The 72,089-nt window shown below is 35.1% G+C and overlaps 4 protein-coding genes, 2 long non-coding RNA genes and 1 other non-coding gene across 11 annotated transcripts in view; 5 read left to right on the forward strand and 2 right to left on the reverse strand.

Annotated features, from left to right (window-relative positions):
• Nucleotides 1-7,900: 7,900 nt before the first annotated feature.
• Nucleotides 7,901-15,660, reverse strand: LOC128222451 (uncharacterized). The gene is made up of 4 exons (XR_008259143.1): nt 15,470-15,660; nt 14,846-15,035; nt 10,167-10,369; nt 7,901-8,996 (listed from the first exon to the last, which is right to left on the reverse strand). It is a non-coding gene; the product is annotated as an uncharacterized LOC128222451 (long non-coding RNA).
• Trnat-agu (transfer RNA threonine (anticodon AGU)) lies at nt 14,898-14,971 on the forward strand. The gene has a single exon. It is a non-coding gene; the product is annotated as a tRNA-Thr (tRNA).
• A 14,039-nt stretch (nt 15,661-29,699) lies between the features above and the next one.
• Nucleotides 29,700-36,711, forward strand: LOC128222549 (interferon-induced protein 44-like). Its single transcript, XM_052931611.1, has 6 exons — nt 29,700-29,719; nt 30,873-30,949; nt 33,016-33,201; nt 33,314-33,472; nt 34,437-34,593; nt 36,402-36,711. The coding sequence occupies exons 2-6, from the start codon at nt 30,896-30,898 to the stop codon at nt 36,677-36,679; spliced, it is 834 nt and encodes a 277-aa protein (XP_052787571.1). The 5' UTR covers nt 29,700-29,719; nt 30,873-30,895; the 3' UTR covers nt 36,680-36,711.
• An 827-nt stretch (nt 36,712-37,538) lies between these two features.
• Nucleotides 37,539-43,371, forward strand: LOC128222226 (uncharacterized). The gene is made up of 8 exons (XM_052931165.1): nt 37,539-37,658; nt 38,130-38,242; nt 38,766-38,813; nt 39,262-39,354; nt 39,721-39,786; nt 40,209-40,395; nt 40,788-40,930; nt 41,389-43,371. The coding sequence occupies exons 1-8, from the start codon at nt 37,648-37,650 to the stop codon at nt 41,664-41,666; spliced, it is 939 nt and encodes a 312-aa protein (XP_052787125.1). The 5' UTR covers nt 37,539-37,647; the 3' UTR covers nt 41,667-43,371.
• An 868-nt stretch (nt 43,372-44,239) lies between these two features.
• On the reverse strand, nt 44,240-48,354 carry LOC128222049 (putative nuclease HARBI1). Of its 5 annotated transcripts, none has more exons than XM_052930809.1 (4): nt 48,222-48,354; nt 46,745-46,875; nt 45,860-45,998; nt 44,240-45,184 (listed from the first exon to the last, which is right to left on the reverse strand). In XM_052930809.1, exons 1-4 carry the CDS (start codon nt 48,337-48,339, stop codon nt 44,442-44,444), a joined length of 1,131 nt encoding a protein of 376 aa, XP_052786769.1. In that variant the 5' UTR covers nt 48,340-48,354; the 3' UTR covers nt 44,240-44,441. The 5 variants fall into 5 exon arrangements, with proteins under 5 accessions (XP_052786769.1, XP_052786768.1, XP_052786772.1 ...); XM_052930808.1 differs by lacking the exon at nt 48,222-48,354 and adding an exon at nt 47,003-47,402; XM_052930812.1 differs by lacking the exon at nt 48,222-48,354 and adding an exon at nt 47,239-47,401.
• An 8,385-nt stretch (nt 48,355-56,739) lies between these two features.
• Nucleotides 56,740-64,685, forward strand: LOC128221559 (uncharacterized). Its single transcript, XM_052930165.1, has 3 exons — nt 56,740-57,156; nt 61,064-61,285; nt 62,124-64,685. Exons 1-3 carry the CDS (start codon nt 56,740-56,742, stop codon nt 62,343-62,345), a joined length of 861 nt encoding a protein of 286 aa, XP_052786125.1. The 3' UTR covers nt 62,346-64,685.
• A 5,170-nt stretch (nt 64,686-69,855) lies between these two features.
• LOC128222051 (uncharacterized) overlaps nt 69,856-72,089 on the forward strand; it is a 13,286-nt gene continuing 11,052 nt past the window's right edge. Inside the window, exons 1-2 of the long non-coding RNA XR_008259060.1 lie at nt 69,856-70,017; nt 70,332-70,513. This is a non-coding gene — a long non-coding RNA (uncharacterized LOC128222051). The remainder of the gene's footprint in view (nt 70,018-70,331; nt 70,514-72,089) is intronic.

A 72,089-nucleotide genomic window follows, 5' to 3' on the forward strand; every position in this document is an offset into this window, starting at 1 on the left:
CTTTCTCTTGGAATTAATGCCTTGTGACAAAATGTAAGTCTGTTTTTTTTTAAATGTGAAAAAAATAAGGCAAATAAATGCATTTTTTACATTTAAATCTTTATAGGTCTACCTAGTAAATTTATAGCCATGAACAATAATGAGCATTTGTGAATAACAGTAACACATGTAAACATAATAACATCAAATAGTTCAGTTATAGAGATTATTTTAAGTACAAGGTAAAGTGTTACACTTGCAACAACTTTAAGAATTGTGAACAATTAAAATGCATTTTCATTTCTACCCACAGATTATGATATAACACGCATAAAGTAATGGCAAAACTGATTGTAAAACTCTCTTTTAATGTAAAATCATTAAGATCACTCACAAAGAAAGCTGATGAACAAACTGAAAACACAAAGCAAAGTACTTCATCAAAGGACAGAGTAAGGAAATATAGGGAAAAGCTTAAAAATGATCCAAGTAGGAAGGAAAATCTTGAACAAATCAAAGAAATAAAACAAGATAAAACAAAGCTTATCAACTGAAGCTGAAATTGTTATAAGAAACAGATGAATCCATTAATGTTGCATTGCAATAAAAAAAGAAGAACAGATTAAGAATGAAAAAACTGAGAAAAAGGAAAGCTGACCAAAAAAGAAGACAAAATTCATCGAAGATTGAACAGACCAAAACATCAAAGAATTATTTAAATTTTTATCATGTTAAAGGGCACAGAAATTGGATTGGATTCGTAAACGAGTTACTGGAGCAACAACATGATAACCACGGGAATCAGAAAAATGGACTCAGGCTGTAACTAAAATCATTAAAAAGGCAACACCAATGAGAAAGTCAATGTTGTCAATTGAAACTCATAAAAGTACAGTTGGGAAGATGGTAGGGGTAGGAGAAGTTGGGAGGTCCAGAAAAGACACAGCATAGATCAAGAGAAAATTAGACATGAAGTTCTTAGGAAGTTAAACCGGGAGTGTACAATTTGCCAGACCCAGATGACATCGCTTGGCAATCAGAAGGCAATGTTGTCCAGAAACTTAGTCATCGAGCGCTGTTGCCTGGCAGGGGCCTCAAAATGAGATTTAATATGAATTAAAAATTGATTAACAAACTGTCAAAGAACTGTTTCCATGTTAAATAATGGGTCAAAAATATGTTACCATGAATTGTACACATGTCTGTTATGACTTTAACATTGAAAAAGTTGTCAGTGAAACATAAACTAACAGACTGTTTTGTGTTTGAATCAGTACTTTAGTCTATTTGTTAATTGTTAATTAAGGTACAGTTTAAAAGTTAATTTACTGTTTATCTATCACTTGTTGTGGTATAAAATCAAATAGTTGAAGCAAATGAATTGATCATCAAAACAACAACAGATTTGTAATAAAGTTAATCAAGATGTGCTAAATTGTTGCAAGTGTAACATTTCGCATAATTAAAATATTATCATGGATTTATCATACATAATGTATATACCCGGTAAACATTAATAATAATGGATTAAAAGCAAAGTTGTATCACCAGAAAGTGGTTTAAACATAAAACAAGACCATGTTCAAGCTAAGTCCTTTCAAACTGATATGCATCTAGGAAAATTATTGCTGAACAATTGAAATTTGTTGTTTTTTAACTTTATATTCTTTGTAGAATGTTTAAATCTTGAGTCTCAAGATAATTCCATGTTAATATAAGCTATCACCATTAAATAAAGTATAAGCTTCCATTAAGGAAAGAAAACCTACACCTTGCCCATTGTGTATCAAGTGTAACATATTTACAAAAAACTACTTCATTTTTTGGATAAAAAAATTGTAATTTATAATGTCATTGTGATGTTAAAACCAAAGTTTGTCTTTACCATTAAGGTCTCAATATTATATTGCAAAATCTGTTTTTAGGCTTTAAAGTCTTATATAAAAAATAAACAAACTTTTCAAGGTGTTTATTGAAAAAAATCATTCCTAATTACTCAGAAAAATGGCAAAATTTGAAAAATGTTGGAAATATCTAGCTATTTTCTGTAAATACTGATACATAAAAACTTACTACTTTTTAACAATATCAAAAATAGGTGAGATATTGATGTTTTAGACTTGTTTCATGTTTCTGAAAAATATGACTTTATTGTAAAAAATTGAAAAATACTATTAATAAAACATGTTGATGTCATTATATTTATGATGACCTGTGTATTCGCCCCTTTTATTTTCATGAACTTTGAAGTCTTAACATGTTATAACAGTAAAAATAGATGGCATTGACTGTATTTGAAATTTGACATATCTGACACATTGCAGCCTCATTATTTTTGAAATCACCCATATATGAAAATTGACACAATCAGTATTTGCAGTACAACATAAGTAAAAGTGTCTTTTGTATTCATGCTTATGTTTTCTATTACTTAAATTTGAACAAGATATCTAAAAAAATTAAGGAAAATCTGCAAGTTTAAAAAAGAAGGCGTTAAATTCTGAGAAAGCCTAAAATCAATCTGGCGCTGGCTGGAATTTTCTGTGACATATTTTCAGCTGAAATGGTTTACAATACGGTGTAGGTTTTTTGTAAATTATTTTCTTCGAACTTAGAAGGCTACCAATGCCAATCGTGTAGTCAAAGCAAGAGTGATAGCTGTAGTTTATATTTGATTGCAAATGACTATATTCATTTTGTGAGTTATTTTTCAAGTCACCTTGTCTAGTCATTCCCATGGCATGAGATATGACAATGTATTTTAATAGAGAATTATTTTTAACCAAGTTTTCCTAAGGAAAAGTGGAAAACCTAGTTACTAGATTTGGATATGCCAATGGGCAGGCAGGTGGCTGTGACCATTGGCGCTTGTGTCCAGGCTTTAACTTAGCCATGCATAGGGTATTTTGAAAAAAAAATCAAAAAGGTTTAAAAAAACTGGAAAACTGTGGTTTGGGTTCTCTCATTTATGAAATAGTTTAAAGAAATACATTTGCTTGATCTCAAATAGCATTTGTTTGATCTCAAAACTAATATTTGTATAGAATTATCTTTTAGTGTTATCATTCTTTCACTGGATGTTATCCTTGCACTGTTTACAATATCATTGTTTAGTTAATAAGTGAATAAAATGTGAGCAAAAGTGAGTTAAATGACTATATATATTTTTTCGCTGTTCGCTCGTTCCTCTTTTTTGCTAAATGCAAAACAAATATTTTTATTATTATTTCGCTCGCTCGCCCCATTATTTTTTGGAAAAATTCCGATGAACAAGTTATCAATTTGGTGTGGCCTAAGCATCAACTAGAAAATTCAAATTGTAGCGATTGACATATACATCGCTAAGCAGGTTATCCACCATTATATAAGATAAACAATTATTACGCTAGTACCAATCAACTAAAAAATTCATGTTATATGAATTAACATACAATTCGTCAGCATTAGCACAATAACTTACACGATCAAAAGTATCATATTCGTAGCAATATTCATTTTCAACAACATCTGATTTTGATTGATACAATTTTGAATCAACCTGATTTTGTTCGTAATAATCGGATGCAATTTCAAAACTATTTTGAATTTCGGTATCGCTAGTAAGTGGAATACATTCAGAATTGTTAGGGTATGAATTGTGTGCAGAAAAATAATCCCCTACAGCTATGCAGGCTTTACAATGGTTATATAAATCATCAGTGTTTGGATAAGGCCACTTATACACAAGATCGCTGTTGCTACTAAAGGGGTCATAGATCAACAATGACTCTCCTTGCCTGTCCTAGTTTCGGAGACCGTCTACAGTGGGTTGAGGTTCGGCGTGGGGGGGGGGGGGTCGACAACCAGTTCGATGGCGGCACTGTCCACGTCGGTGATCTTTTCGGTCACTGTCGGGAGTGTAGGGGAGCCAGCGTCATCGATGCGTTTTGGGGCGGTTTCAAGCTCGAGGGGTGACACAGCCTTACGTGTACTGTCAGTCAGTATGGTTCGGTTAGGGGTATCAGCGACAGCGCTGCAAAGCGATTCGGAGTTTCAAACCCTGCTCGGTTGTCAGATGAATGGTGGTTTTTGGGATTGTGTTTGTTCCGAGAAGTAGTTCGGTGGGGTTGGCGACCTTGGTCTAACGTCCGGTCGTCGGGGCACGGTGTTGCTGTAACGGAACGTCGGTGTGGGGCCTCCCATCGGTATATGGCTAGAGTGCTGCCTGTGTGGTTGTCTAGGGGGAGGAGCCATTGACGGATGGGGTACAGGGGGGGGGGGGGGGCGATGCTGGCTGTGGTGATATCCGCCTTGATTCCACTCCGTGAACAGTTGCCCGGACGTTCCGTTGTGGCGAGCCTCAGAAGTGGGTGGTCTGGTGCCATCAAATTGGTTCCCAGGGCGGCTGAATGACTTCGTAGTTGGGTCATATAGAGAACCGTTCACATAAAGCTTATCGCGCACTAATGACACCTTGTTCCCAGAATCAAGATACTCCCTTACAATCGGGTACAGTGTTTTCCTGATTTCTTCCACTTCGCGTGGGAAATGCTCATATATTTTGTAACGTCTTTGGGTCTTATTTAATATTAGCCCGGCTCGTCGTACTACCTCGCGCTGTGGAAATGATTCGAATGAGGCAATGATGGGTCTGGGACGTCCATTTGAAAAGGGTTGATTTGGTCTACCAATGCGGTGCACTTTAGTGAATTTAATATTCGTAACGTCGACGCTACATTGGCTAGAAACTTCGTGACGTTCAGCTAGTTCTTGATGAAGCATTACCCGAAGGACTTCTTCCGTATTTTGACTATTTTCTCTAGGAAAATTTGGTCCATTAGAACCTTGTAGGGCCTCATCTACACCAAAAACAATCAGGTCGTTCTCCATGAATCTACATTGTAAATGAAGACACCGTGATTTTAAGTATGCGTTTTGTTGGAAATAAGTGTTAAGTTTTGATTCCATTTCTTTGTTTTGTGTGTTAAGTTCCGATATTTGTTCTTGGATATTCCTTTTATTGGATAAATAGTCATCAGCAATGTCACTAAATGTTTGGCAGAATTGTTCTACTTCTGATATCCTTGATGAGAGTGATTTGTTCACATCCAGGACGACTTCAAATTTGGATTTCAGGTTAGTGATATCATTCTCTAATGGCATAAGTCGAGTTATACTGTTTTCCATTGTAATTAGACGGGAGTTTACCTCTTTCAAAAGTTCGTGTACACTCGTGTCTTGGCTTTGTTGCATGTACCCTCCAAAACCGGGTAGCTGGGGTAGTACGAGGGGTGCGGTCCGGGGTAGGGTGGTATGAACACGCTAGGATACTGTGAGTGCTCGTGTGTTGTCCTAGGTCCTGGTTGAGTTTTCGGGGTTCCATTTCCGGTAGCGATGTTTCCCTTTGAAGATTTTTTGAATTATTTTTCAGACATTTTGCTAGACATATAGTTCAAATTATTAAAGATACTACACGTTTCCAGTATATTCCAGTGTATATGCAATTTGATTTCTTAAATATAGGCTGAAAATATTCTGGGAAACACAGCCTAAAGTTTAGGCGGTATCACACTGGTACGCCATAATCCAAATCCTTTGTTTGTGCGCTTTTAGAGAAAAAAGGCTCAGAGTCACAAAAACACTTTATCTTTAGATATTTTTTTCACTGTTCACTAGATCAATAGTTCCTATCACTTTTTACAATAAATGTATCGAGAAAATCCACTTTTTAACACTATTTTTTGACAATTTTAGAGAGCGTATTTAAATTGCGTTTTGCCGCCATTTATCACGTGATCTTCCTACCTCGTTGCATATTTTTAATTGTATGTTTCATTTATTGTATTTTCTAATTGACAGAACGCGGAGTTATGATTATGGCTTACATGTATTTCAATAATATTAATTCAATCTTGTTATTTAGTATCCAGCTGACACGTACACATATATCTTCTGAATTTCCTATTTAAGTAATAAAATCAAGTTTATTTGCGTGTTTATTAAGTATATTTGGTATGCAGTCAACATATTAAACGATTTAAAAAACATTGTTGGAGCAGCTGCTATTTAAACCTACTTATTTCCTGACAAAATATTAGTAGTCCTGCATGAAAACAAATTAGATGAAGGTGAATGCACAATTGTGCTTGCTTTTGAACAGATTATGAAATAACCATCGCAAAGCCTTGTCACGAAGATGACCGGGCATGCACAAATCATGAACAATGCTATCCTCAACATAATCACCTATAATGTGAATGGATCGGAGTTAATATTGTCTAATAATACCTAATAACATAAATGATCAAGTATATACGAGTAAATATATAACTTTCGTTTCAATGTTGACAAATTACACCAAAGTCTCAACATTAAGCCTTAGTTTTATATGCCTACAGCGCTGCAAGACTGTCGGTGACGTAACTGAAGCAAGCAAACACTACCGCAAAGTTCTTTCAAATGAAACGTGATCAAATGATTTCATATAAATGATGAACACTCATTAAGGTAGATGAAGAAGGATAAATGTGATTATAATAAGCACAAATATATTGGCCCTACTAAATCATGTATCCAATGGCCTACAAGATTCTTAATTCAAATTTCCTAATTTTGAATCACTTTTAATTAGTTAAATGCATATTCATTATGTTAAAATTGCTTCAATTTATGACGTCGCTTATAACAGTTTCAGTAAGCAATTACATTCCTTCATTTCATTAGGGTCTGTTGAAGCCAATGTCTTTAAAATGCAAATACAATACAAACTATACCCAAGATTCAAGGGACATAATACAAATATAACTTTAAAATGATGCTCTTTCAAGCCTAAAAATGCCTCCAAGAACTTCTATCAACAGAGTCCACATATCTACAAAATTTGTGCTCGAGTTACTTTCTTTGATATAAAAGTGAAAAATCTGCATGGTGCTGTGGCATCATACCATGAAAAAAACTAATATCTTTAAAATTTGTTTTCTAGTTTGTTTTTATTATAAAAGTGTTAATAAATCTGCATGGTGCTGAAGAAAAAAAACTTATGTCTTAAATTTCAAACCTGCAGCATTAATTAGCGCCATGTTGTCAAGAATATCTGGACAATTGAATGAAATATGCATGGACCGAAATGACAGCTGGTTTTTCATTGACAAAAGATGCCTTTGAGGCAGTTTTAAGATTATGCTATTCAAAGTATGAGGGTAGTTGGTACAGTTTTCACTCATATTCAGATGATGGCTGATATTTGCTGATAAACATGTATCCTCTTAGCAGCAGGGAATAAGTAAATGACATAGTTTTAATGACCAATATTGGAGATGTGACCTTGATCTCCAAATCCAAAGGGGTCATCTGCTGGTCACCCCAAACCTTAATTTCAAGTTTGAAGGCCATGGGTGCAGACTTTGTCGAGTTGTCACACAGGCAAGCTTTTTGCGTTCAATGGTCTGTGACAAATCAATAGGGCTCACCTACTGGTCAGGCCCAACCCCAAAGTCAAGTTGTTCAAGGGCCATGGGTGCAGGCTTTGTCCAGTCATTATTAGTACAACCTTTTAGCATTTAAGGTCACTGTGACCTTGACTTTTGACCCAATGACACCTTAAATCAATAAGATCTTCTAATAGTCAGACTTAGCCTCCATGTTGAGTTTGAGGGCCATAGGTGCAGGCATTGTCAACTTATCAGTCAGATGTATGGTTTGACACCTTCCTGTTCAAGGTCACTGTGACCTTTGACCATATTACCCCTAAAATCAAAAGGGGTCATCTACTGGTTAAACCAAACTTTCATGTCAAGTTTGACAATAGGTCTAGGAATTGTAGAGTTATCACCCGGAAAAAGCTTTGGTCTACTGTCAGACAGACGGACGTAGCGGCCAACATGTGCAAAGCAATATACTCCTCTTCTTTGAAAGGGGCATAATAAATTGAAATTGATTAAATATTTTTGTTTATTATGTTAATTAACTTACACTACATACAACAAGTACCATTTTGATATTTTCAAATGCTCATTTGGGCATGTACATGGGTTTTGATCTGACTATGAACATGAAACTACATAGTGATGTTCCCTCCTATCAATTCTAAATTTAAATAACCATGAGAAAAAAAGAATGTTTTCACTGCACCATGAATAACTATGTCAAACAAAATAAATGTCAAGTTATTCAAGATTAATTTAACACTGTTCTTTTGATGATTTCCGTGCATTCCTGACTGCAGGTTTTTCCCATTTTCCCACACAGTTATTTCATATTGGCCTTACAAGGTCAGATCTTGAGTTGGGTCTTCATTGCTGGACACTATCTCTTTATCTCCACAGAAAACACACTGGTGCAAGTTTCACTGCAACAACTGCAAAAAAAGTTATATTATATTCTTACTGAACTCTGCATCAATATTCAATTATTTTTTATTGGATTTAGGAAATGTCTTTGTTTTAAAGGGTTCATATAAATTAATGCATTTTTTCAATTTAATGCATTATCATGCTGGACTCTTTGACATTGATGGTTAAAACAAAGAAGGCACATGATTTGTGTACAGATTAAACATTATTAATTATAAATGTGTTCTTTAATTAATAGACAAGTGGCAACAATTTCCCCAGTTAAAAAAGCTTACATTTGTATATCTGCAGATTAATCATTTGCATTTCTTTTGCTTTGATCATTTAAGTCAAATGAGTTAGACATGATAATGCATTAAAATAAGAAATATATTTTTGGGCATCAATCTATAGTGTGTGCCTTCAATCTAGAAATAAATTTCTTCTCAACAGATGCTAAATTATAAAAAAATATATAAACCAAGATTTTGATTATGACATATCTGCATAGTTAGTGGTCTCCATATGCTCAGAAATGCTCCCTATGACAAACTAAGTGCTGGTGTATGGCTGGGTAATAGTGCTGCTCCAACCAATAGTGCAATTCTTCCTACAGGTGGACCAGCTCCTCAATATGGTTTCTGTCATGGCAGTGATAACAGTATGTAACATGCCCTTTTCTACTTTCCAGAGAATGAATCTTCCAATCTAAATTACAAATTTGAGAACAAATATATACATATGCACATGTAATGTTGTTAAAAACAAACCATTTAGATGCCACAAAACTATAAGATTTTAGGTGAAAATTGAGCCAAATCAAAACATTTAGTCATTTAAAGCTGCACTCTCACAGATTTACTGTTTTTACAACTTTTGTATTTTTTGTCTTGGAATGACCTATTTTTTTGCTAAAATATCTGCAAACCAGTGATATAAGACCACTGACAAAATATTAGATTGCAGACTTCCATATTTCAGGTCGAAAACAAAGGTTTTATGGCTTAAAGTGTTACTAACGGTTTCAGAAAAATGCATAAAACATTTTGAACTTAAATATAAACATTTTCTGACAAATTTATTGTCAGCAATCTTATATGAATGGTTAACATGCATTTTCACATAAATTGGCCCGTTCCAAGACAAAAAATAAATAAAGTAGTCAAAACATTCAATCTGTAAGAGTGTTGCACTCTCAGTCACAGATTGAAGGTTTTGACAACTTCTTTTACTTTTTGGCTTGGAATAAGCTAATGAAAAGCAGTATGAAAACTGATGAAATAAGACTGCTGACAAAAGATAAGATCATGTTTTTTATATTTACATTTGTAACTATTGGTTTTATGGTTAAAAGCATTACTAACGCTTTACTAATAATGAGATTTTTGGCACAGAACATCATCTTTTGACCGTATTAAAATAAGAAAACAGCGTTCCAATATTTTCAGTTGTCTTTTTTGACTGAATTAATATAAGAAAGCAGCGATCCCCTTTTTCCAGTTGTCTGTTATTTCCAGTGTTCAGAAATTCGCATAAAATAATTCATTACAAGACCAAGAAATAAAAAAATAGTTGGTAAAACAGACAATCTGTGAGAGTGCAGCTTAAACATATGATATGCATTATCAGCCAAGTGCAGACCTACTCACATCCTGGCTACACAACCAGTACATTCATCAGCTTTACTGATTCGAACCAGGCACATTTATATTGGTAGACTAGCATTTTACCATTCTGTGCTGGCCAGTCTAGTTCTCATTTGAATTAGAATTCAAAATGTATATACCTTTGTTCATTTTTTTTGCCAACTCTGTTTCAACTGAACTTCCTAAATGAATGAGAAGTTTCAAAAAATAATTACAATATCTCAGTAAATACCTGCATTTATGTGTTTCTTGTGCAATCTGTCAGCTTTGGTAGGCTCAGGTTTCATTTTGTCCACCTCAATACTTGTAATCTTCTAGTCTGATGTACTGCCATCCAATTTTTAAGTCAGGTCAGGCAGCCATTTCAGCTTTGTTCTAGTTGATTGTATCAGATGATGTTAACAATACTAGCCTTGTATCCAGGCACTTCTCAATCTGAAAGTTTACAAAAGAACATGGCCTGTAATATTTAATAAAAAAATCATAATTGTTTACTCCTGGATGATGGGTTCTAAAGTAAACCTTTGAGAAAAGATGCTACTGGTATGGTGCTTGCACCCACGACCATGTGAACACTTGCATGGAGATCTGTCAAACTGAGCTAACTGGGTAACTGATTTTTAGGCAGCTCCCAGCTTGGCTCTACAATTGACAGGTGCATTATACATTATAGAGACAATAAATCAAACACTTGAAGCACTAGTCCAAATAATAGTAACTTAACAGATCTTTTTACAAATTTTGAAATGGCATATCCTTCACATACAATTTTTTTGTACCAAAAGTGGGTCGCTATTCCGATTGGGATTCCGGGTCAGATAATTATATATATCTAAAATATGAGTTATGTACACAAAAAATAAAAGCTGACAAATTATTATGAGTTTGAGGAGTGTTTTTCTTCATTTCATACTGTCAAAACATAATGATATAAACTGTTATACTAGTACATGAAGATCACCTGCAAGGCTGCGGTGCATAGATTTACATAGATGTAAAATGGTTGTGTTTAAATGCATTAAATGCTTGTTTTGTGAAAAAAATCTTTGCACTTACATGGTAATAACTAAAATATGAATATAAACCTTTAATATCTATTTCAAACATATAATACTTATCTAACTACGATTTCAATATCTTTCAACCCCCACCCTGTTTTGCACAAACCCAATTAGACGTAAGGGATTGGAAGAATCCCATACAACACGTCTATTTTTTTAGACTATTGAAGCATATATGTTCTTTTTTGATGGTTGAGACGTTTCAGGTTAAACAACAATTAAAAATGCGAAATAATTTTAGTGAATAATCAACTCTGAATTGAAAGTAACATGAAGATGTTGTAGTGAAGGATTTGCCATATATATATATATATATATATATATACATATATACATATATATATATACATATTTTTAATCGTAAAAAGAGTCCGTCAACGTACAAATATTTAGACTAAGAGATGTAGATCAGCTAGATGTACCTTCTAGTCCAAATAATTGTACGTTGACAGATTTTTTTACAATTTTTGATACAGCAAATCCTTCACGTACAAACTGTTTTGTAAGAAAAGTGGGTAGTTATTCCGATCTGGATTCCGGGTTAAAGCATATTGCATTTATAACATATCGTAAAAACAAGAAATATTACCAGATAATGTTATTTTATATAAATTCCGTAACCAAAAAGTAATATCAAGCAAATAATTATAAGTTTGATGGTTTTTTCTTCATTTCATTCTGTCAAAACATAACAATATATACATGAAGGGCACCTGCAAGGCTGCAGTTCACAATTTTACAACAATCGGAACATTTCGGCCATCAATTGTAACAACTCGCCATCTTCGGTAAGCTTCGAGATAGTCAATCCCTGTTCGATACTGGCTGAGGTGTTCAGATTGTTCGGCCAAGGCCGAGTTGTTACGATTGTATTATCTCGAAGCTTGTCGGAGGTGGCCGAATTATTACAATTGGGTCAAGTTGTTCCACTTGGCATAATTGTTGTTTGTGTCAGTCAACTTTCCTTTTAATGAAAAGGTGAATAATGTGTTTTAATGCATTAAATGCTTGTTTTTTTGCAAAATAGCTTTGCACTTCCATGGTAAAATATGAATATGAATCTTTACTTTATTATCCATTTCAACCATAAAATACTTCACTTAATACAATTTCAATATTTTTCAAACACCCCCGCTTTTTGCACAAAACCGTTTAGACGTTAGGGATTGGAAGAATCCCGTATAACACGTCTATAATTTCGTCGATGCTATTGTCTATCTCAGATTATTATACGACCTCTTATTGGGCATCACAATTATTTATATACTGTAAAGTAATGTAAAGTAGCTCGACTACCGTAAATTGGTCGTTTTAGGTGATACAACATGGCGGCGACCATGCAAAAAAGTTTATTGGAGGCTCTGGTAGTCATTCTAGAGGCTCTGGATGCGATTCAAACACATGAAATTGAAACGACAACTCGTTTTGTGTCATGGTCTTCGCCTAAAGGATTTGGAAATCTTGGTAATGGTTTTAATATTGCTCTAACTCCTAGTTTATAGACGAAAGTCAACAAAGGAGACACATTTTTGGTGTCTATCTTGAAAACAAATTATGAAAATTTTGTAGTTGAAGCATAAAAAAGTGGTCTCATTTGTCATATTATCTATCATGATCAACGCAGTTCCTCTTGTATATCGTAAATTAATATTCTTGAAATGTTGAACTTTAGCTGTTTATCCAGATTTTTTTCTTATCATCTATCGTAAAAATATGTCGTTTTTTTTTTAATTTATGATAGACAATAAGAATTATTTATATTTTTCTAATTTGTCTTATAATTATATGAAAACACAAGTAGTAAGTTTCTTACAGTCTCTCATGATTTTTGCTTTACTGTAATTATGTATAATTTGTTTTCGTATTGTCTATCATAAAATATATTTATTAAAATTTATGATAGACAGTAAGAAATATTTTTCATGATAGACAATAAGAAATATTAAAAAAAAAATCTTATTGTCCATCATAAAATATGATAATATTTATGATAGACAGTTAGAAAAATATTTCATGATAGGCAATAGTAAAAACAATTCTTGATAGACAGAAGGAAATATATATTTCATGATAGACAATAAGAATATTTTTTCTTCTGTATCATTTACATAAAAAATATTGTCTATCATAAAACATAGTTTTCTTAATTGTCTTTCCTATTAAAACATATATATATTATTTATTTTCTAATATAAAATGAATCTTTCATACTGGGAAAAATAATAAAATAAAAATTACTGTTCATTTAACTTTAACCATTGTTTATCTGTTTTTTTTTTAATTTATGATAGACAATAAGAATTATTTATATTTTTCTAATTTGTCTTATAATTATATGAAAACACAAGTAGTAAGTTTCTTACAGTCTCTCATGATTTTTGCTTTACTGTAATTATGTATAATTTGTTTTCGTATTGTCTATCATAAAATATATTTATTAAAATTTATGATAGACAGTAAGAAATATTTTTCATGATAGACAATAAGAAATATTAAAAAAAAAATCTTATTGTCCATCATAAAATATGATAATATTTATGATAGACAGTTAGAAAAATATTTCATGATAGGCAATAGTAAAAACAATTCTTGATAGACAGAAGGAAATATATATTTCATGATAGACAATAAGAATATTTTTTCATCTGTATCATTTACATAAAAAATATTGTCTATCATAAAACATAGTTTTCTTAATTGTCTTTCCTATTAAAACATATATATATTATTTATTTTCTAATATAAAATGAATCTTTCATACTGGGAAAAATAATAAAATAAAAATTACTGTTCATTTAACTTTAACCATTGTTTATCTGCCATCACATGGCTTCAAGATAAGTTTAATGAATTTTATTATAATAATATGGTAATAAGTGATACTGGTTATGAAATTTTATCTTAAAGGCAGGGGAGAGTTCAGGATTAGATGTTAGAGAGGGCATACCTAAGGGGCGTACTCCGCTCCCCAAGAGAGGACATACCTAAGGGGCGTACCCCTCCCCCCCAAGGGTCCGCTAGACATAAGCAATTTGTGAAGAAATCAGAAAGACATACAAGTGAACATAACACATCGGTGGCCTTCAAGTAGTGGTGATATTGACTTCATGGCATATCTTGCACATGTTCAAGGATTGCGTACTGCTACAAGACTTGAGAAAATAACTTTTTTCTCAGTTTTATGGCATGTATGCTTTTCTTGTTTTCAACAAATATCACACGGATGATGGATACACTTTCACCAGTATTGGAAATTGTTGGAAGACCAGGAAACTGTTGTTTATATATATACAGATGAAGAAACATCAAGAGGACATAATTAAAGGAAGTTGCGCTGTTTGAATTTGTTGTTTTTATGAGTTCACGTCGCCTGCACATGATGGCATTTGAAAGGTGTAGCTTATTAATTTCCACTCCTTTGAGATGGAATGCAAACTTTGACGACTTTAGTGATGGGGCATGTGCCGGGTGTGCCATCCCCCCTCCCACGGAAGCGTTTGTGTTAACTGTTGGTCATTGCAATTGCTCATTGATCTGTGATAGACTCCAGACTGTGAGCAGAAATTATTGATTGGCAATTGAAGCCAATTCTATTTCTTTCTCACTTACACTTGTTTGATCAATGTACTTTTCTTTATATTATCAAAGAACATATTTGATGCAAAAATTAAAATATATCAATTGATTTTGTTAATATGTACCTTCAAATGTCCATAAAAGAAATGGTATATGATAGGGTATGACATACATAAATATCAATTAAAACATTTCTTTGATAGACACTAACAACTTCGTATTAAAAGGTACATATTATTGAGATGCGGACAACAGTTTCATAATCGTAACTTACTTTTAAGCCTAAAATCTGTTTGCTCTGTAGTGTGTGTGGGTAAGAACCAGCCGCCCGGTTAGCTCAGTTGGTTAGAGCGCCGTGCTAGTGTTCCGGCGGTCGTGGGTTCGAGCCCCACACCGGGCGCACTTTTCCTCCTAGGTTAACTTTACTGGTGGCAGCGGTAAACGGCAAGAGTGCCTCCGTCGGCCTAAAAAGATTAATGGGGGTAGGAGTGTAGTGTGTGTGGGTAAGAACCAGCCGCCCGGTTAGCTCAGTTGGTTAGAGCGCCGTGCTAGTGTGCCGGCGGTCGTGGGTTCGAGCCCCACACCGGGCGCCCTTTTTTCTCCTAGGTTAACTTTAGCTCAATTGCTTATTCGTCAAGCTAAATAATCTGTGATAGACAACAGTTTCAACTTATTTATAAACGTTGCATTAAAATAATTCATGATAGACCCCTAAAAAAGTATGGAATATACTATAATATAGTAATATTGCCATTCCTTTTATAACATAAAAGTAAAAAAAAATTATCACGACAAAGATGAACGACATTAATAATTCTGATGGCCTCAAGCAGGTCCGATCATAATTAAGGATAGACAACTGGGCCGACCCTATAATTTCAGACTAATGTACATGTACCTTCGTGTCCGAAATCGATCACTTCCTGGCAGCTCATTTCTGGATTGTCTCCATCTAAATTTAACATTTTTAGACGCATACATTGATGCTATTTTTGCTGCGATTGATGTTAAAGCAATAGCACTAAATACAGGTCGGTTATTTTGTAGAAGAACGTGTTCGAAGTAACATTCAATTTCATTTCCGCATAATCGCCGCCATATTGTGTATGACTTTAAAAACTACACCCTATAATCCAAAATAACAATAGGCATAACGTTGACACACTGTGATAGGTATAATTCAATTAATTTACTCAAACAAATACAATAGTTCGATTGCTGCTGAAAAAAATCATTTGAAACATAAAAGCTATTTCACAAAATATTACATGACATGAACTCTTTAACCGCGTATGATTTATTTCTTAATAGCTTTCATTCATAAAATAAGTTCTTTGCCGGGGTTTGCCGGGTCAGTCTTGAATGCCGGGATATGTGTGACGTCACACGGGGTGCAAACATGTGGTGTAGCTTACTGGATGTAGGGTAAAATGACTTCGTATGTAAATGCTATACTTTCATTATTTTTCATTATTTTGTTCAATAAAACTCACCAAATTGCAACGGTACAGCTATACTAAGAGTAACACGCAATGTTTGTCATAAAAAAGGCAATAACGCGTTAAATACACATAAGCAGGTACTTGACGCCCCACATTCACGTAAGTTGTTCTGTTGCTACGCAGGTGGTGTGTATTAATATATTCATGTTCAATATGTCGTGTCAGGCGACTAGTCGCGTTTCTGAAATACCGCTCTCTAAAGACTGTCGGCTTGCAGCCGACAGTCTAAAAATGAATATGTCCCCGATTAAAGATCTAGAGAACCCATGGATCCACATCCTTTTTCGTGGTTTTGGAAAAGTCGAATGGCGCTGTTTCATAATTCAGTCACATCGCCGCTAAAAGGCTTAACAAGTACAGCATAAGAACGATGATCCGGTATATCAAACATAGTCGTATACAAAGCTTTTAGTTTATAAAATGGAATTTAATAATGTGCGTGAAGTTAGAAGCATAGCAGCAAGCTGCTAGCAGCAAGTTGATATGAAGCTGGCAGCTAGCTGCTACGCTGCTGGCAGCTAGCTGCTGCATGTTTTCACTATAAATATAATGATTAAGGTTTACTATATACTACTTTAGTAAACCATTGTCTGCTTTCCAGCTGTTTATAGGAATATAAATAGGGGTAAGAAAAAATGAGATTTTACTGTTTTAGGTCATTTGGTAAAATTTTGATTGCGACAGGTTTATTAAATAAGTAGACCACCAAAATAAAAATTTTTTTTCTTAAATACCAATTTCTCATCTTAAAATACAGGAAGGGGCAACGGGACCATACCAACTTAAGGTAATCTTTATTCATAGTATGAAAACGACAATGCCTCAGTTTTTGCATTGTCTGACGGATTACCATTATTAATGTGTATGATTACTGTTAAAAATCCCATTTCGACTAAGGGGACGAAAAGTTGGGGGATGAACTAGGCCACGAGCCCTACAATATGAGCTATTTAGATCGCTGGAGCTTTTGTCCTGAGTAGCCGAAAATAGAACCCGAAAATTCGACTGAGGGAACATTAGCGAAAAGTGTAATGTTGAACATTCTTCGCTTAACGCTCCTTTGGCTCATGTTCAGCTAGGCATTGTCAGGTTCATTTGAAACAATCATGGTTATTTAAAACTCATTTAAAAGTATATGTAACTGAATTCCAGGCAGGGATCTATTCTGCATGTCATTGTCATGAGATTTATTAACGCCGGCTAGTAGACAACAGGTTTGAATCATAGGCGCTGATTTGCAATTGAATTAGGTCCGTTTAGCGCAGGTTCGAATTCAAATTGCCGAAAATAAAACAAACAATAGGCGAATAACACCTGCTCAACAAAAACAATAGCTTTATATATTTAGAGACAGATACTGCCAAAAATTTACATTCAATGCTTTATATATAGCAATTTGCAATTCCCGGTTCGCATCTAACGACAAACATTATAATGGCGAGCAAACTATTGACTAGTACCGTACATACGAATCAACGGAGGGTACACAGAGGTAACATTTTGGATGGTATAAGAGGTACGGAGTGTAAACAGTGTTTAAGTAGAGGGGGACAGAGGGGGTTTCGTTAAGCAAATTCTGTGTCACAGATTTGCATCAAAAAAAAGTTTTTTTCTGTAACGAATCTCAGGACATTAATCTAATAGCATTTGTTACGCTTTGATGTCATAATTGTAAATAAAGTACCAAAATGTAAAAAAAAAGATTGTGTCCGAGACCGGGTTCGAACCCGCGTCGCCAAAATAGAAGTCCAGCGTCTTCCTTACTGAGCTATCATGGGTGACATAATTAAATTATAAAGCTTGTTCGGTAATATCACGTGATAACACCGACTAGCCAATCACACATGAATGAATTCTACCTGGTAGACATACCCAGTAATCTTTTTTAATGGAAAAATACAATATAACTGCTAAACTTAAATAAATTGTAAACTATGTGGTACTTCAATTAGTAAGTTTCAATGCATTGTACACATCGATGGCAAGTGTATGTCATTATTCGACAATTTTATTTTTTTTCCCACTTTTTATTATCTGTGAGACAGTCCCTTTAAAAGGGCTGCAACAAAGTATACGCTGAATTATTTAAACAACATATTAGACATTAAAACACTGATTTTAAATCCTCATCATCCTGTCGTTGGAATGTTAACTTAAGATAACAGTGACTTTGATTGTTAAGAAATACTGTAGATCACAAGTGTTTCCATTACTTCTAGAGGAGTAAAGATTCTGAAGTTCTGAACTATTGGCTCAGTATGTACTTGTACAAAATAAATGGCTGTGTACGGCTGTGTCATGTCAAGTAATTTATTTTCTACATTTATTTCCATACATACTAAAACCTTTTAACCATTTAGAACATGAAAATGATCGACTTCTTTCATTTCAATTATTAAATATATAGATATAAATATATATAGGTAAAGATTAATGAAAAGTGAAACATTTCCTCTCTTGATCTGTGGTTAAGAATATCTATTGTTTATAGGTCCGTGATACAGTGTAGCCCTTTGTTGAATCATTTTAGTTGCTATGCCCGATGTGATTTAATTTCTGCTCCCATTATCTGGAGTTCCTTTGATGATGCTTAATTAATATACTATAAACTGTCAGCAGCGGGTGTTTCTTACGTAACCAGCTTAGATCTGACCTATTTATAACTTTTCTCAGCAGGGGTCGTTCAGTGCGTTTGCTTGATCAAAACTTTGATGGTCAGTTAGACTTAATTTAAAATTAAAGATTTATAAAGCAAAGCGACTCATTTAATCTTTTATTTAAATTGTTGTACTGTTATAATAATTTATTTGTGTTCAGAACTATAAAACAAAACAAAGGTTTGGTTAGGATTAAAACAGGCATTTTTTATAACTCTTGATTTAAGAAGATTTATATAAGAACGTTATTTTACATTAGCGAATAGCGTTAAAGAAGTCCTGTATAAAACGTAAAAATGTTTAAACTACATATTAAAAAAGATGCACTCTTATTCCCTAAAGAAGATGTACCACAAGTAATAATACAATTGTTTTAATATTTTTTAAACCAATTGATTATAAAATCGGTAGGGTCGCGCCTATATGTAGGTAGGGTTTGTAAAATTTGATTGAGTTCTTTTATGCGTCATTTTTTTCTCTTCAATATTTAAAATATGAAAAAAGCAAACAGTTGCTTTCAATAATAATAAAAAGTAAATGTTGTAGTAATTATATTTGCAACTTTTAATTGTCCAAAAGAACAACTTTCGGAAATCCTTAAAAGATGCAGAGATCAGCTTCGTTTCAAAATTAAATTTGAACTCACTGACAGTATAAAATGAACAGATTATATATACAAATTTGCTTCCTAGCCATACATGATAAGTTTTGAACACAGTCATGTTGATCTTTCTCGCTCACCAGAATGTTGATGATATGTGACCATACTCTGGATCAATCGCCAAGATTCGGAGCATTCGGAGCTCCTCGGCCATTTTATCGAAAACAACCTCGGATGTATTTGGACGGTTTACATACTAAAAAAGTGGTACGTTTAAGTCCGCTGCAAGTAGATCGCGTAGTAATTTTATTTAGCAGTTAAACTTTTTGACTTAACTCTTGGGATTCTTTATTATGTTTGCAATAATACAATTCAATGGCAATCAATTTAAACTTACAAATGTAGATCAATATATACAACTCTAAAACACTACATTTAATTAATGATATAATTCAAAATTTTACGAACTACTTCAACTGATGTACCCGCATACATCCGAGGTTGTTTTTTGAAGAAAAAAATGGCCGAGGAGTTCCGAATGGATTCGGAGAGGAGCAAACAGAGAAAAATTCAGCCAATTAGAGGCGTTTCGCTGTATTCTATTAATAGATTATCTTGCAGTCGGTAAACCTTGGCGATTGCCTATAGCCAATGAAAAAGAGCCTAACATAACACAAATAAAATTAGAACACCTGAAAGCAAGCGCGGCATGAGACGGCTTATCATACCTCATGAATGATGATTCAAAACATGTGTACCGCATTTTGTACTAACACTGCGGAAAATGGTTGAATATACGGGAAAGAACGGTCCCGTACATGGGTAGGTATAAAAGACTGGCCGGACCGGACCTTATCCGGACCAACTGAAATCTCCGAACTGTTACGGAAATCGTTCGGCATCGTTCGTTCCAATCCTTATTATTTGTATTGTTGTTAAAATACCTTGTATATGTGAATTTGAAATAAATACTGTTTAAACTAATTTCAATAATCTGTTTTTAATTAGCAATCGGTCTCTAACTCACTCACTCACTCACTCACTCACTCACTCACTCACTCACTCACTCACTCACTCACTCACTCACTCACTCACTCACTCACTCACTCACTCACTCACTCACTCACTCACTCACTCCTCACTCACTCACTCACTCACTCACTCACTCACTCACTCACTCACTCACTCACTCACTCACTCACTCACTCACTCACTCACTCACTCACTCACTCACTCACTCACTCACTCACTCACTCACTCACTCACTCACTCACTCACTCACTCACTCACTCACTCACTCACTCACTCACTCACTCACTCACTCACTCACTCACTCACTCACTCACTCACTCACTCACTCACTCACTCACTCACTCACTCACTCACTCACTCACTCACTCACTCACTCACTCACTCACTCACTCACTCACTCACTCACTCACTCACTCACTCACTCACTCACTCACTCACTCACTCACTCACTCACTCACTCACTCACTCACTCACTCACTCACTCACTCACTCACTCACTCACTCACTCACTCACTCACTCACTCACTCACTCACTCACTCACTCACTCACCTCGCTCGCTCGCTCGCTCGCTCACTCACTCACTCACTCACTCACTCACTCACTAATACATGCTGATCATATCATATATGTTGTCCAATGTAACACCACAGTAACAGCATTGTCAAATCTTATTTTTTTATCATAAAGATGTCGCTTTAATTTCATCATAGGCTGTTAAAACCCCTACAAAACTTGACTCTTACTTAAGCATTCCTGTTTCTCGGCGTAACACGGAAAAATGTATACAAGTCAATGGTATAAATATTGTTCATGTCATAAATGCTGTCAAATGAAACAAGAATTTACCTTACTTGATTACAAAATTCAAAACTATTTTATAACATGGGTGTACGGGAAATAGTGCATTTCCGTATATCCATAGGGTACGGGAATTGTAACTTTTCCGTACACTCAGCATGTACGGGAACTTGTATATGTCCGTACATCCGTAATATACGGGAAATGTACACGCCCGTATATTTTTCGTGTACAGGAATGGTATAAACCCGTACGCTCAAAGTGTACGGAAGAGCATAAATTCCCGTACACTCAACATGTACGGAGACCATACATGTCCGTCCGCTCAAGATATACGGAGATGTACGGTGCCGTATATTCATCAAAATTTTGTTAGTACCAGTCGTACATCAATCCTACCAGCATTGTCGATTTTTATTATTTATAATTATAAACATGTCGCTTTAATTTCAACAAAGGTTGTTAAAATCCACCAAAAGCATAACATTTCCTACAAAACGTAACCCTTACTAACACATTGCGGTTTCCCTGCGTAACACGGAAAAATGTATACAAGTGTATGATTTAGATGTTGTTCATATCATGTATGCTGTCAAATAAAACACCAAATTACCTGACTTGATTACAAAATTCAAAACCTTTATAACATGGGTGTACGGGAAAGAGTACATTACCGTATACCCATAATGTACAGGAATTGTTACTATTCCGTACACGCAGTATGTACGGGAACTGGTTTATTTCCGAACATCCATATAATACGGGAATTGTACAAGCCCGTATATTCATCATGTACGGGAATAGTGTAATGTCATACTCTCAAAGTGTACGGAATAGCATAGATTCCCGTATTTTCAACATGTACGGAGACCGTACATGCCCGTACACTCAAGATATACGGAGATGTACCGTACATCCATCAAAATAGTATAAGTACTAGTCGTTAGTCAATCAACTCAGTATTGTCCGAATTATTTATTTTTTATCATTTAGACCTCTTTTAAATTTCATCAAAAGCTATCGAAACCCATTAAAGCATTAAATTTTCTACAAATGTAATTTTTACTGACACCATCCTGTTTTTCTACGAAACAGTGATATGTTTAAGTCAATGGTATAAATGACTTTCATATTATATATGCTGTCAAATTGAACCCCCAAAGACCTAAATTGGTTACAGAATTCATTTTTTGTTTGTTATAACACGGATGTACGGGTTAGTGCACGCCCATACATCGAATCCCGTATACTCAAGAGTTTTATTAATATACGAATCCGAACACACCCATATACTCAACATCCCGTACACTTACCGTACAAATTGGATGTACGGGTTTCAGTACATTCCCGTATATTTAACCATTTTCCGCAGTGTAACAGCTTCAATCCGTTAAAGTTAGTCCAATATAGCCGGGAGACATTCGGAACTCCTCGGCCATTTTTATCGAAAAAATATTACGTAATTCTGCTCAATCGTTTAAGACATTCGAGAGGACAATGAGAGGAAAATACTTATGATTAACACCTTTATTGTTTAAGGGATTTTCATAAGAAACTAAGCTCGATTGGTTGTAATTTGGCGATTATCCCGTAATTATGCCCCCCTTCGAAGAAGAGGGGTATATTGCTTTGCACAGGTATGTCGGTCAGTCGGTCGGTCGGTCGGTCGGTCGGTCGGTCCGTCGGTAGACCAAAGCTTGTCCGAGTGATAACTCAACTATTCCTGGACGTATGGTTATCAAACTTCACATGAAGGTTGGGCCTGACCAGTAGATGACCCCTATTGATTTTGGGGGTCATCGGGTCAAAGGTCAAGGTCACAGTGACCTTTAATGGTAAAATAATTTTAAAGCTTGTCCGAGTGATAACTCAACAATGCCTGCACCCATGGCCCTCAAACTTGACATGGAGGTTGGGCCTGACCAGTAGATGACCCCTATTGTTTTTGGGGGTCATCAGGCCAAAGGTCAAGGTCACAGTGACCTTAAATGGTAAAAGGTTGTCCGAGTGATAACTCAACAATGCCTGCACCCATGGCCCTCAAACTTGACTTGGAGGTTGGGCCTGACCAGTAGCTGACCCCTATTGTTTTTTGGGCTCAATGGGTCAAAGGTCAAGGTCACAGTGACCTTGAATGGTAAAAGGTTGTTCGAGTGATAACTCAACAATGCCTGCACCCATGGCCCTCAAACTTGACTTGGAGGATGGGCCTGACCAGTAGATGACCCCTATTGTTTTTGGGTGTCATTGGGCCAAAGGTCAAGGTCACAGTGACCTTGAAGGGTAAAAGGTTGTCCGAGTGATAACTCAACAATGCCTGCACCCATGGCCCTCAAACTTGACTTGGAGAATTGGCCTGACCAGGAGATGACCCCTATGGTTTTTGGGGGTCATCTGGTCAAAGGTCAAGGTCACAGTGACCTGGAATGGTAAAAGGTTGTCCGAGTGATAACTCGACAATGCCTGCACCCATGGCCCTCAAACTTGACTTGGAGGTTGGGCCTGGCCAGAAGATGGTCCTTATTGATTTAAGGGTCATTGGGCCAAAGGTCAAGGTCACAGTGACCTGGAATGGTAAAAGGTTATCCGAGTGATAACTTGACAATGGCTGCACCCATGGCCCTCAAACTTGATTTGGAGGTTGAGTCTGGCCAGAAGATTGTCCCTATTAATTTTAGGGGTCATTGGGCCAAAGGTGAAGGTCACAGTGACCTTGAATGATAAAAGGTTGTCCAAGTGATAACTCAACAATGCCTGCACCCATGGCCCTCAAACTTGACATGGAGGTTGGGCTTGACCAGTAGATGACCCCTATTGATTTTAGGGTCAAAGGTCAAGGTCACAGTGACCTTGAAAGCAAACTTGACAATTCTTGGACCTAATGTCATCAAACTTGACATGAAGGTTGGGCCTGACCAGTAGATGACCCCTATCAATTTTGGGGGTCATCAGGCCAAGGTCAATGTCACAGTAACCTTTAACGCTAAAAAGTTAACAAATCTTCCCCCACTGATATCTCAACAATGCCTGAACCTATGATCATTAAACTTGACATGGATGTTAAGCCTGACCAGTAGATCACCCTTATTGATTTTAGGATTCATAGAGCCAAAGGTCAAGGTCACAGTGATCTTGAATGGTAAAAGGTTGTCCGAGTGATAACTCAACAATGCCTGAACCCATGGCCTTCAAACTTGACTTGGAGTTGCATCTGACTTGTAGATGACCCCTTATGATTTAAGGGGTCATCGGGTCAAAGGTCAAGGTCACAGTGATCTTGAACGAAAAAAACTTGTCTTGTGATAACTTGACAATGCCTGCACCCATGGCCCTCAAACTTGACATTTAGGTTTCTGGTGACCAGCTGATGACTCTGGATTTTGAGTTCATAGAGTCAAAGGTCATGACGGTCATAACACACTTTATCCTCACACTTTAATGGTCATAATCTTAAAACAGCAACAAATCAGCTGTCATTTCGGTCCATGCATATTTCATTCAATTGTCCATATAATCCTGACATCATGGCACTCAGGGGGGGCATAATGTTTGACAAATATCTCTTGTTACTTTTTAATATCAAATATGAATTTCTAGAAATGGAACTTGGTTTTGATATTTTAAATATTTATTTTTTATAACCCTGTCAGAGCGAATGTGAACAGTTAATTGTGTCAAAGTCAATATAAAGAACACTCACACAATATTGTCCCGTATAATTCCAAAAAAAATTACAATTATATTGACCTTGAGTGTTCATTATATTGACTTCTGCCTAGTTTAAGGAATATTTGCCATGATAATCCCCTGCCGTGCATCTCCTCAATATTGCACTGGTGTCACAGTAGGGGCCATTTCCTGTGTATTTGTTAATTGGCTCAGGGGCCTTTTAGGGTTGACACATTTCGATTAGATTATTGTCCTACTAATACATAAAACAATATACACAGCTATAAATGTATTAATTGAATAAACCAAAATAAATATGATTGATAAGTTTTTGAACAGTGATATAGCATTTATATTTAAATCCATTTTAAATGCATGTATCACCATTGTTATATCCAAATTGTGAAGCATCCTTGTTAAATAATATTGGTGGGCTATTATATATAGCATCACTCTTGTTCTTATTCAAAGGCATTGTATTAATACTGTTATTATCGTTTGAAAACAACAAAAGATGAAAAGTCCAGTCCTATAATAAAACCTTTATAACTGCACAGCTGGATTCCCATATCGGAGAACTGCTAAGCAGCACAAGGCAATTAGGATAAAGGGTTCACTTAAAAACTACTTTCGTTATGACTTTGTATTAATATGTTCGTGTATATGCTTATGTGTGTGTGTGCGCGCGCGCGTGTGTGCGTGGGTGAAAGTGTGTTTGCGTTTCTGTATAGTGTGACTTGTTGAATTGCTATTCGTAAATATGGTTGGTATTATTTTACTTTGTACTGTGATGATAAGAAATATTACTGTGTCTCAAGCTTTTAATGATTTTTGCCAATCAATTATAGTTAATATGTTTTCATGAAAAAGTTTAAAAATTATAATAGGGTCATACCAGAGTTAATCAAATCAGTAGGGTACTTATTTAATAAAACAAGAACGGATTTTTTTCAAGAAGGACATTTGCAGATACAAAGTCACACGGTGCAAGATTCCTCCTCGTATGCAACCGCGCACCCCGGTTTAGTAGTGCAGCTTCACCGAGCCCGAGTCACACTGTCTTAGCGGCACGTGCATTTGACCAGCTTGTGGTATTAGCTGACACAACTGCGAGTCGCTGTTTAAGTGCAGACAAAGTTGTATCGTTCAAAATAACTCAAGTCAAATTAAGATGTTAAAAGTTGGTTCTTTATTAATTCCCCATTTACGTTTATAATAGTTTACACAAAATAAATCAATACATTTATTCAACAAGAAACATCCAATTGTCCGTGTGATGTATCACGTTCGGAAAGAAAGTGGGCTATTGATATAATATACCAATATTATTTAGTAGAAGAAGAAGAAGTACAAAGATCCTAGTTAATTCTCTAAGTGTTTCCATTACAAAGGGTGTTTTCCTGTATATGTCAAATTTGGGAGTAGTCGGTCCCTGCTAAAATTAAAATGAAATATGGAATCATTGTTGTGACTCGGAGACCTATGCATATCTCTGATTAGAAATAAGAGATGTCAAGTTGGTTTGGTTTTGGTTATTTTAAATGCAAAACAGGCATTGCCTTTTGAAGCACACACTAGATATATAGTTAACCATAAATGTCAATATATGAGCATACTTTCTTAACATGCAATAGTTCACAAAGCCAAAAGTAACGCCGAATCATTGATATCCTTATTAACTTTGTTATTATTTATGGCCTTTCTCAACAAAATGTTTGCATTGGTGGGCCGCTTATGAAAAAAAAACCTGCCGTAATCAAAATTTTACCAAATAAGCTAAATCAGCAAAATCTTTTTTTCTTACTCCTATTTGTATTCATATAAACAGCTGAAATAAAAAAAAACAATTATATACCCTTGTATTATAGTAAATATATATTATTATATTCATAGTAAAAACGCAGCAGCTAGCTGCCAGCAGCACAGCAGCTGCTAACTTCACGCACATAATTTAAGAACATAAGAACCGTCACAGATCCCTGCCTTATACTTATATAGCAGATTAGTATACATCATAAACAGCATCCTCGTCATCACGGCTATGATTAGACAAATAAGTTAAACTCTTAAGAAAGGACATACGATTATACAGTAGTACTATCAATAACATTTTAGTAGCTGACGAGGTATGAGATTAACACCGTCAGTGCCTTTATACCACGGGTTATTGCACATGTGCATGAGTAATAGAGACGTACTGATTAGAAACACCTAAATCTGATAATAAACTATGATATCCGCCATTTTCTGAATTATGAAAATTTATAGATTATACACGTCATGCATCTTACCGCCCTTAACCAATCGGATAACTTCATTTATGTATAAGTTTAGATATATTATAACAACACTTTTTGGCATCCGTATATATTCCAATTTGATGTATAACATTCATACATCCATACAGGAGTTTGTTTAAAAAACGTGACACTGATTAAGAAGAGATGCCAAACGAGTTCCTGTTTTCTGAAACTGTGACAGTAATTATTTATGATTCTGTAAACCACATGGTCATAATTTCCTTGAACTTATAAACCACAGCAATTCATTGACATATCAAGTATGAACCTTACACGGGCACAAACAAAAATACACGAACATGCATACATGATCAAACGTCTAATTAACATTTTTATTTCCTCATTAAAACAATATTATATTATAATATTTTAATAGATAACAACACACACGTCTAAAGATAATTCACGTACGCCTAATAAAACAACGATAGGTTTTATGCAACCAGCTTTCGCTTACAATAACCAACAAAACATTTCCTATAATTCACATTAAGTGCATTTAAATGTACATAAATTATCGAAGATATGGTATGCTTGTTTTCTTCTGTCCTTGTTCCTTATTGCATTTAAATTTTCAGAAATGAGGTGTTTGATTAGCTTTTCTAAACGTAACAGTGCTATTTTATCTAAATCAGAATACATTTCGATCTCTCATCATTCTCGTGATACACGATGTGAAATGTTTTTTGAATGCTCGGATGTTGGTAATAACTTGCTTTTCCGCCATTTATTTTAGATATCGGTTGGTGTGTACGGTAGAACAAAACCAGAACGACACGGGAACACTGATCTGAAAGGAAAAGGCAAATAACACAACTTTTTCAACACAGTCACATACAAGGGAGGATGAAATTTGATCACATCAATTGCTAAAATGGTGATAATATATTTGTCCCCACAACGACCGGTCCAAATATCATGATATAAACTATTAATCCATACAGGCATATTCTTTATCCCTCTACAACCTGAGAGCATGACCGTTTGTTTTGGATGACTTCTCGAACGCCATACTTATAAGTTAATAACTGTCTAAACTATGTAACCATTGAGTAAATGGTGCTGATTTGCCAAGAAATATGTACGATCCAAGTTACATAGATAGGATGACAAATAATTTAATTTCATATTGTTTTGTTTATGTCAACATAAACAACGGAACATTTATAACAAATATATCGATATAATAAATACGTTTACATAATGAAAATAATAAGGATTTATTGTAAAATACGATCATTTGACCTTTTATTGATAGGGAAAATGAAAACAGGGCCGCACGACCACCAGCCATCTCTCTGAAAACTACTAGTATTACCTTCTGAATAATCTGCAACGGCGGCAGTTGCTTCATCTTCTACTCTTATTGAACTGGTTCTTAAAACGAATATAACCTCCGGGTCCGAATCATGGTTTCTTACATCTTGAAGACCGAACTTGTCTCGAAACTTTTCAAAGACGCTTTGGTGTTCGTTTTTTGAATGGCACACTGAAGGCTGAAAAACATTTGAAGGTGACTTATCGACATCTTATTGTCTTAGTAGCATCCACTTAAAGGCCCATTAACGGCATGTTTAAAATAAAGAGATAAAAAAGGAAATACTTTTATGGATAAGAAAGTTAGAATCATATCAGTGATGAAGATATCAAATTAACAAATATGGCAAACAGAAAATAAAAAGTTATATACAGTTAAACTGCGTTCCCTCAAACAAGCGGTCGTTCGAGAACCGGCGTTCCCTCGAGGTCGGAGCTTGGTCCCGAACGTTTTTCCTTCTATTTTCATATAAAATATACCCACGCTGCATCGAAACCTAATTATGTCGAGCAGTCGAGCAATATCCTCGGTCCCAAGTACACAAATCGTGCACAAAACCTTATGGCTCCCTCGAGGACATAATTTCACTCTTTTTCCCGAACGCGTGTTCCAAAATCAACAAACAATTGCTGGGTGTTAAAATTTTCGCAAGTTGTAAAAATTGCAATGACAGTTGAGCAAAAACCGACAAGATGCGCCAATCAACAATCTTTGATTTTGCGAAACTTAAATCTGACTAATGCCACAATATGTACTGTCATTCAAATGTTGATTGATACGAAAATGTGCTTTTTTGTTAAAATAAACATTTCTATTTATTCATTTATTGTTTTTTTCTTTTGCGCTTTATATTTAGTTTACGTCAACCTTTGAACATATTAGCGATTTCCACAACGCAACACATAATCGGTGTCTTAGTAAACAGTCTGTTTGACGACTTTAAACTTAAAATACACTGAAAGATATTTCATATCAAACTGGAAAATTGAAAATCGGGTCGTTTGAAACATCGGTTCCCTCGAGGTTTTGGCTCGGTCCCTGGCGACCTCGAGCGATCGCAGTTTTACTGTAGTGCCTTTAGAGTTTAAATATGCTTTCTTAGATAACATAAAACACACGTTTATTTAACAAATAATTAAACACGGTACAAACATAGATGAATGTTTATACGATATGTTCTTGGTCGTCCACTTTAAGAATGGCGTCCTTCATATTACCTCAGATGTGTGTCTTCAAGATATAACAGAGCTTTTGCCGATTAATGAATTAGGTGACTAACACATACCTTTTCTGACAATGCCACCAAAGCGTCTGTATCATCTCTTGGAATAATCAGAGTTATTTTATATGCTTCTTGTGTCTAAAATAAAGAAATAACATTCGTGGAATATAATTGTTTGTGCGCATTCCGTAAACTATATTGCTATCTTTCTTACACTGAGGAAAATAACAATCCTAGATTTACACCTGTTTGTGACATACAGTATATGGTTAGAGTCGATCCAAATTATGTACTAGTATATAGGTTATTAACGTAAGTCATTGAATCTAGAGTGAGTCATATTGCATGACGTGAAAAGGGAGCTCTATATTTATACGTACAGACGAGTTCAGCTAGTTTCATAAACATACAGAAACCATTTTATCATATGCGCTTACAACAGAATAATCTTACTGTATATCAATGATCGTATTTATTTATAGTGCGCACAAAGAGAACCTTTAACAACCTAATTTATTGGCTCAAACCTTCCTTAAACAGTCAGAAAGAACACTTCAGATTTACACCAATTTATAAACATTTGTAATAGAATGAATTCAAAAATTGAATCGAAAAACTCGATCTTTAATTGTAAAGATATATTTATGCATTATGCTTTCATAAATTCATACCTCACTGTTTTTACGCCAAAAATTCACAAATCTTCCAATTGCACCAGCTTCCTGACAAGTTTTGTTTCCTTTATTTTCTATAACTTTAAACAAATAGCCAATTTTGCCGTCACATGCTTTCAAATTTTCTGTAAGATTGTTAATTTTAACTTCCATCACTTCCTTTTCATCCCTCAAGCCAGCGACAGTGACTTTGAGTTCTTTGAATTCTTCGAGCACTTGCAAAATTTCATTAGGTTTTAAATTGTTTATTTGCTCAGTTTCCCTGATTCCATTTACACATTTAAGCGCTTGTTCTTCCATAAGAGATTGCTCCATGTTAACTCATAAAATAGTTATGTTACGACAAAATGTTCATACTGATAATATTGTCGGGTGGGCAGGTACGAATCATGATAGGCGTTTAAGGAGGAGCAAAACCAATCATGATAGGCGTTTAAGGAGGAGCAAAACCGATAGTTATGGGTGTGTGTACGCTTATATGGTATTATGAGACTTACAAGTAAATATTATTTAAAATTTTATTTAAGCCTGTGTATTGATCAATACAAATATGGGGAACAATCAGTCTTGGAGGAAAACTAAAGATAATAAAAGCTTCATAGAGGTAGGTGTTTTACACTCTTTTATATTAACTCTCGTTTACGATATATTACTGCAAGCAAGAACTAAAAAAACGCATCTCACTTTTTTTGAGGATCAGTTAAATCAAGTGATTGAAAATAACGTGGTTTCATGAAGTTATGTATCGCCTTACTTCATACCTCATCAGCGTACGTCACACACACGGCTGCACATCAAGTACCGTGTAGATGCCATAATATCGTTTGCCACTTGTCGAACATATAGGCTTTCGGCGAACGCCGGCCGTAAAATGTACGTGAAGTTAGCGGCCTAGCGGCCTAGCGGCGTAAAGTTAGCGGCCTAGCGGCGTGAAGTTGGCGGCCTAGCGGCGTGAAGTTAGCGGCCTAGCGGCGTGAAGTTAGCGGCCTAGCAGCCTAATATGTTGTCTTATTTTAAAGCGTGGATACATGCCTTTCCTTTTTAAAGAATGGTATATTAACTGTTGCTTTAAAATAAGACAACACATTAGGCCGCTAGGCCGCTAACTTCACGCCGCTAGGCCGCTAGGCCGCTAACTTCACGCCGTTAGGCCGCTAACTTCACGCCGCTGTTTAAGAAAAAAAGGCATGTATTCATGCTTTTAAATAAGATACCATATTAGGCCGCTAGTCCGCTAGTCCGCTAACATCACGCCGCTAGGCCGCTGAATCGCTTGATCGACTTGTTTGAAGAAAAAAATGAAAATCGCTTCAAAATGATATTTTTTGCATAAAACAGCAAATACATCATTGTTTTAGAAGAGCAAGCATGTTTGCATGCTTTAAAATAGATAAATGTTTGATCGACATTATTGAAAAAAAATGTTGAAAATCGCTCCAAATTGATATTTTGTGCATAAAAACAGTTACTAGTAATATATCATTGTTAAAGAAGAAAATATATGTATCCATGCTTTAAAATAAGATACAATATTAGTCTGCTAGGTCGCTAACTTCACACCGCTAGGCCGCTGAAGCGCTGGATTGACTTTTTTTTTAAATGTTGAAAATCGCTTCAAATGATATTTTGTGCATAAAAACAGCAAATATATCATTGTTTTAGAAGAGCAAGCATGTTTGCATGCTTTAAAATAGATAAATGTTTGATCGACTTTTTTGAAAAAAAAATGTTGAAAATCGCTTCAAACTGATATTTTGTGCATAAAAACAGTTAATATATCATTCTTTAAAAAGAAAAGGCATGTATCCATTATGCCGCTAGGCCGCTTACTTCACGTCGCTAGGCCGCTAGGCCGTTAGGCCGCTAACTTCACCCCGCTAGGCCGCTAACTTCATGTACATGACCGTAAACGTATTTCGTCGTTACTTTGAAGTTGTAGAATGACGTTCTACTAAATAGCATAAATAGTTAAAATAAAGTTTCACCAGTTGGCATTATTATTTCATACAAAATTAAGCGTCGCCATAAGCCGGTTACATGAGTGATTGGCTTCTGCTGATAGCATGTAAAACAAAGCAGACTTAATTAATTTGTAATGGAAGTAACGATCCGATAGTTTCCGTAATATTCTTGTCCAACTTGGCTTATGTCGATAAATGCAACACAAGAACATTAGACTCAATTTAAAAACAAGAGGTAAAAGATGGCCTTTTATCGCTCAACTGATCGGAAAAAAACGGATCTAAAGTTATTGAACATACCGACCGCCGACCAACAATAAATATTCCAAATTGTTACCTTTACCATTTCCCTGTAAGGGAACACGAAAATGTGTCTTGCATACCTTGAAGTTTTAAAATTTTAGAAACATAACAACATCGCAATTTTACAGACTTATAATAATATGATTATTTCTTCAAACAATTCTTCACTTGATTTTCTTCTCGGGGGTTTTAAATGATAAACTGCATATAGTTTTACGTTAAACATGTGTTACTCTGTGAATCATCCTTCATGGTAGTGGAAGATCGAGCTTTCCAGCCCTGGTCAAAACAAATGTGTTTAGATGTGAACATCATAATAAGGTGATTTATCATATAATATATTTATAATGTAAAATAGATATTGCTTCCTTGTAATAAAACCGGTCTTATTTTTGGTATTCTCTAGACTGAAAAATACTTAAAAGAAAAGGTCAAGATACATTCTGGAACGCCACTTAGACTGTGCTTGATCGGACACACGGGGGCAGGAAAGTCTTCATTTATCAACTCAATATTCACGGTGTCAAGAGGACAAATATGCGACATGTCAACAGAAAATAATGACCGATTGGGCGGTGTCGGCACGCATGTGGTATGATTCTCTCTTTTTTGTTATTGTTCACATACTCTTTTCTTAATATATCAAATACGTTTTATAGCTGCTGTAAAAATATAGCCTTTCAGTGTATCCCAACAATTTACAGTTTCGGCGTATCAGGTCAGGCGAAAACGATATCTTTCAAGATGTCGAGATCTTTGACAGCATGGGCCTAACTGAATCACTCGGAAGTGACAAAGTCGACGGAATCAAAATGGAAGACCTTAAACACATGTGTGAAGGACGCATCAAACCTGGTCATACGGTGCGTATTCTCATTTAACTATTTATTTAAATTGTGTTCGTAAGTATGCTTCTTTTTATCTCAAAATAAGTCGGGAATTCAAATTTGAATTTTCTTATCAATTTTAATTGTATGGAAGACAAAGCATCGTTGTCTTCGAGTGGATGATTGGCTTTAATATTATCTGAAATGATTTTGTTTCAACTAAACGGTGTTTTATCTTAGATTTGTTGCTTTAAATGTTTATTTACAGTATATAATTCATATGTAGACTGTATTTGAACTTGCTTGGACAATTTTAACTTTCTTAAAACGCCGCAATGTGCAAAGGGAAGGTTTGACCAAATATAAACTTTCGACACTGAACTTTCACATCCTGACATGAGTGTAGCTGGTGGTACACAACCTTTCCATGGCTTGCCCGGACAAGCCAAAATTCATGACGTTTTGACTTTTAAGTGCAACCTTGACCTACACCAGACATGCTTCTTGAACGGGAAACATTAATAAGTTATCGTGCACATACAATACCCCAATGCATGATGGCATTGCAGCCTGACAAGCCGTAATACAGGGCATTTTCAAAAATGACCTTTTAGTGTATTTATTTTTGTGTGTCTTTGATGTACAAACCTGGGTTTTGTACGAGGCACTATAACTTGCCATGGCGAATAATTTTGACGAGTTATGTAACAATCTCTTTATGCATGTAAAAGTAATAGCCCGAACACAAACTACATCGCAATTTGACCAATGACGTTTTTTTGACTGTGCCATTAAACTTTGGTGAAAATATATGAATCTTATACGCAATACGCCGTCTGTTCATTTAGATTTTTGTTTCTTCTCAAGCCTTAAAGTAGCAGCAGCCCCGACACAAATTGTAGATACCGCCAGCCTGTCCGCTCACCCAACATAACTCAATACGAGTTTTTTAGTTTTTTCTTCAGAAAACCTGTTTAAAGCTATGTGTATGCAATTTTAGTTTAACCAGGACACAGTGAACTCAGAAGGTGAACGGAAGTACCAACCACATTGCGTTATATTTGTTATTAGCGCTGAAACTCTCCTAGAAATTGAAAATGGACACAAGAGTGTTCTGTCTCAGAAATTACAAAGTCTTCACTCCATCGTTCCAGAAGGTATGTTTAATTATATTTCGATCAAAGATCTAGGTTTATGTCAGACAAGTTAACAATATCAATGTCTGATTAATTTTAAAATCTAATAGTCCGATATATACCACCCTTTCACAAACTCTGTTTGCTTTGTTTACAAATTTAAGTCTGTTCTGAAATAAAGAAAATTGACGTCAATCAGCATTCCTCACATATATTATCATCATGCACCTCACTTCTAACGTAATCATTTCATATCTTGTCAGTGCTTTTCACCTTTGATTTGAAGCTGAAACAGTCTTCACTAAATTACGGAATGCCCTTAGGACCATCGCCTGTGAATGATTTGATCTGAAACGAAATACTCGATAGTACGATGATGAAAACGCGAATTCACGTAACTACAATGATGTAATCGTGACAGTACGATGATGAAAATGCGACTACTACTACTTCTACTACTACTACTACTACTACTACTACTACTACTACTACTACTACTACTACTGCTGCTGCTGCTGCTGCTGTGCTGCTGCTGCTGCTATTTATACTAATTATTCTAATTTAACTGCTACTGCTGCTACTGCTGCTGCTGCTTCTACTGCTTCTGCTGATGATAGTAACAATGATTCGACAATGTTTAAACTATATAAATCATAATGCGACGATGACGACTAAGGTGATGATAATGATATATGATAAATCGACAGGACGACAATGATGGTAAATTTAATAATGATAATGCAACGACCACGACAAAAATGATGATACAAATCATAACATTAATGCAACGACGCCACTGATAATAATTGTGATGACGTCAATGATGATAACGATATTATGATGCGTAGTTGTTGTTTTTGTTGTTGTTGATGATGACGATGATGATGATGATGATGATGATGATGATGATGATGATGTAAGATGATGATGATGACGACGATGATGATGATGATGATGATGATGATGAAGTAAGATGATGATAACGCGACAGTACGATGATTGAAACACAACAGTACGATAATGAAAACACCACATTTCGATGATGAAGACGATTCTACGATGACAGAACGATACTACGAGAACGAAAACGCGAAATCACGATATTTCGATGGTGAAAACGCGACAATACGATAGTAAAAACCCGATATTTGATCGCATTATCATCATCGTACTGTCGTAATTATGCCTTTTCGCTATCGTACTATCGCGTTTGCATCATCGAACTGTCGCGTTGTTCATTAACGTTTTTTCGTGTTTTCAGTTTTTCATCATCGTTCTATCGAGTATTGCGATTCAGATCAACACATTCACAGGCGATGGCCCTAATAGCAATCCGTATGAAATAGACGTTTGATTATCAAATTTATTTACAATAATTACTTCTAATAACAATTCTAACATATATTTGAATCACACGCTTTTTTGTGATTATAATTCCTTTAGTTCACTTAACAAAATATCCCTTATGTGCAATACAATACCTTGCCTAATTAGTAATGAATGCGGGCTATTGCATAGATATCCGCGATTCTTTCCATGAGTATATATTGATAGTTAACTAAACCCGTTAAACGCTTCTTTCAGTATTACTGTGGTATTTTGAAAGGGGAACACCAACCTCCATTAAAAATATACATGACTCAGATATTTCTTTTCGGAAAGACTTCCATATAGAAATTTTGACATTATGACCACAAATTTAACGAGTTTTGGTATACTATCCTTTTTTAAAATGTCCATTGTAGTGCTCCTATTTAAATGATTATGTGTAAAAGGACTTTACAATAATAGCTTTCTATTCGATAAAATTATTTTACTTTCCCTTTCAGAGATAGCGCGGATAACAGTCATCACGAAATGTGACAAAATATGCTCAACGGTTACTGCAGATATAGCAAATGTTTACAGCAGTCGTAAAATATATGAAGTTGTAGACATCGCTTCAAAACTCTTTGGCGTAGCGGAAAACAGAGTGTTTCCTGTTGTGAACTACGTTAATCAAATAGAAAGCGACGCGATTTTTAACGTTCCTATTCTTTATCCTCTCCTGTTTGCCTTAAACTTTAGTTTGAACAGAGTACAAGTTTCAGGTACATCATCTGATTAACTGGTGGATGACCCAAATGAGCTTTTGCTTGCTCATGCTCTGACAATATATATATATATATATATATATATATATATATATATATATATATATATATATATATATATATATATATATATATATATATATATATATATGTGTGTGATGACATCCTGGAATAAATGTGTTCGTGGTAAAAAGTGTCTTAAAGTGTGATACAATTATTCACTTCGTCTGTCAATATCATAAATCACGCTATGACTATAATTATCATGGGAACCAAACGCTTTGATTTGCATTAAACTATATTTTGAAGATGGTAAAAGGCTGCAGAGGCGCAGTCATTGAATACTTTTTAAACGTTACAGTATTTGTGATATTCGACCTTTGTAATAGCTTGTAAGAATTACCAGTTTAGCACATCTTTAATAATAACATATGCATGAACTTTATTGACTGAAGCGTTTGTTAAATTTTAAGGTTATGCATGTTTAATGATAAATAAATCACCTTTCAAAAAGTCTTAAAGTTTATTTTCATGGAAAACCCCATTTAAAACAACATTTTGCCTCAATTAAGATATGCATAGAAAAAACCTTTAAGCTGTCATTTGTGAAAACCATTAACACATATTCACTCAAACTTCCATAGCAAATATGAAATGTGTACACTCGGTTATAAAGTATAGACTTCAGGGCCCCGTTTCATTAATGGTCGCATCGCAAAATTAGACTGCGACGTCGCAAATTTGCCGATCGCATCGCAAATTGTGTTTCATCAAAATTGCGACGTCGCAAAGAGCACCTGCTGGTCGCAAATATCGGTGCTTTTTTTGCGACTGGGTACTACCAGCCGTGCGTTCAGTTACCGCAAACGGTCGCTAACATTCGCAAACGGTTGCAAACAAGTTGTATTGAACGCACCGGTAGCCGTGTACGTTCGCAAACGGTCGCTACCTACAATCGGGGATCGTATGCGAAGAAAACAAAATGGCTGCCGTGTAAGTAAACATATCGATTTCTGTTATTAAACTTCACAAAATAGTATATAATGCCGTCAAACGTTATTCCGAGTTTGTTTATTTCGTTAAAATGCGACATTTGGGATATTACTCATGTTTTTTCTTTATTGTACTTTTTGATCATGATATTAATTTGTCATTTTTAAAGTGAAGCTATGTTAATAACATAGCTTCACTTTAAAAATGACAAATTAATATCATGATCAAAAAGTACTAATTATTGAAATTTAACTTTCAAAACAATAAAAGTATAACATTGTTATACTTTTATTGTTTTGAAAGTTAAATTTCAATAATTAGTTTCTTATACCGTCTAGAAATAATGCATCGTAAAATTCAAGATTTTTAAATATACAGTAATGGTATGTTTTTTAATTTTCATGTTTTCTTAAATGTTGTGATTGTCCGAAAGGTTATTTACATGGACATTTTGTTGTTTATTTCTTTCAGAAAACCTATTTTTGCTGGTGGCTGGATGAAACTAAGGGTTGTGTTAGATGATGGCGCAACAGATGTCATTCAGGTTGATGCTGAGGCATACCGAAGTATAGTTTATGACCAAGGTGAGGATGAACATTGATCTAAATTAAAATCAAAATAGTAATTGATAATGCACCAGTCAATTGTAGCCCCCCCCCCCCCCCCAGGTTAGGGGTATAGCCCAGGTAAACTCCTTGCTTTATGGGGACAAACTGAAGGTAAAATCCCCGGCAAATGCCCCTGCACCAAGGGACCCTATGTAAGGGCAATTGCCGCTATATTTAACGTGAAGACAAAACCACCGCATTAACCCAGCACTGTGGAGTAACGGGGAAGGTAAAAATTCGGTCCATTTCCCGAGACCTAGGGGATAGAGTGGTTAAAATTGACTGGTGCATAATAATTACTTAATTTATACTGTATGCATTCCACTTGCCTATGTGTATATTGATTATAGTAATATGGTTCTTCAGATAAACTGTAAACAAACCTGTTCTCATGTCTTACTAATAATATCAGTGATAATGTTAAAAATATACCTCATTTTACTTTTCTTTTAATTTTTAATTAGCATGCATAACGTCTTCATTTTATATTCTTTTATAGATCAAGGGACTGCAAAAAAGGTTGTGGACGGTTACAAGGAAGCCTATGGTGAGTGATTTCATGCATAGAATTACTGAACACATTATCAAAATGAAGCATATACAGTATCAAACAACATTGAAATGATTTTTTTGCTAAAATGCCCTATTTTAAACAGATAGCTTTTATACCAAAACCTCAAATTTTCCAGCTGTTGGAAACAAGTTATTAGGACATTACATTAAGTACTATTCTTAAAATGCCAACATTTAACATGGGAATGTGGTATTTTATGTGGCATCAGCTGGAGAACCCGGTTAAAATGAAGTAGGCCATGTTTGTGAGTTGTGACCTCGAATCAAATGATATGTGCTCAGGCCAGGATTCGAACCACTTTGCTTTAGCGAAAATTAGTAGACAAGAATTCCCTTTTAGAAGATTTTATTACCTATATTTAGTTAACTTTTAAGCCAATTAGTTAATTGCTTATCATTCTCAGCATATTTGATTTCAACAGGACGAGATAAATCCATAGTTTCACTGGAAGTCATTGGTGACGTAACTGACGTTGATGGCAACAATAATGTTATAGATGATGTTGTAGATGAAGGTAATTATCTTAAGTGGTTTTTTTGGCTAATTTGCATGTAAATAATATGTAACAGTAACAGTAAAATGTGTATACCTATATGTGCTTGATTTCACCTGTACCATTACTTATGGACATTTGGGGTGTTGTTACCTGTGATGTAAAACTAAAAATACAAACATTTATAAAATATGTATGTGTTATTTACTTATTGTGTTCATCATTTTGTGTACTGTATAAGTAAATAACACCAATATTTGAAGTTGAATAAAGTTGATAGCTTTCAACTCCAGATCTTGGAATTCTTCTTGCATATATATCATAATGCTGTTGTTTTCACATTTTTATGTTGAAATGCATTTCATTGTAAGATATGATATCTTTTAGAAAGCCAAATGGTTGATGAGCTGGGAAGCCATGATCAGCCGATCAACAGCATGAAGTGCACTGGAGGTATAACTTTCTTTTCTTTTTTTAAATATTAAGTGTTTTCTTTAGAATTTGTAGAATTGTCATATATTACATTTTAAGAATATGTTTTTGCTTTATTTTCTATATTAAAGACACAACTTGTTTAAAATTATAACATTTTCTACTATCTTGCAACAAGTAAATTTAAATTTGTGTGTTTATTCATTTTTATCACTTACTGTTTAACTTATTGCTTTATCAGTATGACATAAATAGATCCATGTACTTGAAATATGGACTTTCAATAGATTTGTTGTCATAAAAACTGCAGGTCTGATGCAACAGGGTCATCCAAGGTGTCATAAAACAGATGTGGATGTTATTTAAGACAAATATATTCATGGAACAAAATGGAGTACATTTTAAAGTGATAGTTTACTTTGCATGATGATTTCATATTTCAGGTCATACTTGGACACATGAAGCAGTGCTGCTACTGATTGATTTATTCGGCAAAAATAAGGATAAATTTGCATATTCCTGCTTCAAACAAAAAGACATCTGGCAATGCATTTCTGAAAAAATGAAAGACAGTGGGCACACTGTTGATGGCGTTCAGTGTAACGAGAAATTTCGTTCCCTGAAGTATAGGTAACAATGTCTACATTTTTTGTATATGTTAAATGTATTTTGGTTTTGTGCATTTATTCATGTATTGTTATGCTTGAGAAAAACCTTCACTTTCACATCAAATACTTATTGTCCGGTGGGTACTTTTTATTTTTTATAAACAAATGCTATATACAATAATGAAACATGCAGTTCTGTTGATTTATAACACAACTTATCAATTATTCAATTACATTATTGTGTATGCTGTAAACATGACACATTTTGTGTACAATAAACATATCTTTCTATTCAACTGTGTGTTTTCCTGCACTGTGATTGAGTTCATGGTAATGAATTGATTGATACTAATATATTTCATTAAAAAAACATTTTAATTCTTTATTTCTATTCTTAATTTTGATTCATTTCAGACATAAGGTGATTACTGACAGTAATGCCAAGAGTGGGCGGGGGAGACGAAGTTGGCAGTTCTATGAGGCCATGGAAGAGGTTATGGCTGGAGACCCTGCTGTTAGGCCCATCAAAGTTGTGGCATCAGCATTGACTGCTCAAGGTGTACTCATGTTTTCAAGCTGTAGTTTATAAATGCCTTTGATACACATGTTAATTCTTTGGTATTCATTTAGTTTTTTTAAATACTTGAAAACATAGGTAAACATGTTACTAATCTCATGATATGGAACTTTTATAATGGTATATCTTTTACCTTACCTGAGTGCAAAGTACTTGCGCTCAGATAATTGTTTTCGGCTTGTGTAAATTGTGTTGTTCTTACGAAATGTCTTTCATTATTTCAGTTATGTTAATTGGACATTAGTTTATAATATTCAGCATACACCTCCTTTGTATTCATTAATACATTTACCCTGAACATGTTTTTTTATGATCAAATAATGTGATGGTATTTTAAGTAACATCCTCCTTGAATTATTATTGCTTTAATGAAAAATTATTTGTTTGTTACATTGAAAGAAGTGTATTAAAACTTTATATGAACATTGTTTCATTCAGAACGGTGTCCCCCAAAAAGGCAGCTATTTACAGCTACACCAATAAGGCCGCAGAATGAAGAACACAATGAACAATCAACTCCCGGTGACCAAACACCTCACACACGAAAACGCCGACGTGTTCAACAGGAGCCACCTGAATGGTTTCAGGCTTTTAGGGCTGAGCAGAATGAAAGGATGGACCGGTTAGAAGCAGCCAACAACTCCCTGATAAAAATTGCACAGGAACGAAATGACATTTTAAAAACCCTTGTAAATCATTTAACGAAGAATAAGTAAAGTAAAATTGATTGTTTGAAGATTATGGAGAGCTATACTGTACTTCTCATCTGGTTATTTTGTGGCAACTACCAACTCTATCATATCTCTTAAACTACATGATGTATTGCATTGAAACCGTATACAATGCTTCCCAACCATCATACAAACTGAAATAAGCAAGTAAGCTAAATCTATCATGCATTTAAGGCATATTATGGCCCTCTGTCTTTTGAATTAGATGATATTGTTATTATATTAGGGAAAGTTTGGATTTTCCCTTATAAGTCTAATACCTTCATTCAATTCTATTCACAAAATCACGTTTTAGGGCAGGCTGGGATACTTATAACTTCTATACCCTTCATTCAATTTATTTGTAAACTTCACACAGTTATTCAAGACCATCCCGCCTTAATACAAGTTATGGCACCTGATTGACTTGGGAACTTATCTTCAAGCTTATTGCAGGTTGAAGTTTGAGGGCCATTTTAACCCTTAATACCAACTATGGCCCTTTTTGTGTTAAAATGTCTTGCATCATTGTTTGGGCGGTCTAGTGTGAAGGCAGCTCAAAGCAACCTTATGGCTCAAATAATTTTCGGTAGATTTCACATGTACTGACCAAAATTGGTATAAAGGAAGAGTTTAATGAGACTTCATGGGATTGCATCTGAGGTCCCTTGGATCGAGATCAAGGACAAAGGTAATATCTGTAGAACAATGGTTGGTATTGAATAACTTAAGTAAGGGTCGACATATTGAAAGCCAACTTAGTATACATTAAGAGTTTATCGAGACCTTTCATAAGATTTTGTTTATTGCTTATGACAAGCACATCTATTATTATTGTATTCACATCTAAGTTGAGTGGCGTAGTCGAGCCCCTTGTCTTACGACAGCTCTTGCATTATAAATGTAATACTTGAAAATGAAAAACAAATATTAACACTTATGAAAAATGTGTTGTAACAATCTTGTCTCATGCTTTATAAATTTTTGTAAATGTTTTCTTTGGAAATGTTCTCTTTTGAAAAACATTGATGAGCCAGTATCATATAAAATAATTCATTCTCTAATTCAACTTTTATATTACATAAACTGAAACCATTCTCAAAATCCTTTATGTTATGACTCTTTAAAGCCACCTCAACTCTTATGTTAAACAATGCTTTTAAAATAATTAATACATTATACAATGCTTTTAAAAAATTCATTAACTATGTTCAGTATCTGTGCATGAACCAAGTTCATTGATAATGATAATTATTTTGCTCAAATACACCTTATCCTATTGATTTTAATTAATAAGAAGGCTGGCAAATTATTGACATATGCATTTTTTATATTTTCTTAAGATGTTTTGAAGTGAAATGAGTTGATGCTGAGGTTGAGATTAGAGTTCTGTTTGTGTCCTTAGACAAGAACTGTTCTCATGTTTGTGTTAATTGCTGATAGTTAATGTAAAATACTATAGGCAGTTTCTCTTATGTCTGCAGTTGAACTTGCGTCCACCTGTTACATACGTAAATGAGCTCGATGATAATGGCGGAACGAGGACTCTTTGGCTATTACCATTATTCTTAAATGTGTTCCAACAATTAAAGACTTCTGGTTTGGTCTGAATGTTAAAAGGTAGCAAATAAGGTTATTTTGCATGATGAATTAATTTCATAAGGTATTAATAAGTAAATGATTGAAAGTGAAATAAAACAAAATTATGAAATTGTAACTTTTGCTATTGTTTTTTAATTGTAACCCATCTCGTATTAGAAACAATACGAGGTCCATATACAGGATTTAAAAACAAAAACGAGCGGATAGTTCAGGCATCTACACTTTGGGCATAGCGTCAATATGGTAGAAGGTCATGCTTTTACTGTGGTTAAATACTAAGTTTGTTATAACAAACTTTATGTTTATGTCTTAAAGCTGCACTCTCACAGATTGAATGTTTTGACAACTTCTTTATTTTTTGTCTTGAAACAAGCAAATTTTTGCGTATTTATTTGCAAACTAGTGATAATATACTGCTGACAAAAGATCAGATCGCAGCTTTACATATTTCTGTCCCAAAATTTATGTTTAATGCATTTTTCTTAAACCGTTAGTAACAGTTTAAGCCATATAACATTACACTTGGATTGAAAATATGAAGATCTGCGATCTGATCAATTGTCAGAAGTCTTTTATCACTGGTTAGCAGATATTTACGCCAAAAAATTTCAATTCCAAGACAAAAAATAAAAAAGTGGGAAAAACAGTAAATCTGTGAGAGTGCAGCTTTAACTTTTGGCTATTTAGCTTGTTTCTGTAGTTTCATATACATATTGTTACATAATGATGGTAATATGTTCTACATGTAATTTTTCCCGGCATCATAAGTTGAAACAACTTAAAGTAAAAGTTAAAAAATAAATAAACTAAGCTACTTGAGCCTAATTAGATCTCATAACATTATTGTTAGGTTCATAGAACATAATCAACTCATGCCTTTAAATTGTGTGCATTTGAATTAACATGTACTGACAGCTAAATGTGGCCATCGATCAAGAAGTCAAAAGGTTTCAAAAAGAAGAAACTATCACTTTCTATCCCTGCTTGACCTTTATTACTACAACTTATTTTTCAATTACATCTGTTAAAGTAATAAGAATCAAACAGAATGCATGGGTTCGAAATGAATATACATTCACAAATTCCATGGAATATGTTGGAAAAAGCTCCATAAATCTATTTAAATTAAATAAGATAATGTTTATGTCACAGAATCGACAACATGTTAAGCTAGAGATATTACAACAAATTAGCAATGTTCCTGCGCTTTTCCTCTCCAGCTGCATTAAGTGAATCGCTACATCCCTCCTCCTCTACACTTGCAGAATCATATTCTACATCTTCCACGACATCTTCGCCCTCCCTGTCCAAAATGAAGTTATGTAGGACACAGCAAGCCGTTATAACTTCTGGTATTTGTTCAGCCAGAAGCATATCAAGATTTTTCAATCGTCTAAACTTGCTTTTTAAAAGCCCTATCGCACGTTCAACATCAACTCTAGTTGACGAGTGAGCCTTGTTGAACTTCTTCTGTTGAGCATCAAGATGGCCATTGTCTCTATATGGGACTAGCATATACCTGGATAGCGGATATGCCGAGTCCCCAATCAAGTGGTAAGGTGCAGGGAGCTGCTGGCATACATCTAGTAATGGGCAGTTCCTGAAAACTCTTGCATCGTGCACAGAGCCAGGCCAACCGGTGTATGTATCCAGCAGCCGGAGTTTACTGTCGCAAACAACCTGCAATTGAATGCTAGGATAGCCCTTCCTATTTATGAAAGAAGCCCTGTGCTGTGATCGTGGACCAGGAACTGGAACGTGTGTGCCATCTACAGCTCCAACTATTCCAGGAATCCCACACCTGGCACTGAACCCCTCTGCGACCTGATCCATCTCCCTTCTCGTGGTGGGAAAATTAATAAAATTGCTCTTCTGTTGACAAAGGGCCTTAGAAGAACTCATCACAGTCAGATGGAGAGTGCCTTAAACATAAAGTTCAATAGACAATTAAATAAATATTAATATAACATGTGTTATTTGCAAATCTTTTTATTGAATGTAAGAGAGCTATCTTTTGGCAGTGAAAGATGACATTGAAAGTATTACATATACATTGCAAGTTTGTAAAAAAATTATGATTGTTAGTTCCATATGGAAATATTATGTACATTAAATAAATAATACCAGTAAATTAAATGAACATTTTAATGATTTTTATTAATGTGACACTCTTCATCAAAATCATTATATACACATGTATAATAAACATCAATTTTGACTAATAAATCTTCAATTAATATTAAAAAATGCTTTCATGCAAAAATTAATTACTCGGATAAATGAGGTTATAACCGTGAACATGTATTTTAAAGCCCTGATATATTGTGTATTCTCATAAGGTAGAAACATCATGTTTTATGCTCATTTCTTTCAAATTAAACTCGGTATTCTTCATAAGAACCATTTTTTTCGACATTATTTCTATCTTTTTGGAAAATTAAAACAGTAATGGGTATTATTAATTATGGGACATCTTATTTGAGAGTAAGAGTGCTTGTTTAAAAATATGTTGTGGAATTGAAATGGACTTAAATTATGTGTCAGTCAGTTGAACATAACATGCCCTGTTAAAGTACAGAAACTGTTTTAATATATACCTTTACTTATGCCAAATCTGTCTGCTACGCTCCGATAACACTCCATATTGCCCAACATCCAAAGTGTTGCCAGCATTCTCGTCTCCAAAGAAATGGATCTTTCCCTGGCCATATCTGGGGCAACAATTTTACACAGCTCCTAAAAGATTGATAAAGTACAGAGAATATACATGTATATTAAACACTTACATGTAGGTCAATAGAAACAGATATATATATATATATGCTTTAATAACATGCACACAATTCTACAACGAAATGTATGTTAATGTTTGATTTCCATTTTGATGCTGGTGCAGTTGGACTTTAGGGAAGAGAGACAAATGGGTTTTGTACAAAATACCATTATTCAAAATATAACATTCTCAGTAATCCCTGTGTTCACCATAATTATAACCCAATGAAGTTAGTGTCTATATGTTATATAGGTATCCAAGCACAGATTGCGAAGCATCTTCATTGATTGAAAAGGTCAAAATTTAGTTTAAAACTATTGAAATTTTTAAACGATTGTGAAACAAGCTATTGCAACTTATATCATTCACTTTCATTGGCACGATGTTACGCGAGAGTGTAGTCTTGTGTTGTGGGGAAAACCGGAGTACCAGGAGAAAACGCACTTGCCCGCCTTGGTGACCACTAACCAAACTCACATGCACCCAGGCCGGGAAATGAACATGGGTCACCTTAGTGAGAAGCGAGTGCACTAACTACTGCGCTAACCGGACAACCGAATCCAAAGTTGCAAATATGTGACATTTGTAAGCGATTTGGAATACCAGTTCTCTACTGTTTTGATCACATCCAGTGACATACTGGCATATTGAAAACATATGGACAAATGTTTTAAAAATAAAAGTCTCTACATTTTAACTAATTTCTTACCTCAAAAGTTGACCGATGCATTCGAAGGTGGGACTGAAATTCCACATCAGAATACATTGACACTACGTCTGGAACATAACCTTCAACTCGAACCGGAGCAGGATTGCTACACGTCAGCATCAAGGAAGTATCTGTGGTTAAGAGAACTTTAATTACACCTGAGGACAAAAGATATTCTTCAGGGGGCTTATCTTTGGAGGAATCAAATTCAGCAAAATAGATATTGTATATATAGAACAACCTATTTTCGACCACAACCTATTTTCGACCGCCTCCTGAAAATGGGTAAATCACTTCTATTTTGCGTCACTTCCGGTAAAAATAAGCTCCAATTGTTAACCATAACAGTATAACTGTCAGAAAACTTCATTTGAAAAAGAATGGGAATGGTGGTGTTAAAAAAACTTAAGTTATACTTGAAACAACACCAATTTGTCATTTTTAATTAATGCCAAATTTGACCCTTGTTTAAAATGATTTCACATGTAAAATACTTCTTTAAAATCGTGTTGTTTTTGTTTGCCAGATCTTACATATCTACCAAAGCCTAAAACCTATGCCCTATTGTTTTCTTAGTATAGTGCACAACATTAAAAGCGCATCAAAATATGGTATGTTGCTTATTCTAAAATTAATGAAATTCATCTACAGGTAACTATATTGAATTGCATTTGGGAGCTCAGTTACCATAAAATTAAACATATTGCAGCCTAGGCAGGTCATATGAGGCTCATTCAGAGTTGTACCAGTGATAACAGGGTTCATGATGGGTGAATTTATCATTTTGTACCCATGTGAAAGCCATTAGAAAGGATGATGCATTCCTTTGCCACTCTTGTGGTGATAAGTCACTAAAAAGAGACTGTATGGCAAATATGTAAATATCTAAGAACTTTTTTTAAAAATAAAATACATTAAACAGTTTAAACAAGTTATACAAATTAAAATAAAAAATATTGTACACAAACTTTTGTTGCGAAGTATAGTTAAAGGTCATGGTCGAAAGCATGTTGTATCTAGGTCAAATACAACATGTGACAGCCGCCATTTTGGATTCAAAATGTAAACAACAGACGATTGAAACAGATTTTATTTTTTTGTTTTTTGAAGGATGAATGATTGCTTTAAATGGTACACACAAACATTTATTTCTTATTATCACTTATTTATGATACAAATGTAAATAATCCTTAGGCGGTCGAAAACCCGTTGTTCCGGGATACAACACTACAGTATAGCGTTAAGTACTATAAAATGTATTATTAAAATAATGTCAAATTTAACTGTATAATAATCTTACATTTACTAACAATCAATTGCATTTATTTTGAATCTTTAAGTAATATGTATCAGGCGATATAACTTTTATCGGTAAAATAATGTTTACAAAAATATGGGTGGGGTATACTTTTTTTATACTAAAACATGAAAATACGCATAAAACATACGTACACACGTAACATAACTATAAACTTACATGAAAAATCGGACATTGCCTGTGTTGCGATAGTAATATTCCTTTCTACATGCTCAAGTATACTATCGTCAGTAATTTCGTCGATTAGGATGCTAAGGACGCTGTCTGAGTCCGCCATATTGAAATCGTTAGCGGAGAACAAGGCAGTCAATACACTAGTTAGCGACGCGAGCTGTAATCGGCTCACGTTTGCGGTAACTGTTTTTTCGCGGACCCCTTGATTCAGGTAAAATGCCGCGCTGAAAGAAGTTCCATATCTATCATGTTTTCCACATGCATAGTTCAATTATTATGTGTGATGTGTCTTAATAAATCATTTATTGTGCGAGTCTGAAACTCGATTATTTGCATTTTGGTCAAATGAAGGTATTAAAAATGATTTATCCTGTCTCGTAGTAATTTATGCTTTTACATATTGTCAGAGGGGTGAGCGCAAGACTGTGTTAAGTGTAAAGCAATAAAGAATGCACTTAGCACAGTCTTGCGCTCACCCCTCTGTCAAATTGTGCAGTACCGGGTAATAAAAGTAGTCCATTGAATTTCCCGCCAGCTTGTCAAAACGCGCCCAATTCTGTGGTACTTCGGCTAAAAGTAGTCCATGAATGTGAAGTGTCGTGCGTGCTATTTTGTTATTTCATTAAAATAAACGTATGGAAATTAAAAAAATTAACGTCGAGAAACGTTTGTTATCATAAGTGATTTATATACAATTCATTTCGGGCTAACTCTTCTACAAACCACAAACTATATCTGGTAAGTAGCCAACTATAACAAATTGTTTTTCCTTCAATTTCTTATTGTATGTGTTGAGTATTTTACAATCATAGCAGTGCACTGTTATTTTTGTCTTGTGACATATCTGCACAATTTACAAAGCGTCCGAAGTCAGTCATTTTTCAAAAACTCTGGGCATCGTTCAACAACACCGGAGCCTGCCATTTTGTAAAATCTCGGCCCTCGTTCAACAACAACGAATCGACAATCAGCAGTTCCTTTGCATGCACTTGAATATATTGTCATTCACTTGAGTTTTCTTTTTATCGTAGGTTATTTATGTTTGATGTTCTCTGTGCATTTTTAAACAAACCATTTTTGCACAAATTACGTAGCGTCAAGGGGACGCCTGAATTCGACTTCGGAAAAACGATCCGTCTTCGTTCATTTTAGCATGCATGGAATAATTTCGTAACCAAGTCTTATGTTTATCTCGGGTTATATATGTATGTTGTATTCCGTGCATTTCTACTTAACGTTACTCGAGTGCGCATGCTAAATTTAGGTTATCATTTTACTGCGCTATTCGCCCCCATCGTGCACCACCATTATCAAACATGTACATTTGGGATTTTTTTATTGATGTTCACACTCACAGACATGTATTGAATTGACATATTAAAGACTGGTTAAAAATCAATTAACATTTTGTTTACATCAAGAGTTTGATAATCAATAGTTTGAGGTGTTTGGAATATTGGATACATTGTTAAAATATTGTAAAGCAAGTATTTGAGAAGCACTTGTGACTTTTTTCATCAAGTGTTTACATCACACGTGTTTGAATATTGGAAACGAGATTTTAATTGTTAAGTGGGTGTTTGATCAATAGTTTGATTTTAACTTTTTCATTTTTATTGGTCGAGCTTCTTTGATTCTAAGTCCTTTGGACTGTATTGAGCACAAAGTGTATTCTAAGTGTTTTCTCAAAGTGTATATATATAAAAGTGAACACTTAAAAATTGATTGCGTAATTGTTATACAAAGTATACCATCACCCATACATAGAGCTTATTGGATAGAGTGTAACAGGATTGTGAGACTGTTATTTGATAATATTTGGCAAGTGTTTACATCAAGAGTTTGATAATCAAGAGTTTGAATCAAGAGTTTGACTTTTATCTCGAGTGTTTCAAGTTTGATAATCAAGAGTTTGACTTCTGTCTCGAGTGTTTCAAATATTGGATACATTGTAAAAATATTGTGAAGCAAGTGTTTGAGTATCAAGAGAATAATACACATGTGACTTTTTTCATCAAGTGTTAACATCACACGTGTTTGAATATTGGAAACGAGATTGTAATTGTTAAGTGGGCGTTTGATCAATAGTTTGATTTTAACTTTTTCATTTTTATTGGTCGAGCTTATTGGATAGACTCTGTAACAGGATTGTGAGACTGGTATTTGATAATATTGGGCGAGTGTGTTGTTCACCATGGGTGTTGCAATTCAGCAATGGCGTGCACAGATTGGTTGCTTCTATAGTCAATGTAATGGCCACTCTAATTTAACACTGACCGACAATGTTGTTGAACTTGAGCAGTATTGTTTTAGCCCAGACTTTTGTATAAACATCTCGGGAATACCTACAGTTATTTGCATTTTCTCGCTTTTACTTCTACTAGCAGGTGACATTGAGATGAACCCTGGTCCTACTATATTTCTATCAACTCTCCCTTTGCATGGCCATTTCCATCAAGGTTCACACATATTTAGCCCAGACTCATGTGGAAAGCAATGTGTGCCCTGTTGTTTAGCATTCTTTCTTAAAATTGAGACTAAACCACCAGATTTGAATGTTTGGACTGCTGATGATATTGATTAAGTATTATGTGCAGGTGATTATATTTATCGAGACATTGTCTCAAAGTATACCATCACCCATACACATTTGCATCCTAGAGATCTCCCAGATATAGTGAGCATGAATAATGCATTTTACACGGTCAAGTTGAAGAAAACTTAAAAGTGGTAATTTGTGCAAGGGATATGTGGGTGAGTACCCTCTGCTCAGTTTAGAAAATGCTATCAATATGGCCATTTCCTCAGACAAGTATGCAATCTTCATTTGCAAAGGGAATGCATCTGCTATTCATAGACATGCAAATGAGTTTATTGTTTTTGACTCACATTCCAGAGATTCTAGTGGATACCGTGTTCCAGATGGTGATAGCGTAATCATTCGAAAACACAACTTGAACCTTTTGAGTGAATACTTCCGCAATTTGGTACATTCAGTTTCTTGCAATTCAGCTGATATGAACATTCAATATGACTTGCATGTTTTCAATCTCAGATCCATTGCAGAAAATAATGTACGTAAAAACAAACACAAGTTTGTAAGTATTGTGCCAGAACAAACACTGCCATCATCTCAGACGTCGACCTCTATACCATTGCATGCATCTCCCATTGTTGCAGATTGTTTTCCACCTTCTCATCCAGCAGTTTGTGCGCCCATCACATTAATTGACTTGCCATTTCTTGTCCCTGTCAATCAACCTGTTGTTAACAGTAAAAAGAGAAAGAAATCCTCAAATGACCGCACAAAACCTGGCTGTGCGCAGACAAAAAAACAAAAAACATCCCTGTAAAATTGTAATGAAGAAGAAATTGTATCGAGGTCCCATAATTCAGTCTCTGTTGGCCCTGAGTATGTTTGCAGTAGCTGCAACCAGCTTTTTTTCAAACATTCAGTTTTGAAACTTAAGTCCGACCTAATTCCGACTGACTTGAGTGCAAACTGTTTGAATGGAACTTCAAGTGTTGATGGTTTAGAATGGGTGTGTCATCATTGTAATACATATCTCAAACAAGGCAAAGTACCACCATGTTCTATAGGTAATAATCTGAAATTTGCAGACATTCCAAATGAATTATCAGGCCTTACAGAATTAGAAAATCGTCTTATAGCTCCGAGGATTCCATTCATGCAAATACGTGAGCTACCTCGTGGTGGTCAAAATAGTATGAAGGGAAATGTTGTCAACGTTCCATCAGACGTCAATAGCACTGTCAGATTACTGCCTAGGAATATGGATGCTACCGAAACCATACCTTTGAAATTGAAAAGAAGCAAATCTTTCAAGAGTTATATCTTATTTGAACAAATCAGACCTCAAAAAGTACTTGCTGCGGTCAAATGGTTAGTTTCAAACAGTTTGCTTTTCCAAAATGAAGGCATAAAAGTTGATGAAAATTGGCTGTATCAAACTAATAACACCTTCAAATGTGCTGAAAATGATTTGGTAGATGAGTGTGATAGTGACAATGACACTACCACAGACAATTGGTCTGAACCTGATTTATTACGACAGCCTCAAGGAAACTTGGATACTGTTATGCAAGCAGTAGATTTCAGAGAATTTAATCGAATTCTTACTGTTGCACCTGCAGAGAGTAACGTTCCATTGGGTATGTTTCAAGACATAAATGCAGAGTTTTTAGCTTTTCCTAGCATTTACTGTGGTCAAACCAGAGACTCAAATAACTGTAGAAAAGTTTTGTTGCATTACAGCACAATATGTAAATGGGAATTGCGGAATAAAGACAGGCGTGTGGCCAGTAACATATCAAACATATTTTTCAAGTTGAAGAAAGTGCAAATTAAACAAATTTCTGATAAAGTGTCTTTAGCGATTCGCAAATGTAAATTGAAAGGTCGCACGTTAACAGCAGGAGAGATTCTAAATGAAAATAGTTTTCAGAATATAATTAAACATGATGAAGGTTACAAGGTTTTGAGAACATTGCGTGGCTCGCCTCCTTATTGGGAACAAGCTAAAAAGGATATATTTGCAATGATTAGGCAGTTGGGTATTCCTACATGGTTTTGTTCCTTTTCCGCAGCAGAGACTAAATGGCATGCTTTATTACGTATGCTGGGAAATATAGTTAATAAAAAACAATATTCTGATGATGATATCTTGAACCTTTCATGGCATGAGAAATGTGAACTTATCAAATCTGACCCAGTGACATGTGCCAGATATTTTGATCATAGAGTGCAAGTCTTCCTGTCTACTGTCTTGCAAAATGAACAACACCCTATAGGACAGATTAATGATTATTTCTACCGTGTAGAGTTTCAGCAAAGAGGTTCTCCGCATATTCATATGTTAATCTGGGTTAATAATGCTCCCAAGCAAGATACTCATTCAAATGATGCGATTGTTTCTTTTGTAGACAAATACATAACTTGTCATAAAAGTATAGAAATTAGCAATTTGATCAATTACCAAACACATCGTCATGCACGAACATGTAGGAAAAAGCATACAGCCGTGTGTCGATTTGGGTTTCCTATACCTCCAATGGAAAAAACTGTACTTCTAACTGGCCTTGACCCAGACTTTATTGGACGTGCAAAAGCTGAGAAAGGCTATAGCATGATTATGAGTAAACTTGATCAAATGAAACTAACTGACAATAACATGACAATGACTACTTTCCTTCGTAGCATGGACATTTCATACAATGATTACATTTTGGCAATACGTTCACACATAAGTCCTGGAAAATCTAAATTATATGTTAAACGTGGTCTTTCTGAAATTCGTATTAACAATTACAGCCCTGTATTGTTGAAGTGCTGGGAAGCAAACATGGATATACAATATATACTTGATCCATTTGCATGTGCTGCATATATTGTTTCATATATTTCAAAAGGTCAGCGTGGTATGTCTAATTTGCTCAGTGAAGCATGTAAAGCTGCACGTACGACAGCAAATAACATAAGACAGCAAGTAAGGAGTATAGGAAATGTCTTCCTGTCACATGTTGAAGTAGGTGCGCAAGAAGCAGTGTACTTGTTGTTGCAAATGCCGTTGCGAAGAGCCTCTCGTCAGATAACCTTTCTTAATACCAATTTTGTCGAAAATAGAGTCGCATTGATTAAACCATCATCTGAATTGAAGAAACTTCCAAAAGAGTCTACATCTGTTGAAACCGACAATAACATTAAAAGGTATCAGCGTAGACCTCATTCAATGGAACAGTATTGTTTAGCTGATTATGTTGCATGGTTTGACATCAAATATCCTCATAAAAATGAAAAAACAGTACTGAATTGCCAGAAACAGATTATGAAATTGATACACTTGATGATCCAATTATTCACACATTTGGTTCATGTAGTTCTGATTCTGTAGAAGTGCATTACGCTCATGATGGTGCAATTTTAAAGAAACGATCAAGAGAACGAGTATTGTACACTGTTGGCTACAACATTGACAGTGACAGAGAGAATCATTTTCGAGAGTTGATTATGCTTTACCTACCATGGCGTAATGAATCGAAATTGATAGACGGTTATGTATCTTTTGAAGAAAAGTACAACATATTTGCAGCAATTATTGACAAGAACAAGCAGTCCTATCATCGAATGTCTTCTTCTGATTTGGCAAATCTTAATTCGGATTTACTTCACTTCACACCTGACAATGACATAATTGTTGCTCAGTCACAGCAACAGAACGATTTGGATGAGTTGGAAGGTTCTACAGAGTCTCAGCTTTACAAGTGTTTCGATCCTGGGAGACCAGACAATACCTATGATCTTGCTTTAGACCTTGGTATTGGTAGGAACCAAGTAAGTGAGTTTGAACAGGTCAAAGCATTACTTTGTGATGACGAATACAGACAATTGGTACAAAGGTTGAATAAAAGACAGAAAGAGTTCTTTTACCATGTCTTGTTTTGGCATAAAACACAGACTTCACCTATATACAATTTCCTGACAGGTGGTGCAGGTGTTGGGAAAAGTGTTCTCCTGAAAACATTGTATCAAGCATTGACTAAATATTACTTATCCCAAGTAGGTGAAAACCCAGATAATTTGAAAGTCCTAATTTGTGCTCCTACAGGAAAAGCTGCATATAATGTTGGAGGTGTGACGATTCATTCTGCTTTCAACATTCCTGCAGAACAAGGATTTAATTTTAAACCTTTAGATATGCAACAACTTACTTCTTTTCAGACAAAATATAAATGTTTGAAATTAGTATTTATTGACGAAATATCAATGGCTGGTCAGAAGATGTTCAACTTCATCAATCTTCGCCTTCAGGAGATTATGGGAACTACAAAACCCTTTGGTGGCATATCAGTATTTGCTTTTGGTGATTTATACCAATTGAAACCAGTTATGGATAGGTGGATTTTCTCATCGTGTTCTAACATTCATGGACAAGAAACTTTGGCAACTAGTTTATGGGAACAATATTTCTCAATATTTGAATTGCATGACATTATGAGACAGAAAGATGATCTCAGTTTTGCGGAGCTTCTCAATAGATTACGAGAAGGATCCCATTTACCAGAAGACCTGCAATTGTTACAGAACAGACTTGTAGATAAAAGTGAAGATAACACAAGTATTCCGCATTTGTACACTCAAAGAGATGCTGTTAAAAAATATAATGAATCAGTTTTTCAGAAATGTCCAGATGGAAAAAAAACTATTGTAAGTGCTATTGATAGTATCTCTGGTGATATCCCCTCACATTTGAAAACGAAATTGCTTTCAAAAATTCCTGAAGATTCTAATAAAACCAAGGGCTTATCAAAATATCTTCATATTGCTGAAGAATGTCCAGCAGAGTTATGTGCCAACATTGACGTCTCTGATGGCTTGGCAAATGGTACACCTTGCTTAATAAAGAAACTTGAGTTTAGGGTTCCTGTCTCAGATCGTTGCAGTATTATTTGGGTGCATTTTGATGAACAAAACGTTGGCAAGACATACAGAAACCAGTACAAACACTTATTTACAGTTGACATTCCATCACACTACACACCTATTATTGAAATCAATAGACAGGATTTCAATTTTCTAGCATCGTCATTCATAGTCTTCTCAGAAACTAAACTCAACGTCCAACCATCAGTGCAGTACGAGTTGCCAGGTTTCAATTTGTACAGAAATGATGGTTATGTAAATGATCATAATCATCAAATATATCATGGTACAGCTATCTTTACAAGAAATCCTGTACCAAATTTCAAAATTTTGAATACACATGGTTTGGAACTTTCTAGTGCTACAATTTCTTTGTGTGAATTAGAACTACAGATTGGTATAGTGTACTGCTCACCAAAGAATGCATCCTTCGACTCCTTTAAGAAAGTGTTCCAAGTATTTAACACAGAGTTCAATTTCAACAAACCACTTGTGATCATGGGTGATTTCAATGTGAACTTGATGCAGCAAGACAAGTTCTCTGCTTACATTACTTCTTCCCATAAATTGAGACAATTAGTCACTACTCCAACAACTGATCATGGTTCATTGATAGATCATATTTATACAAATCTGGATGATAAATACATTGTTTATAGTGGTACTTTGGAATCTTACTTCTCTGATCACAAGCCAATCTATTTAACGCTCAAATAGACTATATTTCCATATTATCTTGTTCCCCTGATCCTTAACCCATTACCTGATAGATACATACTTTGATACATATTGCCACATCTTAGAAATGGGACCATTGAAAACATCATAAAATTAGAGCATTTGATCATGAGGAGCAAATGATCTATTTTGTATGTTTTAAAAACAATTTCACATTCAAATTTTAGTTCTCCAAAAAGTTACCCATTTTGATCTAAATTTAAAAATTGATGCCATAATCTAAATATGGAATATCAGGTAATGGGTTAATGCTTGCTGTAAATAATCACACTTTAGTAATAAATTGCATTTGTAATCAATATTTTATTTTCAACCACAGCAACGATGACGTCACTACTTGACATCATGAAAAAGACTGGACCCTTGCCACAGCCACTGCGGGTGTTGGTTGCTGCTGTCGCAGAGCCATACACCTACGCCCCAGAAAAGCAACTGCTGAAACTGACACTCTGTGATGCCACTGCCATGTGCAAGGCAGTGGTATTTGATGCGAAGAAATTCCCAAAGTTCAAGGAGAATAGCGGTGTAGTCTTGCACAACGCAGTGTTGAACAAGGACAGGGAGGTTGTGGTGACGACCCAAACACGAGTTTTCGTGTCGGTGGCTCCAGAGGTGCCAGCTGATCTTCTACTGTCGGCCATAGAGGTCATCAGGCCAACCCCTCCAGATATCGTCCCCATTGATAGAGCGAAGAGGTCCCCGGCCAAGCAGAGGACATCTATTCAAGGACAGATTGTAAATGTGAGTTCTTTCTTCAGTCGGCACTTATTTTTATGCCCCCTAGATCTTCAGACCTGGGGGCACATGGAGCCACATATTTTCAGTAGTGAGAAGTTAATGTCATCAAGGTCAAAGATCAATTTTTGAACTTATGCAGATAGGCTTCATATTAGGCATGCATGTGTGTAGCTCATCGAGCCGCACATTTTCGTTGCTAACATTACAAGGTCATCCTTCAAGGTCAACTGTCAACATTTGAACTAATACAGCTAGAGACTTCATATTAGGCATGAAGATGTTGTTCATAGAGCCGCACATTTTTGGTTGTATTATTTCAATGTCAATGTCATTTTTCAAAGTCAAAGGTTTAAAAAAGAGCAGTGCTTCACAAACACATTTCTTGTTTAGCAACATACATTAGATATCTACTGTATTTGGTGAGTACAAGTAATTTAAATTTTGAGAAACTATAATGTTCCTACACACTAATGATTAAATCTTAAGATGAATATTCAACAATTTTTAGCTCTACTGGCCAAAGGCCAGAGAGCTTATGTCATCACGTGGTGTCTGTTGTCAGTGCGTCCGTCCGTGCGTGTGTGCTTGAATTATGGCCCCTGAATTGGTCAAAATGGCACCGCCTTAAACAATTGTTTGTTTATGCTCTAAAGTCTAGTTTTGATTTTATCTTAAATTAAACTTGTACAGTAGTAAGGTATCAATGAGAGCTCGGTTCCTTTCGAAAACCAACCAGATCCGCCCATGCATGACTGAATTATGACCCCTGAATTGGTCAAAACGGCGCCTCCTGAAACAATTGTTTGTTTATGCTCTAAAGTCTTTAGTTTTGATCATATCTCAATCAAACTTGTACAGTAGTTACTGGGATTCATGAGAGCTCGGTTCCTATCGAAAATAAGCCAGATCCGCCCATACATGACTGGATTATGTCCCTTGAATTAGTCAAAATTACTACAAAACAGCTTGTTTATGCTTTAAATTCTCAATTTCTTTTCTGATCTTCACCAATCTTATTCAGTAGTTAGATATGTACATGAGTTCAGTTCCTTTTGAAAACCATCCAGATTCGCTAAGAACGACTGGATTATCTCCCCTGAAATCGTCGAAATTGCTAAAAAATAAAAAAAAACTCGACAGTAGTAAGATATGTACGTGAGTTCAGTTCTTTTTGAAAATCATTTAGATTCGCTTATGAACAACTGGATTATCTCCCCTGAAATTGTCAAAATTGCTTAAAAAACGGTGTGGTTTTTTTTTGCCATTTTGTCTACATTTCAAATCCGATCTTCATCAAACTTATACAGTAGTTAGATATGCATATGTGTTTAGTTTATTTAGAAAAAACAGCAAGATTCAGTCATGCATGATTGGATTATCTCCCTTGCAATTGTCAAAATTTGCTTTTTTATGCCATTAAGTCTCCATTTCAAATCTGATCTTCACCAAACTTATACAGTAGTTGAATATCTATGACAGCTCTGGGAAATTGACCAAACGAAAAAAAACAGTAGATCACAGGCCCTCATGGGCCTCTTGTTTTCAATGCATTGATTTAGTATTTCTTTCTATAAACAGCCTTTTTGGCAATATCTTGACAAAATGACTGCTGATTGACTGGATTTTTAACTTGTCTGTTTTTAAAACAAAAAAGTTTGAGGTATTGTTACCACTAGGTTGATTTGGGCGGTGGTATCATAAATGTCATTATGGAAAACTTATAACCTTTGTCATATCTTGAACATTTTATTATGCCCCCTTTTGAAAAAAGTAGGGTATATTGCTTTGCACATGTCGGTCGGTCAGTCAGTCTGTCTGTCTGTCGGTAGACCAAATGCTTCCGATCAATAACTTTAACGATTCATTCCAGGGATCACAAACTTGGTAGGCTTGTTGGTCATGACCAGCAGATGAACCCTATTGATTTTAGGATCAGTGGGTCAAAGGTCAACGTCACAGTGACCTTTAGCTGTAAAATGGTTTCCGATCAATAACTTGAGAATGCTTGGGCTCAGGGACATCAAACTAAATAGGCTGGTTGGTCATGGCCAGCAGATGAACTCTTTTGATTTTGAGGTCAATGGGTCAAAGGTCAAGGTCAGTGTGACCTTTAGCTGAAAAATGGAAATAACTTGAGAACTCTTAGTCCCAGGGATCTCGAACTTAATAGACTGGTTATACCCCCCAAAACAAAGTTTGGGGGGGGGTATACTGGAATCGGGTTGTCCGTCTGTCCGTCTGTCTGTCTGTCCGTCTGTCCGTCTGTCCGTCCGTTTTTTTTGTCCGGGATTCATCTTTGTCGTTATTGAACAAATCTTTTTCAAACTTTCAGATATTAATGGCCATGATGTAAACTTGCGCCTCTGTGAAATTGGTACGGGTCACATGACCCTGACCAGAGTTATCTCCCCTTGATGTGTTAAAGTAGGCAAAATAAGCCCTGTCCGGGATTCATCTTTGTTATTATTCAACAAATCTTTATCAAACTTTCAGAAATTAATGGCCATGTTGTAAACTTTCGCCTCTGTGAATTTGGTACAGGTCACATGACCCTGACTGGAGTTATCTCCCCTTGATGTGTTAAAGTAGGCAAAATAAGCCCTGTCCGGGATTCATCTTTGTTATTATTCAACAAATCTTTATCAAACTTTCAGAAATTAATGGCCATGTTGTAAACTTTCGCCTCTGTGAATTTGGTACAGGTCACATGACCCTGACTGGAGTTATCTCCCCTTGTAGGCAAAATTAGCTTTGTCCGGCCTAACTCCAGGGCAAACAACCTAGACATGGAGGGGTGGGGGTATTCGTTAGCCTATGGCTTACAGTTCTAGTTGGTTATGAGCAGCAGATGAACCCTATTGATTTTGAGGTCAGTGGGTCAAAGGTCAAGGTCAGTGTGACCTTTAGCTGAAAAACAGTTTCTGATCAATAACTTGAGAATGCTTGAGCTCGGGGATTTCAAAATTCCTAAGCTGGTTGGTCAAGACCAGCAGATAAACCTTATCCAATTTTAGGTCAGGGTTCAAAGGTCAAGGTCAGTGTGATTCGAGCTGAAAAAACGAGTTTGAAATATTGGTCCATGTCTAAAAAAAAAATGTCAAAATATTACTTACAACATGGCTCTTAAGGGGGCATGTTTTACAAACATCTCTTGTTTTAAGTTAATGTTATGAAATTTCTCGCACTAGTTTGATTTGTGAAATTTCTTTCTAAGTTCCTGTGTAACGGCATTACAGATATATGTTATCATTTGGGGCCCAGTAATTTTTTTGCAGTTGTCATATAGTAATCGCCCTATGTGTCTGTCTAGCCGTACACATGTTCGTGTCTGATCCATATCTCCCGTCATGAATAAATGATTTTTTAAATTTTACAGAAATGTTAACCACATCCAAGATTATGTGTTGCAGGTCAAAGTTCAATGTCACAAAGCTTAATTGTCATATATTCTACTAATACAGCTAGTGACTTCAAATTTGGCATGTAGGTGTACCTGATGGAGCCACCAATTTTCAGTGGTAACATTTGAAGGTCAAGGTCATCCTTCAATGTCAAAGGTCAACTTTTGAACTATTGCAGATACAGAATTGATACTTGACATGCATGTGTATCTCATTAAGTTGCAGATATTCATTTGTAACATAACACAGTCAAGGTCATCCTTCAAGGTCAAATGTCAAATTTATTTGTGACAAGACCCTTTGGGCGCATTGGTGTTTCAACTACACACTTTTATTTACCATCGCAAGGGTTACAATTTGACAGGGTGATAACTAACGTTTTTTGTGTGCAAATTTAATGCCCCTTTACAGGCAGACAAATGTTGGCATACATAAAAGATGATTGAAAATAAGCAATCAAAAACTTCTTTATGCCACATCAAAGATGTCGATGTTATTTCTCCTTGCAGGACAGCGTTGCCACTACAGTAATGGTGAATGACAAAGAGGTGAATGTGCGGACCATTACGGTGGAGGACCGTACTGGGAAGGTGAAAGTCAGCCTGTGGCGCAACATTGCAGCAGAGCCTGTGGTGTTGGGGGATGTTGTTGCCATCACCAATATTGTTGTCAACAGCAAGAGATATAACAATGAGGAATCCCTGTCGTCAACACAATTTACAAAGATAGAGGTAAATGCTATATCTTGGAACATACAAACATACATGTACTCGAGCAAAAGTTCCTTTCCAAATCCTCTGATCTACCTAAACTATTTGCAATGCACAGACTTGAATTTTAGCATGAAGGTGCATCTCAATGACCCACACATTTTGAGGGGCCACTTGTCAAGGTCACATTCAAGATGTAAAATTGCCATTAACTTTTCATCCATTTGACAAACTTCATATTTAACATGATATTGCATCTCAGGAAGCCGCTCATTTTTTTAGCGGCCATGTTAAGGTAAAGATGTCCCATCAACATCAAGCGTTTCATTTATGAAATGTTTATACTACCCCTGGCAATTACGCATGCAAACTATTTCGATAGTGTATTTGTCCCATACTCTAACTTAAAAACTACTTGAAAGAATTAAAGGAATTGAAGGAATTTGATTGAAACTTGCAACTTAGATAGATAGCAATGTGAAGTTGTGCACTTTGCAAGGGTTATAACGCTTGGTCAATTTGTTGCAGAGTTATCTTCCCTTGTTCCATAGTTTAATAGTGTAAACTTTGTCCAGAGCATACTATGACAACTACTAGATTATATTTGATAAAGTTTTAAACAATGGTAGAGCTCAATTAGAGGAAGTACAGTTTACAAATACCATAACCCATGTTTGCTTAATGACAGAGTTATTTCCCTTTGTTACTTTTTCTTGTCCAGTGCATAACTTGAAAACTACCGGATGGAATTTCATATACTGCATACAATGGTAGAGCTCAATGAAAGGAAGTGCAGTGTACAAGAACCATAACCCCTTTATGCTTAATAACGGAGTTATTCCCTACTTTATTTATATAGGTTACTGACATGCCAAACACCGAGATGACGGCCACCATTCTAGGACTTGACCTGGGTGATGTGGAATCCCAGTTACTCACAGAACAGGATGGGATCTTCAATGTATCAAACGAAGTGCTAGTTGCAGCCTTTCAGTGTCAGTTGGAAGACATTACAGCCAAACTACCAAAAACACTGAATTTCATAGCCAAAGGACAGTCTGTGGTCACCTTTAATGAGTGAAAAATCATGTTCAAAGTTTATAGTTTAGAGATGTTTACTTTTCATACACTGGAGCATGACAGTCTGTGGTCACCTTTAATGAGTGAAAAATCATGTTCATAGTTTATAGTTTAGAGATGTTTACTTTTCATACACTGGAGCATGACAGTCTGTGGTCACCTTTAATGAGTGAAAAATCATGTTCATAGTTTATAGTTTAGAGATGTTTACTTTTCATACACTGGAGCATGACAGTCTGTGGTCACCTTTAATGAGTGAAAAATCATGTTCATAGTTTATAGTTTAGAGATGTTTACTTTTCATACACTGGAGCATTCATAGTGTTGCCTGTTATATCATTCCATCACCAAGAATTACCAAACTTGCTAGCTCTTGACCTGGGTGGTGTGGAATCAAGCTTAGTCACAGAACAGGATGGAATCTTCACTAAATCGAACGAGGATCTAGTTATCACCTAGGATTACCAAACTTAGTGTGAGGATGCATATATTGAATGCAGCGTTCCACTTTCATCAGTTTCATGTCCTTCTGACGTTGACCTTTACATTTGATCTTCATTATTTAGAGTAATATTCTTGATGAAAATTCACTTTAAAACACACAAAAATCTATCTTTGTCTGTTAGAGGACATTACCTATCTGTCATTGATGTGACAGATTGATGCATTATTTGATGTGAAAGTGGCGTATTTTACCTATTATAAAAGTCATTTGAATTCAATTTGAGAATTTTATTTCTCATAGTTCCTGCCCACAACTGTCAATCATTATGTGAACCACCAGCCGCGTTTCACAATTTTACTTTAAAGGTACCAGTATGAAACAAGAGCAGCAATGTGCCAATCAACCTCTTGTGTACTTTTTAATTGGCCAATTGTAAAGCACGCAACGGTTCGTAAACTAATTTACAATCTGGGGTGGGAATCATGAGGCATTAAAATCCTCACACTTTATTCATTTTGGTGTAATTAGGGACCCCCACACATCAATGTGGGAGCCCTATAGTAATCACCCTGTTTGTCTGTCCGTCCATTCGTTTTTTGTTTTTCTTCCATAACTTCAGTATTTCTTAACACATTATCCCCTATGCTATATTTAGATTCCGACGTCATTTTTATATTTTTAGCTAACCAAAAATAATCTTGAAGGCAAAGTATCGGTTTATCTCAATGGTTTTAAAGGCATTATGGGATATAGAGCATTTGCTCCTAAGGAGCAAATGCTCTATTTCTCACAATTTCTTCAAACATCAGCCACAATAATTGTGCAATAATGTGTCTCTAGGAGATAATGAGTTAATGGAATTTGATAAAACTTCATACAATAGTAAAGCTCAATGGGAAGAAATGCAGTGTACAAGAACCATAGCTCTAATTTACCTAATTATGGAGTTATTGACCTTTGTTACTTTGTCTTGTCCGGAACATAACTTGAAAACTACTGTATGGAATTTCATAAAACATCATACAATGGTAAAGTTCAATGATAGGAAGTGCAGTAATTTGCTTAATTACAGAGTTATTGCCCTTTGTTACTTTTTCTTGTCCAGAGCAAAACTTGGAAACTACTGGATGGAATTTCATAATACTTCATACAATGTTAAAACTCAATGAGATGAAGTGCAGTGTACAAGAACCATAACTCTTAATTTGCTAATTATGGAGCTATTGTCCTTTGGTACTTTTACTTGTCTGGAGCATAACTTGAAAACTACTGGATGGAATTTCATATTTACTTCATACAATGGTAGAGCTCACTTGGTCAGAGTTCTAGTTCAATTACATATTGTAGGAAAAAATCTACCTCTTTTACTAAAAATGATTTCATCTATAACGTTTTTGGTCATTACTTTTACCAGACGATATAGGTTTTTTTTCGTGTTTGAAAGATTGAATATTCATCAGCAGAATTACTTTTAAATCTTTGTCAGTGCATATCTCCTATACTATATGGCCTACGATCACCAAACTTCGCTTGTGGTTGCATTTTTGGATTGTGAAGTGTCATGTATCACTATCATTCTGACCTTGACCTTCACATTCTACCTTGATTTTCACACACCAATTGAGTGGAGGCGTCCATGTACCATATATGCATGTCTACTAGTAGTTAAGTTTTAAATATACTTTAGTTAAATACAAGGAGTACAGGAATACTCGCATTTTATTATACCAGGCTTTAAAAATTGAATTTGCTTTTGCCAAATTCCAGCTACAGCTGTCTGCATTCTTTTTACATGCTCTTGGTGACACCTTCCCTAATTGACCACTACCTACATGTATCTAAGACAGGTAGTTGTATTAAAGAGTTGTTTTGCTGAATACACTCAACAAAACTCCTAATCGGTCACCTAGGTAATCTTCTAATATTCCCTTCCCTGTACAATAAGCTTAATTATAAATTAGATTTATGAAAAGACCATTATCTCGTACACATGCTGTGAAAACTTGGTTCACGTACTACGCTTCATCAAAAAGATACAGTGTCTCAAATGACAACACTATCAATAATAAAAGTCACAAAATCTAACATAGCGTATAAAGGAAGAAAAATAAAAATACCACCCTTTGTCACTTTAAAATGATATTACATGACATGTGAGACACAGTCACCAATGGCTTAATAAGTTAAAAAAAATGTTCAACTTTAACATTACCTTCTATGTGAAACAGAGACTGTGTCAAAAGATTTTAAAAATACAAAATCAATGAAAAATGTGATTCCCTATGGAATTTGCATTGTAATTTCTTTTCCTTGTGACTTTTGGATTAGGAGTAATCACATATGAACTGTGTTTTCTCTGCCGTTTAAGCTTCGATTTAGCTGAAATTTTCTAAGAATATTGCCACGAGATGGGGAAAATAGAATACTGAACTGTATATTGTTGACACTTTATGCATTTTTCAGGAAAGTTACTTTACTAAGTGACCGATTAGGAGTTTTGCCAAGTTTACATCAGCTGAGACAATTTTCAAGTTGGTGGCATTACTTTGGGTACAATTTCTGTCATTTAACACTTAAAAAAGTACCCTCCATTCAATGCATGACTTATTGTCACATGTTCAAACTTCTGTTGCTAATGCATGTTGCTAACTTAATGCATTTTAACACAATTGTGCCCTTCATATATTTTTTTTTGCCCCCATCTCTTAAAGAGGGGGGCCATATAGATTTGCCTCTGTCCATCCAAAATATTTGTTTCGTGCATAACTCTAAAAGCACTCATACTTCAGACTTGAAACTTCATGGATATTATTCTGGGTGTGAATTTGTTCACCTTGGTATTTTCATCCAACCACATTTAACATTGACAGTCAAGTCAGAGTTATGGGCCTTGATTTAGTGAAAAAGTGGAATTTTCACTTGGTGTCACATGTTACTCTGAAACTATTAGTGCTAGAATGATATAACTTCATGGCCATATTATTCAGGGTGTGAACTTGTGCACCTGGGTATTTTCATCCAACCACATTTAACATTGACGAGTTATGGGCCTTGGTTTAGAAAAAAGGGGAATTTTAATAACTCAAACTATTAGTGCTAGAATGATAAAACCTAAGTTATATATTTATATCAGCCGGTAAACTTGTGCAATGGGATATTTTCATACAACCATATTTTGATATTAACAGAGTTCTGGGCCTTGATGTGTTTGTGACCAAATGGTAAATGGGGGCATCTGTGTGCTATAGATACATTTCTAGTTCCATTTGGTACCAAATGAAAGTTGTGGGACTGCTGCAAGCATCCGAAATTTTCCATGTGAACTTTATTTCATGTACATTCACTTGTGTTTTTAGCTCACCTGAGTATACAGGTGAGGTATTGTGATCGGGACTGTCTACCAAAACTGTTCAAAGAATTCTGATATGTCAAAAATATCTCCACCAGGGTCGTCGCCAGTTTTCCTTATACACTATATAGAAAACTTTAAAAATCTTCATCTCCAAAACTACTGGTCCAATTACAAAATTATTTCACAGAAATGATCCTTGGGTGGACCTCTACTAAATTTGTTCAAAGAATTTTGATATGTCCAAAAACATGGCCGCCAGGGGCGGGGCCAGTTTTCCTTATACGGCTATATAGAAAACTTTGAAAATCTAATCGAAAACTACTGGTCTGATTTCAAAATAATTTCATAGTAATTATCCTTTGGTGTACCTTTACCAAAGTTGTTCAAACAATGATGATATCTCAAAAAACATGGCCACTAGAAGCGGCCAGTTTTTTTCTTATATACCTATATCATAAAGATTTTTGTGCTGTTTCTTTTGTTGCCCTTTTATCAGGTGAGCGATATAGGACCATTATGGTCCTCTTGTTAAATGTTTGGTAAGTTCACTTGTGCCATATTGCAATTCTGACATTATATGTAAATTTACTTATCTTCCATGTTTTTGATATGTCTTTTGCATATTATGTTGCCTATGATTTATTTCTACGGCTTGAGTAAACTTTCAACTGTTTTTAAATATTGTGTATACTTCACTTGTGCCATAGTGAAATGGTATCAAACATACACTCAGTCAAAGTTCTAACCGATCACTATTTAAACTCGATTCTTTTAAAAACTATATTTCTGTGCTGTCTGAAAAATTAGACATACATTAATATACCTACTTAGCGTAAGCGTGTAATATCCGATAGTGGATTCGTGTGTATGGGCGCTGTGGCGAGTGGTAAGAATGAATTTCATTTTTTCGCACATTTTCATTAATTTCATTTTGTGATACAAAATATAATAATTCAGCCATACAATCGATGTCATGGCTGAATAATTCTATTTTGTATCACAAAATTCATTTATGAGTAATTGATGCTTTTACATATCATACGGAGCAACGTACCTGTCTCACAAAAGTGCCGGTATTCGCATACCAACAGCCATGGAATGATTCTTGATGGACAGTCGCCCCATGTTTAGTTTTTTTTTTATTTATGGCGGTCGACATGTAATGTAAAGCCGCAGTTGGGTGTTCGAACCATCGAGTTGACAGGTTCCACATGCGAAAGAATGAAATATAGCCATACCGCTCATCACAGCACCCACATACACGAATCCACTATCGGATTTTACATGCCAATGCTAAATAGGTATAGTAATGTATGTCTAATTTTTCAGACAGGACAGAAATATAGTTTTAAAAAAAATCCAGTTTAAGAAGTGATCGGTTAGAACTTTGACTGAGTGTATGTCATTTCACATATCTTACAAACTATTGATATGTCATTTGCTTATTATGTTGCCTATGATTTCTTTTATGTTATGGCTAAACTTTTACTATACTGTACATATCGTTGTCTGTTTATCTTTGTTTCATTCAACTTAGATATTTTTTCAAGCCAATTTTTTTTTTGCTAACCTTAAATTAATATAACAGGAATACAACTGCTTTCATAGTACATCGTTTACCCATTACCCGATATGCTATATTTGGATGATGACATTATTTTCTACACTTGGTTATAAATTTTTGAAATGCTTTGCAAAAGAAAAATTGAATTTCTAACAGTTTTGAAAACCTTTTTAAAAAAGTGAGCATTTGCTCCTTAAGAAGAACATGCTCCATTTTTAACATTTCTCGGATGCATCAAAATGTGTCTTATCAGATAATGGGTCAATAGTGTCGCGGGTTAGTGTTAGTACACATAATTAATGGCAACATATCAAAGCCAAGATCATCCTTCAAAGTCAAAGGTCAAATTTAAGGTTAATCAAGATGTTAATAGGCCATATTGCATACAGGCAGCAAATTGTTTTACAAACAGTGTTTTATGTGAAACATGAGACATACTATTTTACAAAACTGATAATGTACAACATAAACCTTGTACTTGTATTACTTTTACACCATCTTGTATGTACAATCTCATTCTAACCACTATTTCAAGCAGATTCTATGCCAATCTAGTCATTGTTTTTTTTCTTCATCTCATATCTTCAAAGGCTTAGAAAAAATAACCCCTTCACTCCCAGGCCAAGTGTGCACATGAAAACTATTATATTTACTTCCAACTTAAAACACTTCCCCAACCTTTGGTAATAAAATCTATGGATTGAATTTCAAACAGTTTGGATCTAGATGAAACTTAAGTTACTAAGTGTCTTGTACAGGCTCAAGCCATATTCATAAAACTCCTAAGGAAAATCTTAAACTTAAGTGAACATTTCCATTGCAGATTTCTCACTTTTTTACCCATAATACTTCAATGAAACTTTGCATTCATATGCAAAACTATGTTTTTCATAAGCATGAAAAGTTTCTTTGACGTTTGCTTAAAAATAAATTGGAAATCCGCATCAGAAATGTTCACGTAAGTTTAAGATTTTCCTTAGGAGCTTTATGAATACGGCCCCTGAGCTACTGTGTGCCATTTAGGCCAGTAAACAGGTTAAATATTCACTATTTTGTTACCTCTGATTTTTTACCAAATCATACTTAATGTGCAATGTATCTATTTTCTTGATAAAAATAAAAGAAAAGTCCACAATTTTTTTTTTTTTGGTCACTATAACCACTTCATCAACGTCAAGGTCACACTGATTTCAACTGTTTTATGCAAGACTTGTAACTGCAAGTGATTTTACATCCGACAATTGTATACAGCTGTTTGTCTCCCTCCAAGTGTGACCTTGACCTTATAGGTAGGGACCTGGATCTTGTATATGTCACATCATCTTCATGTGCTGAACAACTGTGTATAGTTCTTTCAAACCATGACAATATTACATGTCTCATGTCTGCTAAAAATCTAGAACCTTTCGTCAAATATTTACAAAACTTTTGTTTACTCATATAAGCTTCATTTAGCAATGCATCTGCAAGAAACTTCTCTTGGCAACTCTCAGGACCTTCAGTCCTTTGATTTATATTTTCGTATCCAAAATGGTGCAATTTCCTGCATTTTAAACAAGCTTACAGTTATGTTCCCATGATTTAGAATTACCAACTAAAGTCCGATTAACATTAAAATTATTTGTGAAAAGGTTTAATGGTTTCTCTTCCTTGATTATTGGTATTTCTCAAGTTTTCCGACAATAAAATATCGACGATATTGATCGACTCATGTTTCGTTTAGTGCGGGTATTATTTATATTGACACCGTTGACGTCACAGCAAAACGTGTAAAGCATGCTGGAACACAAAAGAGTCCGGAGCAAAGCGACTGCTCGTGTATTCGTATTTAAAGCTGCAACAGCTAATATTTTTAAAGCCGGGTTGGCTAAATAATAACTTAAAGGGAATGTAATGTGTATTTTCAGATTTATTTATCTTTTTTCTAAATAAATTAAAAGAACGATAAAATAATCAAAGGTTAATGATAAGCAACACAAAATATAGCTTTACAGACGGGAACGCGATTCAATTATAATTTAATAATTGGTTAACAAACGGACTGGGGATTAAGAAACAAAATAAAACGACACATGATTTATGTTACCGAAATCAATTAACACTTATTGTTAACTTTGCGTTCATAGATGATTATAGGGATGAAGGTCGCAATTACGACAGTGGTGTTTTTCACACATTTCCATTCTGATAAAGAATAGGAGGAGTTTGGTTAATTGGCACTGTTGAACCTCACCGACACGCCTTCATGCTGTCGTCGATCCTGAATGGCTGATACAAATGTCGTAATAGTCCCGACACGCCTTCAGTGACAGGTCTTGCATATTATTTTAATATGCCTTGTTATATGAAATATATGAACAACTGCAATTATTGTATCTACTGTAAAGCTGGCCTGTTATCTCTTCGAAAGCCCTTGTTTATTTTCATTCTCTTTTTTCGTCTTAATTCATTGAATAAGGGAAGGTAACGATAAAAGGCCCTGTATTCATATAAAAAATCATGGTTGTGTAAGAAATGCTTGAAATAATGTCAATTTATATAAATTTTACATTACATTGTACGTGGAGTGTCACCCATATTTAATTTATTCTCACTTCAATATGCAATGTATTATATCTATATGTAGGACTATCTAGAAGCAGACTTGGAGGCTGTACTTCTAGGCGACAGTGGGTACCCGCTGAGGCGTTATTTGATTACTCCTATTCTGCACCCATCAAATGAGAATGAGGAGAGGTACAACAGACGCCACAAGACTGGAAGAGAAGTTGTTGAGAGGGCTTTTGGTGTTTTGAAGTCAAGATTTAGGTAAGCCATTTTTAGCTCGACTATTTGAAGAATAGGTGGGCTATACTACTAGCCCCGGCGTCAGCGACCGGTTAAAGTTTTAGGGCAAGTTGGGATTTTCACTTATAAGTCCAATACCCTTCATTCAATTGACTTTATACTTCACTCTGTTGTTCAGTGCCATCACATGATTAGGTTAGAATATTATCTTTTATACAAATTATGGCCTCTGATTGACTATGGAACTTAGGTTCAAGTTTTAGGGCAGGTTAAGATATTTATTAATAACTTCTATTCCCTTCATTTAATTGACTTTATACGCAACGCATTTGTCTGTACAAGCCCTCTTACGGTTTGTACGTGTATGCAAGGGACTACTTCTTTTTTGCCGGAGTGATAGGCATTAAAAAATTTGGGCACCACTGAACCGTGAAAATGAGAACCAAAAAAGCTCGTCATACATTGTTCATATAAAGCGCGTGCATGCCGGCAAGCAAATTGTACATGTTTAGGGCGGGGTTTGACCTCCGTTAACCAATGAAAATACCCGAGGTACATGTACAATCCACCTTGTCTTGCTTAAACTGGCACATATTTCCGCACAAAATTTCTTTAAGTTAACCTCTTTTCAAAATTATTCAGCTGAAGGCATGTATAAGCATGCTAGACAGTTTAAGACAAACTCTTTCCTACAAAGTAAAAGATGACATTTAAGTAATTAATTATTTAAATGGGGTGGGTTCGGGAGGGGTTTCCCCTCATGAAAAACAATGTTTATAATACCTTTTTTTCTGCATATAATCAGAAAATGCGGGGTCATCAGTTCAGCAAAAAAACAGTGGCATTTTTCGCAATATTTTTCAGGAGTTTTTAACATGCTTGTAGATTAGTGATTTTTCTTTGTTCAGTGTGCAGTTTACTCTTCCTAACTGCTGTTTCGACTTGAGATAGAATATGGTCGAGAAATATTTTCTTCTCAGTTATTTCTTCAAACACTATATGAATCTATATGAATTACTAAAAAAGCGATATTGTTCATGTAAAATTAACAAGACATTTAAATGCCAGCTCTAATATAGTAAAGCATAGGCATAGCAAAATTCAAAACATTTTTATTATATATGGTTTGTGGTGATTTATAAACATTTATAAACAATAGAAAAACAATCTTTCACTGTTTCAACATATTGATATTTTTTTACTGTTTGAAATTTCAGCCAGCTCTCAAATAAATATTGAATGCCAGTGCTAAGAGGGCTGGGACACAATTTGAACAACTTCATTACCAAAATAATGTAACCTTTGCATACAAATTATAATTTGTTGCCCTACTTCAATAATTATAATTGAATCCCATTTAATACACTTTTAGGGTCTAAAATTAAATTATTATGTTTGTGATAGATCGCAAAATATTTCAGTTCGTTACTCTTAAAATATAGCTTTTGATTCTCACTCAGTGAAATTCATGTACATCAGGATTTTACACTAAAACAAAACAAATTCACTATTTATTCTTTCTTTCAGTTATCGCACATAGGTTATGGCATGGTACCATCCTCTTTATTTAGATTGTCAGAAAATGTGAATGCATCTC

Source organism: Mya arenaria, chromosome 16 (assembly GCF_026914265.1).
Source record: "Mya arenaria isolate MELC-2E11 chromosome 16, ASM2691426v1".
Lineage (NCBI taxonomy): Eukaryota > Metazoa > Mollusca > Bivalvia > Myida > Myidae > Mya > Mya arenaria.

Coding starts and splice junctions, on each gene's coding strand:
- LOC128221559 (XM_052930165.1), top strand. CDS start 56,740: ATGACGTCACTACTTGACATCATGAAAAAGACTGGACCCTTGCCACAG. Junction 57,157..61,063: donor TTCAAGGACAGATTGTAAAT/GTGAGTTCTTTC, acceptor TTCTCCTTGCAG/GACAGCGTTGCCACTACAGT. Junction 61,286..62,123: donor CACAATTTACAAAGATAGAG/GTAAATGCTATA, acceptor TTATTTATATAG/GTTACTGACATGCCAAACAC.
- LOC128222549 (XM_052931611.1), top strand. CDS start 30,896: ATGGGGAACAATCAGTCTTGGAGGAAAACTAAAGATAATAAAAGCTTC. Junction 33,473..34,436: donor GCATCAAACCTGGTCATACG/GTGCGTATTCTC, acceptor ATGCAATTTTAG/TTTAACCAGGACACAGTGAA. Junction 34,594..36,401: donor TCACTCCATCGTTCCAGAAG/GTATGTTTAATT, acceptor TTTCCCTTTCAG/AGATAGCGCGGATAACAGTC.
- LOC128222049 (XM_052930808.1), bottom strand. CDS start 47,183: ATGACAAATTGGTGTTGTTTCAAGTATAACTTAAGTTTTTTTAACACC. Junction 46,876..47,002: donor CAGGAGGCGGTCGAAAATAG/GTTGTGGTCGAA, acceptor TCTTAACCACAG/ATACTTCCTTGATGCTGACG. Junction 45,185..45,859: donor CAGATTTGGCATAAGTAAAG/GTATATATTAAA, acceptor TTTATGTTTAAG/GCACTCTCCATCTGACTGTG.
- LOC128222226 (XM_052931165.1), top strand. Junction 38,243..38,765: donor AAGTATAGTTTATGACCAAG/GTGAGGATGAAC, acceptor ATTCTTTTATAG/ATCAAGGGACTGCAAAAAAG. Junction 40,931..41,388: donor ATCAGCATTGACTGCTCAAG/GTGTACTCATGT, acceptor TGTTTCATTCAG/AACGGTGTCCCCCAAAAAGG.